Source organism: Mauremys mutica, chromosome 5 (assembly GCF_020497125.1).
Source record: "Mauremys mutica isolate MM-2020 ecotype Southern chromosome 5, ASM2049712v1, whole genome shotgun sequence".
NCBI lineage: Eukaryota > Metazoa > Chordata > Testudines > Geoemydidae > Mauremys > Mauremys mutica.
In genome coordinates this window covers 122,003,520-122,075,608 of record NC_059076.1, presented here as the reverse complement: position 1 = coordinate 122,075,608, position 72,089 = coordinate 122,003,520, and the positions used below count along the sequence as shown (strand labels likewise).

The 72,089-nt window shown below is 41.3% G+C and overlaps 1 long non-coding RNA gene across 1 annotated transcript; it reads right to left on the bottom strand.

Annotated features, from left to right (window-relative positions):
* Positions 1–27,195: 27,195 nt before the first annotated feature.
* Positions 27,196–67,301, bottom strand: LOC123371976. The gene is made up of 5 exons (XR_006580029.1): positions 67,224–67,301; positions 66,561–66,679; positions 52,787–52,856; positions 48,117–48,235; positions 27,196–27,260 (listed from the first exon to the last, which is right to left on the bottom strand). It is a non-coding gene; the product is annotated as an uncharacterized LOC123371976 (long non-coding RNA).
* Positions 67,302–72,089: the final 4,788 nt, after the last annotated feature.

Genomic DNA, 72,089 nt, shown 5'->3' with positions numbered 1-72,089 from the left:
TTAGTAGAGAATAGAAAGATGGGCACTATGACTCAGATGGGTAGCAATATGGTCAACTACTACACTGATGGGCACAGAGCAAGATGCTACGCTGATGGGCGCAGAACAAGATGCTCAACAGATAGAAAATAAATTGCGAAGAGTGATGGAAAATTCACGTGGAAGAAAAAGCAAATGGGTTCTGTCCTCAGGGTAGAGTATATAGAGCAACCACATGACAAAGGGCGTATCAGTCAAGGCCTTGGGAAGACCTTGTTCCAATTGCTATGTCACCAGGAGAGATGATTTAGCTTGAATCACAAAGGTATGTGTGTGCTTCAAGTGAACTAAGCTCAATGCTAAAATACTTTGAAATGCATCTAGTTGCCCCAGTAATCACAATCGTAGATTTCTGTTTATTTCATCTTCTCCTCAGTATGTTTCTTTTATCAACACTGATGGATTCTGCTATCAAAGACAATTTCCCGCTGGCTGCAGAAAAGATAATATTTAATTGCTCCCTCTAAATGCATTCTGTCCCTCAATAGAAGTTTCTGGATTCTCTTGTATTTAAATAGACAGTGGGCCAAATTCCCTGCATGGGTAACCCATGGACTCCTGCTGCCATAACTCTATTGGCATAATTCCCAGTGTATCCCATGGCCATTGTAGAATTTATTAAAAATTTCCCATTGTCATTGTCTGAATCTGTAAAAACCTTCATAAAAATAATACAACATTGAACTGTGATGTCCTGGCTAAACTCCAACACAGGACATCTCTGTGGCTCTGCTTCTGCAGGGTTGTGAGAGAGGAGGACGTGAGTTTAAAAAAAAAAAGGATGGCTCGAATGCTGCCCCCTGCAAATGTGCTGCCCCTAGCACCTGCTAGTTTTGCTGGTGCCTAGAGCCGGCCCTGATTATGTCTCCCCTCAGCCTTCTGTTCTCCAGACTAAATAATCCAAAATTTTTCAATTTTTTCTTGTAGGTCATGTTTTCTAGACCTTTAATCATTTTTGTTGCTTTCCTCTGGATTTTGTCCAATTTATCCACATCTTCCCGAAAGTGTGGTGCCCAGAACTGGACACAGTACTCCAGATGAGACCTTATGTGCTGTTACATGCCTGATTTCTGCAAGTTCAAGATTGCATCATCTGTCCAGGGTCAGATGCATCCCCACTGAAGATGGATTCAATTAAATGTGCACTTATTGCATGTTTAAAAATGATCCCAATGTAACTTTCACTTTTTACTGTCTATGGTGTCACCTATGTAATCTTAGTAAATTTTCATTTTATACTCTAAGGGTCCATCTAACAAGAACAATCTGAATGATGGATATTGTCCTTAAAAAAGCCAACTCACAGTGAAAACACCAGAGTGTTTGTCTTCACTTGGGACCAGTTTGTGCATACTGCACATAGCTCACAGGAAGGGCAGTGCAGAGCCACATCACTGCTCCAGGAGACAGAATGCCTCTCCAGTACCCGGGGGCAGCAGACACACTGCTCTGCTTCTTCAGTGGGCACAGCATACTCCACCCTGCACCTTTGCTGGCCAGAACGTTGTGAAGGAGTGTGGAGCCATGGAACTGTCTCCTCCCCACTTCACTTCCACTGGGTTCCTCTTTGCACCTCATAGAGTAGGGAGGGAGCAGTCACTGTGCTCCCTTCAGTGTTGCAACTGGAATTGAGTCGTAAACTGGTCCCCATGGGCTTGATTGCACTACCAAGACTATGAGATGGAGCCATGCTCCAGTTCTCCTTTCTTCCTGCTTGCCAGTAGGAGTTGTCTCCCCCGTACCACCATGCAGTTTGTTTGTGATGCAGTTGAATAAAGCAGTGACATTCTCAGCCTACAGTCCTGTGAATAAAGTGTAATTTTTGTTGCAGTGAGAAGTCCCTTTACAAAAATCCTACCTTGCCCTTCCTTAATCCCTGCCTTTCCCGTCCTCCTATGTACAGGTCAGGCAGGATCTGTCCTTTGCTGCCTATTATACAGCTATCAGTGTAGTAAATTTGCAATAACATACAATTGTTCATGCACACAAGGTCCTGTCTCCCATGTAATGGCAAACGAGAAGCAGGCTCAGCCATCCCTCATCACCAAATACATTCATAGAACCAAACAATTGGACAATATGAAACTGAAAAGCAAAAGTGCCTCATATGATACATTAATTCCCACTTGTATATGAATAAAAAGAAAGCATGCACGATCACATTTCCAGAGGGGCCTCAGCCTGGCTTTCACGTGCACTTTTGTGACGTCTCGGTGCCTGCAGGCACATTTGATAGAATCTAACATCTGTCCTTGAAGGTGAGAGAAATTTGTCCAGTTCCTCATTTGTCCAAATACTGTTTCCATGTATAAATTGTATCATCTGCAAGAACAGGTGCCAAGTGTCCAAAAGTGCTAGTTTTGGAGGCTTTGGCCCACAGTATTCACTGTATTTTCAATACAGCCGTTGCAGGAAAGAACAACCCTACATGAAATGGCAAAGCCGAGTTCTAACAACAAATAAACTATTTCACACCCTACATTTTCCTTCCTTTGCCGGCGCCTTTTCTCTTTTGTCTTCCATATGCAGAGCAAAGACAGTCATGTACAGTCAGATCTGTCTTCTTAAAAAAATAGTACACTCCTACTTCATGGCCTTACTGTTGATGTTTGCATCCACACAGCCTTAGCTTACTGAGGTAACGAACTAAGGACGTTCAATATTCTTTGGTTTTGAGATTATTGCCTTGCAGTGTTAGTGAATTTATGCCGAAAGGTCATTTTCCAGTCTGAAGCCTAAATAATTCATTGCCACAGGATCAAAGTATGTGTAATACTGCCCCCAGTTTTCCACACACTTTCCCTTTGATTTGATAATGCTCAGAACAACAGTTGGAAGTCAGCATGGGCAGCATCCCAGAGGGCTCACGATCATGTTTATTGTTGTTTTAGTCCACCTCCCTCCCCCTCATGTACCCATTTTCATTTGAAGAGTAAATACTATACTGCATATATAAATGCAGGAGAAATCCAAGCTGTTCTACTCATGTAGCAGCATATACAACAAAATTATGCAATATGGAGTCACCTGTGTGGTTCTAAAGTAAAATTTGTTACCACAGTATGCTGGGAAACAGGAGTATGTACTGCTGCACCTTGCTAAAAATTTAGATCTCCCATAGGGTTTCATTTGTTGTCATCTAGTGGCAGTGTACAGCAGCTATAAAGTTTAAGTTTGCTTGGTGAACTAGAAACAATAGCCCTGATTCACCAGTACATCTTTCTTTGAAGTCAGTGGAGTTTATATAGACATAAAACTGGTGTACACAGCAGTGAATAAGGCTCAAATTCTGTCTGTACATAATGTGCAAAGAGAAAAGAGCATAATTAATTGAATTCAGTTCAATAATTTTAGTTTCCATTGACCAGATTTTTAAATGTATTCAGGCAGCTAGGTACCTAATAGGATTTAAAAAAACACCTAACTCCCATTGATTTCAGTCCCTAAACGCTTTTAGGCAGGGACTGTCATTTACTGTATGTTTGTACATGAGGCCCTGACCTGGCTGAAGCCTCTAGACACTAATGCATTAAAGATGATTCAGAATAAGAATGCAGTATTTACTATGAATGGTTCACACAGACCTACTCATTCTGTAGTTGTGCAATACTGCATGTTGGAGTTGGAAACATTTTCTGCTGTCACAGAGGTCTTCAGCATACACTTTTCTCTGAGATGTGATTACCCCTTTAATATTATTGTACCTTTTATAACCGTAGGGATCATTAATGCTCATAAAATTATCCACTTCATCAAAATTCTGTGGAATACAATGTATTATGCCACAAACTCTAAGGTTACATACACGCTGTACTTGCTTGGCTTTAAGATACGCACATAACAACCTACTCCAAAGCTCTATGTACAACTGTAGAGGCCTGATACATGCCTTGTTTTAGTCATTTTCTCTCTGACAAATACATAAAAATCCCACTCTGAAGAACATTTTGAAAAACTACCTCTGCAGTGGCTTAGCTAACTATGTTCTCTTCTTAAAATGTAGTTTCTACTTTCTAAACAATACAGCCAATTAAAAAACCCCAACAGTTACTTGTTACAAAACATTTAGCATATCATATTTAAACAACAGCTTTCATTAAAAGCTCCCTCATTATGTTCATTCTCATATTTTAGTGTGAAGCAGCAGCTCTTTTACTGAGGTTATAATCAAATCCCTTATGTTAACCCTTATAGAAAATATACAGCTTTTAAACTACTATTTATACATATTTTAAAGCTTTCCCAAGTATAACATTTCCCCCCACTAGCTACAGTGCTTCTGGGATGTTCAAGAGGTTTCTTGGTAGAAAGGAAATTTCCCAGAAGGTTATTATTTTCTTGTCTACAGGCAGGGCCGCCCAGAGGGGGGGGCAAAGGGGGCAATTTGCCCCAGGCCCCGGGCTCCGCAGGGGCCCCCAAGAGAAAAGCGGAGGCTCCCGCCTCCGCCCCTCTCTTGGAGCCTCAGCGCATCAAGCACCGAGTCTCCGGCCGAGCCCCTGAGCCCCGCCCCGCTCAGAGCGGCGTGGTGAGGGGGCGGGGCTGGGAGCTCCAACAGGGCCTGAGCCCCGCCCCGCTCAGAGCGGCGTGGGGAGGGGGCGGGGCAGCTGCCTCCGCTCGGCGTGGAGCTCACAGCCCCGCCCCCTCACCACGCGGCTCTGAGCGGGACTGAGCTCAGGCCCCGCCGGAGACGCGCTCGGGTAAGAGGGGGAGGAAGCGGGACCCGGGGCCGGGGGGAGGAAGCGGGACCCGCCGCTGCCGCCGCCGCAGCACAGCCCGGTCTTCGGCGGCGGGGGGCCCCTTCTGTTCCGGGACCCGCCGCCGAAGTGCCCCGAAGGCCCGCGGCGGGGACCCCCCCCCGCCACCGAATTACCACCGAAGACCGGGCTGCGCTTCGGCGGCGGGTCCCGCTTCGGCGGTAATTCGGCGGTGGGGGGCTCCCGCCGCGGGTCTTCGGGGCACTTTGGCGGCGGGTCCCGGAACGGAAGGGCCCCCCCGCCGCCGAATACCCCGGGCCCCCAGAATCCTCTGGGCGGCCCTGTCTACAGGACCTCATGGTCCTGCAACTCAGCCTGGCTTAACACAAGGTAAATCTTATTCTGCAAGAAAGTAATACATAGAACAGACTGCTATCATGATTAGAGACAGATAACAGTGTCTCCATACTTCATGTCACAACCCTATTTTTAGACCCCAGCCTCTTAGAATTTTGACTATCAAAACTAGCTTGAAAATTACCAGGTCAAATCTGCCTGAAGAGCTCTCCAGTCTACTGGATTTTGCAGGGCAGTCTGCATTGCAGCTGAGTCAGGTTGCCTCCTCCACTGCACTGCCAATTCTGATCTAGTGACTGGCCCATTTAGATCAGGGGTTCTCACAATTTTTTGGTGGCCTCAGAGTGCGGCCACCATCTCTTGCTGGTGGCTGCTCTGATAATTTTTCCAAAAATATTTAATTTATGTTAGGAAAAACAAAAATATACACATATACATGTCCAAATCATTGTAATTTATTTACATAACATTTTTTCCCCAGACTCAATAATAAAAATAATATACACTTGTCTATTCTTTACTGGACCTAAACAGAATAGAAACACAAATAAGGTTCTTTGTGCGTTCTTGTCTTTTTTCTTATGTCTTTTGCTTTTTTGGTTGCTTTTTTAAAAGATGTGTGAGTTACTAAGTCTGCTATGAAAAGTGATATTAACAAACATACAAATATCATTTTCACAGCAGATTTACTCAGCCCCAGCAAGCCTGGGGACAAATTAAGCCCTGGATGGGGAGGTGGATATGGAGGCAGTGGGGACCGGGGCGACTGGAGTGGGGGGGTGACCTTGAGGCCAGAGCCCACCACTGTAAGGCCAGGGAACAGAAAAGTCCCTGTTGGCTGCACTTGAGAAATGCTGATCTTGATAATGTTGATAAATGCAATGCAAAGTAATGCACATTGGAAAACATAATCACACCTCTACATATAAAACAATGGGGTCTAAATTAGCTGTTACCACTCAAGAAAAAGATCTTTGAGTCATTGTGGATAGGTCTCTGAAAACATCCACTCAATGTGCAGCGGCAGTCAAAAAAGCTATCAGAATGTTAGGAATCATTAAGAAAGAGATAGATAATAAGACAGAAAATATCATATTGCCTCTATATAAATCCATGGTACGCCCACATCTTGAATACTGCGTGCAGATGTGGTCACCCCATCTCAAAAAAGATATATTAAACTTGGAAAAGATTCAGAAAAGGGCAACAAAAATGATTAGGAGTATGAAACAGCTTCCACAGGAGAAGAGATTAATAAGACTGTGACTATTCAACTTGGAAAAGAGATGACTAAGTGGGGATATGATTGAGGTCTATAAAATCATGACTCATTTGGAGAAAGTAAATAAGGAAGTGTTATTTACTCCTCATAACACACAAACTAGGGGTCACCAAATGAAATTAATGGCAGCAGGTTTAAAACAAACAAAAGGAAGTATTTTTTCACAAAACGCACAGTCAATCTGTGAAACTGTTTGCCAGAGGATGTTGTGAAGGCCAAGACTATAACAGGGTTCAAAACAGAACTAGATAATTTCATGGAGGATAGGTCCATCAATGGCTATTAGCCAGGATGAGCAGGGATGGTATTCTTAGCCTCTGTTTGCCAGAAGCTGGGAATGGGCGATCACTTGTTGATCACCTGTTCTGTTCATTCCCTCTGGGGCATCTGGCACTGGTCACTGTTGGAGGTCAGGATAGTGAGCTAGATGGATCTTTGGTCCGACCTAGTATGGCCGCTCATGTTCTTAGATAACAGTCAATATTTCAGTACAAGAAGCAGTGCCTGTGCTAGGGTTATGAAAGTTCAGGATTCAAACCCTGCAAAAGACTGATGTTGTCTCTAAAGTTACATATGATGAAATGTGTTTTATATAGTTCATTATTTAAAATAGTTTATTTAAATTCGCAGCATGAGGAACCATCCTTTCTGTACAGGGTTATGATTAAGTGCTAGCTGTCAATGGCTTGCATATTGTAAGTCACTGACATTCAACTATCCCGATCACCTTAAAGAGACTGTCTGGGTCAAAGCATTCACCATTAGCCGATTTCAAGGTTACTTTGTAGGTAAAATAGCTGTACTAAAGGAAGGTTGACACTCAGGTTCATCTTTCAAGGTTGTGTTGCCCCAAGTGAGGAGTTACAAGCTTGGGGGTTTCCCAGGTCAAGGTCTGGAGCAGGAAGAGGGAGCAGTGTGTTAAGCAACTAGATTGGAGTGACGGACCAAGAGGCAAATGGACCAAGACAGCTGCTCTTTGGTCCCTGAGGTGCTGTGGCTGAGATGTCTGCAAAATGGAGCTGTTCATGTGCAGTTTGTAGCTGCCTTTGTTGGAGGAAGCACGGCTTGTGCAGATTTTACAAACAAACAAATCCCAATAAGAAAATACCCTGACTCTGCACATACTAGTTCACCTCCAAATGGGAAACTGACCTGTAAGGACACATCATCTGCTACCACTTGGCAATGAGTCAACAATAGTTAAAATCTAGTCCAATTTGTAAATTGTGGCACCATGCACCACAAACCCAGCTTTTAGCCATTTCAGATCTTTGCCATTTTGATTGCTTGTGTCACATGTCAACATTTGCTCCAACCGTGTTCCAACCACACACATTATTATTTGTATTAGGAGAGTGCCTATGAGCCCCAGTAATGGAGCAAGGCCCCATTGTGGTAGGTGCTGTAGAACCAAGGAATAAAAAGTCCCTGACCTGAAGAGCTTCCAATGCAAGTATAAGACATAACTCTGTCAGGATTATACAGCTGGCCTGTAAAGACAGTGCCTGAAGGGGCTGATATAACCTTCTGTCTACTACTGATTCCTCCTTTAAGCAGTGATGAGCTGCCAAAATCTTAACAACCGGTTCCCTACTGGGTCTTCGGCAGCATTTCGGCGGCAGGTCCTTCACTCGCTCCGGGTCTTCAGTGGCTGGTCCTTCAGTGCCGCCGAAGACCCAGAGTGAGTGAAGGACCCACCGCCGAAGTGCTGCCGAAGACTTGGAGCGCCACCCTGTGAGTACAAGCCCCACTTGTTTTTTTACATGTTTTTTTTTAGTCATCCCTGCCGGGGGCCTGTCGAGACTGTTCAAATCAGGCCCCACACTTCCTAAAGCCGGCCCTGCACATCGGGGTTGCAAAATTGTATCGGGGGCCAGGTAGGGAAGGCTATGGCTCCCAAAACAGCCTGTCCCCCCATCTGACCCCCACCCACGTCCTGCCCCCTACTGCCCCCCTCAGAATCCACAACCCATCAACCCCCCCGCTCCTTGTCCCCTGAGCACCCCCTCCTGAGACCCCCGACCCTAACTTCCCCCCAGGACCCCACCCACTACCCAACTCGCCCTACTCCCTGCCCCTGACTGCCCCAACCCCATCCACCACCACTCCGACAGACCCCTGGAACTCCCACGCCTACCCAACCCCCACCCCTGTTCCCCATCCCCTGACCGTCCCCCAGAACCTCCGCCCCCTCCAGCCGCTCCCTGCCCCTTATCCAACCCCTCCTCCCAGCCCCGGCCCAGCCCCCTTACCATGCTGCTCAGGGCAGCGTGTATGGATGCCGTGCGGCCCACTGGAGCTCGCAGCCCCACCCAGCCCCACCATGCCACTCAAAGCGGCAGGAGCTGCAGAGCTGCCCAGGAGCAGTCCAGAGTGCTGCCGCTGGCAGCGCGGCATGCTGAGGCTCTGTGAGAGGGGAGAAGGCGGGCGAGGGGCCGGGAGTTCAGGCGGGCCCGACAGGACGGTCCCGTGGGCACTGGCCGGAGTTTGACCACCCCTTTAACAACTGGTTCTAAACCGGCTTCTAAATTTAACAACCCGTTCACGTGAACTGGCTCCAGCTCACCACTGCCTTTAAGCCTTGTTGGCCTGTACGTCTTTGGAGTGGTTTAAATGTTACTGTAAAAAGATGAGAGTGAATGATTCTGTGAGTTGGTAGCATGTGGAGGAGTTTCTGTTTTCCCCTGAGTATGTGTACCTAAGTGACTGATTTGTGAGTCATGTTGCCTCGTGTTGCATAGGTTTTTTATTTCATAAATCACAGAAATATAATTTAGTCAGGAGGAGATAGCACAGCACATTTTGTATCCATATTTCATGGATGTATATGAAGCAGAAGGATATTTTAACTATTTTTTAAAGTAAACAGTGTCTATCTTCTAAAGTCTGATTGGCTCATTCCATATGCTCAGCCATATACCCCAGAACAACAATCATATAATATGACTCACAAACAGTCTCAGGTGTTGACTGAGAAAACTCAACTGCCAGTGCAGATGCAAACTCCACTCTGGGGCTATTCGTTCCCAGGATGGCCTGTGAGCTGATGGCATGCAGCATTAGGAAGACTGCTTTTGTATCCAGATCTAATGGATGAAGGAGAAAAGCCAGGCAGAGGAGGGGGATGCCAAGGCTGAATACATGAATCCAGATGAAGAGGATCCAAAAGGCATGTTGACTAAAGATGTAGCGGATTTTTTTCCTAATATAGACTGAGTCACCTCATGCATAACTCAGCAATCCCATGATAATGACTTGTCCCAGCTGCCTGTATCAAAATCAGAAATCAAAGTGTCCATAATGTGTGTTTTTCTGTGCTGATGATGTGATGTTCGGAACATCTACACTGTGTTCAGAGGTAGCAATGTTTGGGAGACTAGTCTGTAACACGTGAGTGTTCACTGGTAGGCAATTGGGTGGAATTTGTATATGAGCTCACATTGCAGTAAAATATTAAAAGATGCATTAGCTATGAATATCAAAAATCAGGAATGTGATGTAAGTTGTTTTTTTTTAATTTTCAGATAACAGCGTTAAAATGACTTCTCAGAGTGGAGTCTATTTTCTTTTAAATATTAGCAGCTACAAATCCGGAGAGCATCATTGCCTGAAAAATTAGCATAATTTTATTTGCAGATTATTCCGGCAAAAGGTAACAAGGAAGTAAAGGATCTGTAATTCCTATTCTTTATTGTTCAGATTAAACTACCAGTGGCTGTAAATATTATAGCTTTTTGATGTATCATAGCCTCTTGTGATCTATGGACACTACCCCGCTTCCTGAGTTACAGAATATTTTGTAATTGGATAGAAGTATAATAATTGTGATCTGTTATAGCATATTTATCTTGAAGTGTATAATATGTGGGGCTGGTAGTTCCGCCTATTTTTAAGGTTCCCCAACACTTCCCATTATAGAACCCTGTTTTTTGTTTCTTATAGTTTTGCCAAACTTTAACAATTGGGGTTGAATTTTTTGATTCTGGGTGTCTGCCACATGCTAAACGTGTTTAGAAAGTTTAATATAGAATGGTTCGGCCATTTCTGAGAATAAGATTAGGGGGGAATATGTTGTTTTCCCTATGTTAACTTCTTGAGATCTTTTCTTTGTGAAGCTCAAGGCCCATGCTTTGGTGCAGGGGCTTGACATTTCACAGGGGGGATGTACATATCACAACTGCACCTGTATTTCCCTCTATAGTCCAGCAATAGTACTCACGCTCTGGTTTCCAGCTCCCTGGATGTTGCTTCTCTTGGGCAGAGGCCAGCATCTCCCTCCTTCCTAAATGAGGTATTTCCAGGCTGCACTGCTTCCTGCCTACACTGTGATCTCCCCAGCAAACTCAGAATGCTTAAACAGGCTTCCTTTACTATTTTCCTCAAAGGTGATAAACAATGTAACTGCCACAGTTAACTTACCACAGAGGTCTTTCTAAGCAAGCACATTTATTCTTAAGGTAAAACCATTGCAGAGAAAACATACTAAAATAAAAAAGAACCTACCCACATTCAACTAAGCTTATCAGAGATCGCCTGGACTCCAACAAGGGATCACTGCAATGAACAGTCCTTCAAATCCCACAAGAGGTTTGCCTGTGGTTACAAGTTCATAACCCCTTTTGTTCAGAACAAGAACGCTCATGACTCAGAATCATTCCTTTATCTAGTCTGGGTGTCTGAAGAGACTGTGAGTTGGTCGTCAGTCAGACAATAGATTTCTGCTCAAGCTGCAGCTTCAGGAGGATGGACCCATAGGTGGGTAATTTGCATTTCCCTCCTTCCCTCCTCCCTCTCCCTCCTAGGAAACCTACTCAACTAACAGTTCATTCTTGTCTTAGCCTGTTGTTTAAGATTTCTTTGAAGCTCATTACCCTTCCCAAGGTTTACATTAGTCATATCTCCTACACAAATTACATACAATATCACAGTAACACAAACATTTATATTTTTAGTACAATGAGCTCCTCAGATACTTAAACTTAATTCAATAAGATTTGCCTAGAACAGTGTTTCCCAGACTTGTTCTGCCGCTTGTGCGGGGAAAGCCCCTGGTGGGTTTATTTACCTGCTGCATCCGCAGGTTCAGCCGATCGTGGCTCCCAGTGGCCATGGTTCGCTGCTCCAGGCCAATGGGAGCTGCTGGAAGCAGCATGGGCTGAGGAACATACTAGCTGCCACTTCCAGCAGGCCGCTGGCCAATAGGCACAAACCCATCATGTCTGACCATGGGAAATAGTTTTTGAAACTCAGGAACTGGAAAACCATATGAATGAGTAGGGTGACCAGACATCTTTATATATGCAGCTGTACTTCCACCCCCCCCCCCCACACACACACACAAAGATTTTTTACACTTGCCATCTGGTCGCCCTATAAATGAGTCCCAATGCAAAACCGTCATAAATCCATTTCAGATGGCAGTTGGAAGGGATCACGCTCCTCTGCTTAAAACCCACTGATCATTTTGAAAGAAGGGCCAGAAGCCAGATAATGATAAGAGTTTGGGAGGGAGAAGAGAAGGGACTGGTGGGTGGCAGTTCAAGAATTTAACATACACAGGATGATTAATGAGCTGCTCTCAGTGTTTAAAAGCTGTAGGTAAAAGTCTGTGTGAGGCTTTTTAACATTTCTGAAATTTCAAGATTTTAGAAAATCTGTAAAGTAGTTAGAAATTATCCTTTCATTTTTATCCTCTGGTGGATTTCCATTGCTATTTTCCTCCTTTCATCCTCGGGCACTAGCACTGAATAGCAATGACAGATTTTGGTGCAAATCCTACCGAACACCTTCAGACAATTCAAAATACTTGGTATATTTTGGGAGACGGGGGATTCAGCATTTTGACTCATGCAGTTCTAGCCACTTTTAATGTCTCTCTTAAAAAATGTAATCACCGGCAGCTGGGTCATTTGACTTCAGAATGCTGAGGACATTTTAAAGGGTTTTTATTTTAAGCAGAACTTCAGGGACTAGCTGAACAAAGTAAGGCCTGATTCAGGGCAGAACCTACGCATGTGTTTGTGTCCCACTGAAGTCAATTGAAGACTGCGCACCTCACTGCAAGAGTGCAGTGTGCTGATAATATACCTCTTCAGCCTCTGTAAGAAATTGCGTTATACATATTGATTGTGACTACTTTGCAAAGTCAGATTGACTTTGCTGCCACAAACAAATCGTAATGGAAGTGGTTAATTCAATCTTTAAGCAGCAATGCAGCATTCAGAGAAAGCTTTTAGTTCCTAGGTAAGTTGACAAATTTAATTTGGAGGTTTCTGGCTTAGGGAGATGATATTTTGATTCCTGCTATTAGTTCTATATTATGTTTGTTTCCCTGGCATTCATTTTCCTGACAGACTTTGTAAATTGTGGGGGTTGATATTAATGTGGTGAATTTGCCCCTAGAGTCACTGAACTACTTAAGGAAGGATGGTTGTATAGTTGTAGCACAAGACATGGGGCCTGAGTCTCTTCTCATGTATACTGGTGTAAATGAGGATTAACTTTGCTGAAGCCAATGGAGTTACACATGTGAAAAACCTGTGTAAGTGGGAGCACATAAGACCCCATTGAGTCAAGGGTTCTGAGCTCTATTTCTGGCTCTGCCATGGACTTGTCATGATACCTTGAGCACCTCCTGTCCTTTTGTTTCTCCCTGTGTAAAATGGAGGACAAAACATATCTGCTCCCAGGAGAAGGATTAGAAGGAGAAACACCTCAGAGATGGAAGCGTGGATGAGACTATGAGGGTCTTAAAAGTGGAGGTAAGGAGCTTTATGTGATTCAGCGAAAGACAAGAAACCAGTGAGGAGTTGAACTGGAGGAAGGGGTCTATCAGAGTGATGGGAAAGGGAGATGATTTCATAAGGTTCAGAAGAAAAGGATACAGGACCTGTACATGTTCAAGGGTTTTTATCAATGGGGATAGAGGGGAAGATAGATTTTGTGATATTATAGAGAAGGAAATGACAGGACTGAGAATCTCCATTAGCTCTAATGGTAGGTCCTTGTGCTTGTACTAGGAGGATTTGAGTTCTATACCTTAGAGTTTTGAAGTTACAAGTGGCTATGATGGTGTGTAGCTTATCCTGTTCCTCTTTTCTCTCTAGTTAGCATTATAGCAGGTCACAAGTTGAGCAGATCTGATTTCACTCACTAGAGGGCAATACCACACATACACACCAGTGGTTTATTACTCTATTTACTGCAATGTAGTTCTATACTGCCTTACATTTTCAAATCACACCAGTACATTCACATTACCTAATACATCTTCTGAACACCACTAGGGAAGTAGGCCAGGGAACACCCTATCTGAGAGCTTGGGAAATGGACATTGAGAAGCAAAGACTAGTCAGGTCTTTGACGGCGCTGGGACTAGAACTGTTGCTCAGCCCACTAGGCTGCGCTACCTCTCCAGTTACAAAAACAAATCGGAATTAGAGCTGGTTGAAAAATGTTGATTTTTTTAACAACTAAAAGGACATATTTTCATCAAAAAAAGTCCTAATTTTGGCTGGCTGTCATCAGAATTCACATTAGTCTATAAACTATTCACAAAAACAGAAGAGAGACCCAGAGTTCAACATGGCCCAGTCCCAATCCTGATGGCTGATTGTAAGATTGCTTTTCGGAAGTTTGTCCTTTCTGGGTGAAATAATTAATAGCTTGTTGGAGTTCCAAGTTTTCTGGTCTGAATTATTTACATAGGCCATACTTTACCCAATTAATGCTGTTTCTTAATATTAGTTATTTTTGATGAAACTGTACATTAAAATCAGTAGTTCAATTTCACTTGCTCACATAGGGATAGGGTTTCCTCTAGCCGTAGGTGAAATATTAATGAGATATCAATGAGCACATGGAGAAAAGAAAAAAATGACAAGGCCAAGTCATTAGCTGGTGTAAATCAGCTTAGCTCTGTTGATCTGGCCTGACAGTCTGTAAGATGATAAAAACGAAAACAAAGGGTTCTGCAGCATGTGGTGTCAAGAGAATCTCCAACAGAATGGGCTTGATCTTGCTCCCATTAAAGTCTAAGATGAACACCCATGGGAGCAAGACTGGGCCAATGTGCCTACATATCCCAGCTCTTTAACTGCAGGGTTATAGTGGTGCACCACTGTCACAGATCTAGCTGAGCTCACCCTATTTGCTGTGAGGGGATCCAAACACCGGATCCTGTGTGCCTTAAGCCTCTGGAGTCTGAATAGAGGCCAAGCACTGTCCCTGGCTAGGGGTCTCTAAGCACACCCATGGGGTGCAGATCTGTCTAGCACTGTCTTCTGAGGACAGCTGGACCGGCCCAACCCCTGGGACCAATGCTGACTATGCAGGCCATGCATCCAGTTCTAAGCAGGGCAATACTTTTTCTATGGTTTTGTCTCCTGTCTGGTACTGAGACAAAACCAGACGTGCTGGCATGACCTTGCACACATTATCCTCAGTGCGGTGTGACCTTGCATGCAAGCCATGTTGGCAGTGGTAATTTCATGCAGGTGGGGGCAGGCCCATGCCATTCCTGGAAGTACCCAAATGTCCGGTATTCTGGGGATGCAGCAGTGACCATGCTAGTGCTGATTTCCCAGGTTCCCCTGTAACTTGAACACCTCCTCCCACAACTCCAGCCATGTGAGTGCTCTGGATTTACAGATTACCTCTTGAGGGGCCCATGATACATGTATGACAAAACACACATGCAGTCTTTACACAGGATTCTAATACCATTGCTCTTTACTTGTTAGCATGAGAGCGACACAATCTATATCAAAACAATAAACCATACAAACATTTCCCTGCCTCAGTTTTCTCACCACGCTGGAACATTCTTTAAGGTCCTCTGAGGGGGTACAGGATCTTTTTGCCTCATGGCTGACTTCTGAACCATACAGCCTCTCCCGCCCCGGTCAACTTTCTTTTTCTGACCTCGTTGGATCTCACAGATAAACTCAGCCCCTTGCATCTATGAAAGCCTGCCTGCCTGACCATCTCTTCTCCACTCCTGCCCAAATGTTTTTCTTGTCTCTCTCTCTCTCTCTCTCCAAAGATTTCCCTTGTGACTCCTTTTAAAACCCTTGCTTTGTCACTTCTGTTCCTTTGTTCTGCTGGGGTATTTTCTGCTTTCTCCTCCTTCCCCTTCCCTCCCCCCCACGCAGACAAGTTGGAGAAAATAACTTCTTTCAGCCTCAGCTAACCCATTGTCATTCAGGTGTTTCTACCTGAGTAGCTGAGCAATTAATGTCTAATGACAAACCATTGTCCCTGGTCTGACAGATGTGCTTACAGCCCTGTCAGCACTTATACAGAGGCATTCATGATACAGCAATTTTCACAGAAATTACTTTGTAATATCATAAGTTGTACAGAGTTCCCAAATAATCACAACACTTTGGGGTTTGGTGGAACTTTTCTCCATACATAAAATATATCACACTTGCTCCAGCAGTCCCTGGATTCTTCCAGTGTGATGCCACCTCACACTTTATTGCTCCTAGTACCGTAGGTCTAGCACTCTTGTATCTATTCTGAATACAACGCTAGAAGTATGTATGGTAACTGGAGCAATGTAATATTACGGGCAGGAAGTCTTGACACTAGGGTAAGTGTGATGAGTTAGGACTAGTGAGTTCTAGTCCCATCTCTCATAATCATTATATGTGAACTTCCACAAGTCACATAGGGGCTTATCCTGCAAAAACGCACTACTATCAAGAGTTCCATTGAAATGGCAGTAAGATATGTGGGACTATTCACAGCAGCAAACACTACACACTGAAATAATTACTCCACTTCTCAATGTACTCAACTCCAAAATGGCTATTGTGAGGTTTACCTGCTTCAGAAGGGTATTGTGAGGCTTTAATGAAACATCACAAAATGTTTTGGGATCTTTGCATAAAAAGTATCAGAGGGGTAGCCGTGTTAGTCTGGTTCTGTAGAAGCAGCAAAGAATCCTGTGGCACCTTATAGACTAACAGACTGCAAAACGTCTGTTAGTCTATAAGGTGCCACAGGATTCTTTGCTGCTTGCATAAAAAGTTTGGGTATGTTGTGTACAAAGTATTTTTCCTTCTAGCAAAAGCTTGTGGTATAATCAATTATCTGTATTATAGTAGCTCCCAATGGACATAATCAGGATCTGAGCTCCGCTGCATTGGCTGCTGGACAAACACACCAATAAGACAATCCCTACCCCTACGACTTACAGATGAGACAAGATGAAACAAATCAGTGTAACAAATAATTGGACAATGAGTATAACAAATAAAAAGGAAAGGACAGGCAGGATAAGGGAACAGTAATAAAAACATGCATTTACAGAGGGCGCGGTTGTGCAGAGTTAGATGGATTTGAGTTGTTTCATTTGCTTTTGGTATGCAATTTGGTAAAACCTATAGACTGCTTTTTGCTTTTCCAGATGTGATTGGGCAACAAAATGGCAAATGAAATTTAATGTGGATAAATGTAAAGTAATGCACATTGGAAAAAATAACCCCAACTATACATACAACATGATGGGGGCTAATTTAGCTACAACAAGTCAGGAAAAAGATCTTGGAGTCATCGTGGACAGTTCTCTGAAGATGTCCACGCAGTGTGTAGAGGCGGTCAAAAAAGCAAACAGGATGTTAGGAATCATTAAAAAGGGGATAGAGAATAAGACTGAGAATATATTACTGCCCTTATATAAATCCATGGTACGCCCACATCTCGAATACTGCGTACAGATGTGGTCTCCTCATCTCAAAAAAGATATACTGGCACTAGAAAAGGTTCAGAAAAGGGCAACTAAAATGATTAGGGGTTTGGAATGGGTCCCATATGAGGAGAGATTAAAGAGGCTAGGACTCTTCAGCTTGGAAAAGAGGAGACTAAGGGGGGATATGATAGAGGTATATAAAATCATGAGTGATGTGGAGAAAGTGGATAAGGAAAAGTTATTTACTTATTCCCATAATACAAGAACTAGGGGTCACCAAATGAAATTAATAGGCAGCAGGTTTAAAACAAATAAAAGGAAGTTCTTCTTCATGCAGCGCACAGTCAACTTCTGGAACTCCTTACCTGAGGAGATTGTGGAGGCTAGGACTATAACAGCGTATAAAAGAGAACTGGATACATTCATGGTGGTTAAGTCCATTAATGGCTATTAGCCAGGATGGGTAAGGAATGGTGTCCCTAGACTCTGTTTGTCAGAGGATGGAGATGGATGGCAGGAAAGAGATCACTTGATCATTACCTGTTAGGTCCACTCCCTCTGAGGCACCTGGCATTGGCCACTGTCGGTAGACAGAATACTGGGCTAGATGGACCTTTGGTCTGACCTGGGACAGCCATTCTTATGTTCTTATGTACTTAGCCAATGTTGCTTTTATCTTTGGCTATTGTGGTCTTTTATTTCAAACCCCTTCAGAAGTGATTTTTCTACAAATGTTATCATCTTGGCCATTTCATGAATAAACTGGATACTTGTAATACCAAGATTAGATTTCCATCTGTCTAATGTCAGTGAAGCCATAGCTATCATACCTCCGGAACAGCATGATCCATATTGTTTACAAATTGGGCATTGAATTCCCACCCTGACTCATTGATAAAAACCACAAATTACATACCTTGTTAAGGAATGCAGCTCCAAGGTCATAAAGTAGATGGACATCATCTAAATATTAATTATCTTATCACCATCAATAGGATTTATGGCACAAATATCCTGGTTTGCTTAGTTTTGATGACTACCTTATAAATACAATACTATATCATTGTTACCAAGCAAAAACAGGATTTTAATTTCTATGAAAAGTGTGAAGGAGAATCTCAATTTGCATTTTCTTTATCATGTTACCTTTTTTCATTCCTTGCAGCTTGCGCTGTGTTTTCTTTCATCGTTTTACACTTCCTATTCAACAAGAACACTTTGCATTTCTCTTTAACGCACCAGATCTGAAACAAGAGACAATGCACTGCAATCGCTAAACCAGAGGATAAGAGATGGTACATGAAGTTTAACGTTATTAATGTTTTAGAACCAAAACCAATGTCACTAATCTTCTATTAGTATTTGCTTACATCTTTGTCTTATATGGAAAAAACAGGCTCTCTGGAGGCACAGGGGTCTCTTTGTATTAATGCACTGAAGTCAGTGTAGCTTCACACAAGCATGGGGGGTTACGTATCCAGAGCCCTGATTCACTTAAACCCCTTACATCAGTAAGCAATTTATCTCATGCTGATTTGATAATTACTTGATAATAAGTCCAAGGTGAAATCCTGGCCCTATTTAAGTGAATGAGAGTGTTGCCACTGACTTAAAAGGACCAGGATTTCAACTCATGGTTCCATCATTTTATATTTAAAAGAGGGGTGGGGGAGGGGAACCAAACTAAAAACCCACAACAGCACCTGTAAATGAAGTCTTCTGTAACTGAATAGCAGATTCCACCCACATTGGCTAAATTGATGTTAATTTTGAGAGTTCCAAATTATGTCAGAGAATGATGACAAACCCTTAACAAATTTTCTTGCTTCAGTTTGCCAGCAGTGTTACTTGTTTTGAAGTGTAAGCATCATGTTTCCCTGGCACCTGCACAAAAGCCAAGATGCCAGCTAATGTACAGATGTTTTCCAGTCTGGTTAGAGCAAGTGACAGCTGGGTGGGTGGAAAGTGTCAAGTTGTTGGCTCCTTTTCATATTTCTGTTTTAAGAGATTTGGAAGGATGTAGATTCAGATCCTATCAGGAGGTGGAGACTGGAGGAGACAATCCAGATTCTGTCTCCCCCATAGTGTGGGGAGTGTCAGATTACGCAAATGGCAACCAAATAGTTTACTAGATTCACAACAAACCCAAGAGATGAAAGTGACAGAATATTATTTTCTAGCAGCATGCAAAAACTCAAGTGTTCACACAGCCCAGAATGCATTCCCCAAGAAAAAGCAACAAGACTAACTGCCAGAACCTAGGATAGAAAATTTGAAATGGGACAGTAATCTAAAGCCCCTTCAGAAGGCAAGATTTTTTTAAAAAATGACAGGCTTTCAGGCCACTCTGGTTCTATCAAAAAGCACAGGAGTACTTGTGGCACCTTAGAGACTAACAAATTTATTTGTGACACAAGTACTCCTTTTGTTATTTTTGTGGATACAGACTAACACAGCTGCTACTCTGAAATCTGCTTCTATCAGACTCTCAAATGGCCCTGACCTCAGGGGTCAGGAAAAGAACAAAACAAGGGGTCTGATTCTCTTCTCCCTTACACCAGTTTTACATCTATGTAAGTCCATAGACTTCAGTGGAGTTACTCCTGATTTGCTACAGTGCAATTCAGACGAGAATCAGGCACAAGAACATTAGGAAGATTAAATAAGTATGAACCCTTCATTCTACTTCCTAGTTCAGACTTTGGTGGTAAGGACATAATGGACAAGCTTCATCACAGGGGATCTTAGTCTTGTATATGAAAATTTCCATTCCTGTGGCAGGACCCTTTCTTTAGATTGGATACACCATGAGCCAGGTTCTCAGCCGGTGTCAATGGACAAAATTCCATTGAGGTCAATGGAGCTGTGCCCATATACAAAAAACAATTATACACAATCTTAATATTTATTTAAACTACTTAATATTGTCCCTTTAACTTGTTTTTAATGGGTTAAGATATTATTTTTGGTTGTGAACTACACGATACTAGAATCTAGATAATTTTGTCTCTTGCAGGCAGGCCTTTGCAGCTGGGCAGCCAATTAATTTGTATAGTGTTGTGAGTGAGAAAGCAAGAAATTCACAGAATGGATTTGAGCCAAAATATGTTTTCATTCTACACTAGATATTTTTCCTTTAGCTATTATTCACCATGAAGCTAATGGCTCTGAGATCTTGTTGGATAAACTCTGTAAAGCAAGTCATTTTGCTTTCCTTGTGCCTGGGACAGTTGGTTCACTGATCATGAGAATTTTTGGAATTTGTACTAAAAGTGATTAATCCATACTGAATGCACTATCTGAAGCAGGATTGTGCATATATCATATTTCAGCCTAGGGCCATTTCTATACCAGTCCCTATGAAATGCAGAATCATGTCCTCCTGTTTTGTGTGGAATTCAGCTCATACCCCAAAAAGGATTTTTCAGAAACATTCTGTGTTGCATAACCAATTTTGTGTTGCATAATCATAAAATACATTGTTTTTTATTCATAATGAGCTCCAACCAAGACTAGGTCCCCATTGGACTAGTCACTGAAGAGGCTGAGTAAGGGAGAGACTCTGTCCTGAAGAACTTGCAATCTAAATAGGTAAGACCGACAAATATCACTATCTCTATTTTAAAGATGTACAAGCAAGATACAAAGAGATTAATCATAGAATCATAGGATTGGAAGGGACCTCAAGAGGTCACCTAGTCCAGTCCCCTGTGCTCATTGCAGGACTAAGTATTATCTAAGCCAGTGGTGGGCAACCTATGGCCAATCAGGGTAATCCGCTGGTGAGCTGCCAGACAGTTTGTTTATATTTTCATGACCGCCCGCAGCTCCCAGTTGGCGTGGTTTGCCATTCCCGGCCAATGAGAGCTGTGGGAAGTGGCGCGGGCAGCAGGGATGTGCTGGCCGCCACTTCCTGCAGCTCCCATTGGCCGGGAATGGTGAACTGTGGCCACTGGGAGCTGTGGGTGGCTGTGCAAATATAAACAAACTGTCTGACAGCCTGCCATTGTATTACCCTGATGGGCTGCAGGTTGCCCACCACTGATCTAGACCATTCCTGACAGGTGTTTGTCTAACCTGCTCTTAAAAATCTCCTATGACAGAGATTCCACAACCTCCCTAGGCAATTTATTCCAGTGCTTAACTACCTGGACAGTTAGGAAGGTTTAAGTAATAAACAAGGTCACTCTGCAAATTCGTAGTAGAACCAGAAATTTAACTCAGGTCTCCTGAATCTCAGGTCAATGCCTTAATCATAAAGCCACCCTTTCTCGCTAATAAAATAATCCTAATAATAATAAATAAAATGGCTGAGGAACAAAAAAAGTGCTTGTATGTTTTCTAAATGTATTAAATGGCCACAAAGTCAGTTGCTCTGACTTGCTTAAGTTCACTGTTGCCCAAGAGGTGCTGGGAAGACATCTTTTTAAATTCTATAACCTCCCATACCCAGCAGGAGATCTTGAGTGATGCCACCTCTGAAGATGAAAATTCTTCCTTTCACACACTCAGCAGATAGTCACTTATTCTGCCTCTCACTTCAAGAAGGTGCTCAGAGACTATGATGATGGGCAGCAGTACAAAACCCTAAGATAGGTCACTTCTATGGAGTGATATAACCATATACAAGAGGAAGAGGTTGAATTGGTTGGTTAGCTCTATCCAGGTATCAGAAAAACTGTTTCACTGCTTCCTCTAAACCCTACTGAACACGACTTAAATATTACAGAGAAAGAGGGTGAGTGAGGTAATATTTTTATTGGACCAACCTCTGCTGGTGAAAGAGACAAGCTTTTGAGCTACACAGAGCTCTGAGTAGCTTGAAAGCTTCTCTCTCTCACCAACAAAAGTTAGTCCAATAAAAGATATTGCCTCACCCACCTTGTCTCTCCAATATCGCAGGACCAACATGGACACAACAGCACTGCAACCATGACTGAAATGTGTCATTTAAATCAAACCATTACTTTTATAAATTCATCAGTCTTAAACTTTGTTTTATGAAGTAAATATTTTGTTGCAGCTTCATGTGTTATGATAGGCTACTAAATCCTCAAATTATTATATTGAACTGTTCAGACATCAGTAATTCATTGTCGTGGCAAGGTGTATTGATATGCAGTTCCTGGAGCAGAATCTGCCATATTAATGTGAAAAGAGATGTAACTTTATTCAAATTAGGATTTACTTGAAGGCATATTTATATTTACATTTTGTTTTTCATAGTTATTCTCAGAAAAAAACATGTCAATATTAATATAAAATTTTCACACATTTCACATTATGGAGCTTTTAATTATACCACACAAAGCCTGTACAGTTACTTATTCATTGTTTGTAGGACAGCAATATATAGTAATAATGGAAAAAACTCATCTTTCACCCACACACTGGAATGCCAGCACCTCTGGGTTGGTACAGGTGTTTGTTTTACAGAGAACAAAAACTTCTACACAACAATGCCTAAAGAATATCTCCAACTGAAGCAATTAGCTGAAAAAAATGTAATTATCCAAACTAATTTGGCCAGGACACTCAAGCTAACTAACAGCACTTGCTTAGATTAGTACTTAGGAGCACTGGGTATTTAATTCTGTATTCAGCTTTTAAAAATATACTAATACATACAATCCTCCCCACTTCTGAACCTTAAATGGATCTTATTTAGGTTGCACAGTGAAGCATATGAAAGCTAGGTAATGCCAGATTTACCATGACCCATGCAACTTTAAGTCTGTCCCCTTCTGTGCACTGAATGTTGTCATGGTCTCATGGAAAAAATAGTATCTGATTATGTATTTAGAGACAGTATGCCAATGCCTACGCACAGAGGGGAAGAATTAAGTGTTGCCTGGGCAACCCTAAATCTAGCATTTTCCCTTACTTTTGAATGTTTCAGTTTCCAATCTAAATAAGATTATTTTAACAGGTTGTTGTTGTTGGCAATTTCCTAGATTTTCTAGGGAAGAAAAAATATAATTTTATTATTAGTCCAGAGGGAACTCTGTGTCAAAATATTAAAAATTCATTGCAAAATATTTTAAAATTCTAAAAAATTCTGCATATGTTATTTGTTGAGATAACACAATATAATCACGTCAGTTTCAATTATTTTGGTAATTTCTTTCAAAATATCACCAAGTACGTCTAAAACAAACAAAAAAGATTCAGGAAATGTTTTTTGACAAATAGATTCCTTACTAGCCATATTAATACAGAACTTTGAGTAATAATTCATTTAAACTACAACACAGAAATATATTTCCTGCACCCCTCAGAAGCAGTGCAAAGGCTTGGGGGAGTCGGGGTAATGGAGGAGCTGAGGGAGAGGGAAGTGATTGCTTGGAAGTAGCCTCGGAGTGAACATGGAGGGTTGTTGGGTGTGGGTGGGAAAAGTATGGAATAGTTTGTTGGGGGCAGGGATTGTTAGGGAGTTGGGGAGCCTCCCCCATGCAGAATCTGTCTGAGCCATAGTCTCTCCCATTCAGTCAGCCACCTGGTGGGTGAAAGGTGTAACTGCAACTTCCCTTCACCTCTTCCTCAGAATCAATTACTCTGCGGTGGTGGTGGGGAAATAAATCTGTGGGTGACATTAATTCTGTGCTTGCACAGTGGCACAGCATTCTTCCAGGAGTATATTATGTACTATTGTATCAACTTCCCATCATGCATCAGCAGGGCAGTAAAGAGTCCTATAGCTCAGTGGTAGCAATAACAACATTAACCGGTAGCAAGCTCTCAGAATTAGGAATAGAGATGGGGAAAGGGGATATGGAGGGTGTAGAAGGCTCAGCTCTGCCCAGCCTCGCCCTCTCTCCAACCCCACCTGAGAACTGGCAGAGCCCCAGGCCTATGTGGTACCCGAGAAGGGGGAGAGAATGGGATACGGGTGATCAGTGGGCTGCTGGGGCCAGGGGGCTTATGGGAAAGAGGAGAACCCATCCTGGGTTCCCCCAGAGAAGGCATGGGCATGTTCTGAAAATAAGAGAAGGGGAATGGTGACTTTTTAAACATTTAATATTTCAGCAAAAACTGAAAAGAATTTCATGGGACAAAGAAAAGGCACTTCTATAGCTGAAGGTGTTCTACCTGCCAAATAGCAAAGTCATGCAGCAAACAACAGAAGTGTGACAGCTTTTAAAGAAAAGGTTGTAAGAAACCTTTATAATGGAAACGGTTAGACAATCTAAATCTAGAAATTGCTACTAGCTCCCGAATGTAATCTATAGTGTATGGAAATAGAGTAGTGGTGACTCTCATCACTATGCTTTTGAAGACAGCAGAACGCAACCAGAGCACCAGTGTTCAATGTAGCTTGCAATCCTTGAACAATGCCTATCTTCGTTACACACTGTTATTTGGACCCCAGCAGGCCTCTATGGTTCCCTTCATATAAGTTTGTTGTGTAAAGAGCAAAATACACAACAAATCCAGACCCATCTTTTACCCTACATCAAGTCCAATAAACCTAAAATAAACTAAAACTTCCATAGCATCTTTGCTTGTTTGTAGTTTGTCAGTATCTTGATTTTACACCTCATCCAAATGATGGGGTGTGTGTGTGTGTGTGGAAGCTTTCAAAAGTATCCATGAGATCTGAACTCCTAAATACCTTATGCAATTGTTAAAATTTCCTCTAGGAACGCATTGCTCTGCTCTGCCTCCTCACCCCTACTGGGCATTGATTCAATACAAAAGCAGCCTACTGAATGGTAAATCTTTCTTCCTCCTGCACCCTGCCAATTAAAATATCCTCTTTGAAAATAAGCTTAAGTGTTAAGTTATTTTTCAATACAGGCAGGTGTATTTAAATACACTTTTGAAAGTTATAGTTTAGGCCTCAGATCCAGAACGGATGTAAACAGGCATAGCTCCATTGGATCTGGTTCTATGTGTAGATAACCTGGGCCATTCAATAAATATCGTAGGGCTATTTAAGGTATAAAAGCAGCATCTAGCCAGGTCTAAATGAAGCCGACATCACAGTTAAGTCCTAAAACTTATTTACTTTTACAACTAAGAAAGGCAAATCAATATAGATTTCAGAATGTGTCTAAATCCTATGAATTGTGCAACTAAGAATAACATCAGACACTTAATGTTGATGGAAAACCTCTTGCAGTTTAGTGTCTATACAGTATGCATCTTGGAGTTTGTAAGGGATCAGCATGCCAGATTATTGTAATCACTGTTCTTCTCTTACTCCCCAACCCCTCTTGTCTGTCACTAGCACTTGTTATGTAATGTCAAACTTAAGGCCCAATGCTACCCTACTGAAGTCCGTGGGAGTTTTACCACTGAGGGTATGTCTACATTGTGAGAAAAGACCCAGGGAACAGCTCCAGCTGGCCCAGGCCATCTGACTTGGGCTCTTGGGGCTCAGGCTTTGGGGCTATAAAACTGCAGTGTTGATGCTCAGACTGGAGCCCAGGCCGGGGAGGGTTTCACAGCCCAGGCTCCAGCCTGAGCCTGAACTTTTACGCTTCTATTTTGAGCCCCACACAGCCTACGCCCTTTGAGCACAAGTCAGCTGCCCCAGGCTCCGAGACTTGGTACTGCATATTTTTTATCACAGTGTAAACATATCCCGAGTTTGACAGAAGCACAAATACTTATGGTGCTGTAAAATAGTAGTAACAGAGCTTATGGATTGCTCACATGTACCGCTGTGAAATCACATTACCACAATGCTGGTATAAAGGCAGTTCATGGCAGGAGGTTCATACATAGATCCATTCTTAGGCATAGAACCCAGCTGCAGTATCTCCACAGCCTATAATGCCTCATCCTGTGAGGCAAATAGATTTTCATTCTTGCCACTGGAAATTGCCACAGGTGGTATAAGTATGATATTCTTCTATCACTACTGCAGCATGGTTATTGCCCCACAGTTCCTGTGAGGTGCTGAGCATCCTCCCACAGAAATGGCACATTGCAGCACAGCTTGTCAGATCACAGTTTGGTAGGAACGTAAGGAGCTGGCTTGAGCCCAACCCACAAAAGGAACCAAGGTCTCTTTCCAGGCACAGTTTTATGGTCCAAACAGGCAAAAAACCACAATGCCAGTTCCTCAGCCCACCCGGGGGCTACAGCTCCCAGGGGTTTTTCCCCCTTTTCTTCAATCTGTCCCTCCTTCAGGGTCGGCTGCAGGATTCTTCTGTGTTCTGAGCACTGCCTCCCCTCCCAGGGGACTCCCTACTCCTGCTACTTCCTTACTGACAGCCCAGATCTCTATAGAGAACACTAGTTCCCTCCTCAGCTGCACCTGATTAATGAACAGGGCCAGCTGGCCTCAGGCCTATGGCCCTTAAAGGGGCAGACCCCCCTATTATAGGGAAGTTATCTGGTTGTAATGTCTTGTACAGACCCATGGGTGCATTTAAATCAATCAGCCATGGTAAGCTAGAATGATGGTTCTCTAAAAAGTTAACCCAGTAAGTGAGGATAGTACAATGGTCTAAGCGTCTGCTGTGAACTATCTGAAGTACTGGTAACCACAGGTTTAAATCCAGTCAGGGGTTGACTCAAAAGTTCTTCCTTCCAAGACAGAGAAAACAAATGTATTGTGGAGGGGACCTTTCAGATGAGATCTTAAAATGCAAGATCAGCTGTGGGTCGGCTTTTCCTGGGTATCAAATTCTGTCCTTCCTTAACACCCTTGGCAACTCAACTGAGTGCAATGGGGTATAAATCAGGGTAGGATTTGGCTCTTGTGTGTTGTTTGCATGAGTGTAAATGAGGGAAGATGCAACTACATAAGTTCCCACTAAAATACTAGGTAGTGGAGTGCCCCTGTTCTTTTACTCCGTGATTTTTGGTCGTATGTTTTATACACAGTTTTAGAAAGCTGCCCTTATTTGTCAATGCAGCTGAACAGAAAATGGGAAAACCTGTTTACAAAAATATTTTCTGACCAGCTCTAGTTGCCAAGATGTCATCTTAAAGTCACATTTGTCTGTATTGTACATCTTCCCCTAAATATACATGTACATCACTGCCTTAGGATATTTGGGTCATCCATTCCAGCCAAGAGAAGCGTATTCATTTCGCCCTCTGTGGCTGCAGATTTTAACAAATACCAGCCCTAATATTGCTATCCAAAGTAAGTGCCACTAAGCTTTACTCACTGTATTATGCGTAGCGTACCAAGCTTTTCTTGCTTGCTTCTTTGCTAGTTTGTTTGTGTCTTTATCTGAAACCAACAATAAATATTAGTATATTTGTACTCTATGTACACTATCAATATATTTATTTTGTACCAAAACAAAAACAATCATTCATCTAAACAGTCTACTTCAGTTTTATTGCCTTCATAAAACAAACAAAAACCAACAAACAAAGAAACCAACAGCAACAAAACCAAGTGTAATGTGTTCATCATAAAATAGGATCTTGTAGGATTCCAGTAATTTTATGAATGAACACTAAGTTTAAACAAACAAAATAAATTATATATACACCAGTAGTTCAGCTTTCAGAACTTGCTTCAATTATGAATATTTCATCCTTGATCTTAATGTTCCATTTATAAATAGTTTATAAGAGGTTAATATTGTTAAATGTATCAGAGGGGTAGCCGTGTTAGTCTGGATCTGTAAAAGCAGCAAAGAATCCTGTGGCACCTTATAGACTAACAGACGTTTTGGAGCATGAGCTTTCATGGGTGAATACCCACTTTGTCGGATGCAAGTAATGGAAATTTCCAGGGGCAGGTATATATATGCAAGCAAAGAAGCAAGCTAGAGATAACGAGGTTAGTTCAATCAGGGAGGATGAGGCCCTGTTCTAGCAGTAGAGGTGTGAAAACCAAGGGAGGAGAAATTGGTTCTGTAGTTGGCAAGCCATTCACAGTCTTTGTTTAATCCTGAACTGATGATGTCAAATTTGCAGATGAACTGAAGCTCAGCAGTTTCTCTTTGAAGTCTGGTCCTGAAGTTTTTTTGCTGCAGGATGGCCACCTTAAGATCTGCTATTGTGTGGCCAGGGAGGTTGAAGTGTTCTCCTACAGGTTTTTGTATATTGCCATTCCTAATATCTGATTTGTGTCCATTTATCCTTTTCTGTAGAGACTGTCCAGTTTGGCCGATGTACATAGCAGAAGGGCATTGCTGGCATATGATGGCGTATATTACATTGGTGGACGTGCAGGTGAATGAGCCGGTGATGGTGTGGCTGATCTGGTTAGGTCCTGTGATGGTGTTGCTGGTGTAGATATGTGGGCAGAGTTGGAATCGAGGTTTGTTGCATGGATTGGTTCCTGAGCTAGAGTTATTATGGTGCGGTGTGCACAGGGGCGGCTCTAGGAATTTGGCCGCCCCAAGCAGTCATGCCTGCGGTTGGTGCACCGGAGCCGCGGGACCAGCGGACCTCCCGCACGCATGACTGCGGAGGGTCCGCTGGTCCCGCGGCTCCAGTGGACCTCCCGCAGCTGCGGAGGGTTCACTGGTCCGTGGCTCTGGTGGAGCATCCGCAGTCATGCCTGCGGGAGGTCCACCCGAGCCGCGGGACCAGCGATCGGTCCGCAGTCATGCCTGCGGGAGGTCGACTGGAGCTGCGGGACCAGCTGACCCTCCGCAGTCATGCCTGCAGGAGGTCCGCTGGTCCCGTGACTCCGGTGGACCTCCCGCAGGCATGACTGCGGAAGGTCCGCCGGAGCCGGCTGCCGCCCTGCCGGCACAATGCTGCCCCAAGCGCGTGCTTGGCGCGCTGGGGTCTGGAGCCGGCCCTGGGTGTGCAGTTACTGGTGAGAATATGCTTCAGGTTGGCAGGTTGTCTGTGGGCGAGGACTGGCCTGCCACCCAAGGCCTGTGAAAGTGTGGGATCATTGTCCAGGATGGGTTGTAGATCCCTGATGGAGGGGTTTTAGCTGGGGACTGTATGTGATGGCCAGTGGAGTCCTGTTGGTTTCTTTCTTGGGTTTGTCTTGCAGTAGGAGGCTTCTGGGTACACGTCTGGCTCTGTTGATCTGTTTCTTTATTTCCTCGTGTGGGTACTGTAGTTTTGAGAATGCTTGGTGGAGATTTTGTAGGTGTTGGTCTCTGTCTGAGGGGTTAGAGCAGATGCGGTTGTACCTCAGTGCTTGGCTGTAGACAATGGATCTTGTGGTGTGCCCGGGATGGAAACTGGAGGCGTGAAGGTAGGTATAGCGGTCGGTAGGTTTTCGGTATAGGGTGGTGTTAATGTGTCCATCACTTATTTGCACCGTGGTGTCTAGGAAGTGGACCTCTTGTGTAGATTGTTAAATGGTTAATCTAGTTTTAGATTTGAGATTGAGTGTGACAGATTTTTATAACCATCTGTAACACCTTCTATGGGCGTGCTTATAAACAGCTACGGTGCATCTGTAACATTCACGTATGTCTGTGACATCCATTAATCATCTGTTAACCATTTATAAACGGAAGCTTAATATGCAGTGCGAAGCAAGAAGGATGATTTAGTTGGGGTTGGTCCTGCTTTGAGCAGGGGGTTAGACTAGATGACCTCCTGAGGTCTCTTCCAACCCTAATCTTCTATGATTCTAAGTACTGTGTATCACTTTGCCTACTTCATTCGTGGTGTTTTCCAGCCTAAACAGTTCAGTTTTATTGCCTTAATGAAGCAACAAGCTGTGATGTGTTCCTCATAAAATAGGAGTTCTGTGTAAAATTTGTGAGTGTAATCTTCAGAAGCACTCAACATTGATTTCAATGGGGGCAGAGTCAAACCAATGAGAGCAGTGGTAAGACAATGCACAGTGCTTATGAAAATCCCTTCCCCCAAGCATTTTCACCAAACTTGGGCACTTAGCTAATATAGCAATATTACCCAGTCCATATTCACTTTGGAAATCCTACTGCTGCAATTTATATAGACACAGCTGCATTTTAGGAGATATTATTATGCACTGTGAGGTCTTCTGAATTTTAAAACCCCTTCCATTAAAATAATCATGGAAGTAATCAGTTGCCTTGAAAATACTTTATAACTATTTGCTGATAGCAGAATAGTGTATACTCAAGATCCGATTCTAATCATTAACTCGCATGTGTATTTGGGATAGGCGGACTTCAAGGCTGGTCTTGAATGGTTAAATGCATTTTACAATATCTTGCTCAAAGCTGTCCAAGATATTTTTAATGGATGCTTGTGAGAGGGTGGTAAAGTTATTGGAAAGGATCCAACTGGAATAAACAAAATGAAAGGATTTTTTAAATACATAGTACCAGATTCAGTGCTGTTGCTCAAATGCCACTGAGACACCATGTGTACACACCCACCCACCTCTAAGGCAACATTAATAAGCACCCCTATTCTGGCTGGCAACAGCCTAACAGTCTCACTCACAAACCACCCCCAATTAAATGACAGGAGCATGAGTAATTTATACAAGGGTATGTGCATGAGTCATTGATGATGTGTGATTATATAGTGGCTCCCCAAAATAACCACCCCTAGATTTGCCCATCAATTGCATTATAATTTACGATATACAGTTATAGATTTAAGTTAAATCCACACTGCCTTTTCTATATTTTAATCTTAGCCGCACATGTGTGTAGGGTGCAAGCGTGTGCTTAGTGGAACCACACAATGGTTGAAGGGAATGCAGATGACATGACGAGCCTGATCCTGGTTCCACTTACTTCAGTCTAAATCAGAAGAAGCTTCATTGATCTGAGACATCAGAATGAGGCCCAATATATTTGGATTTTTATGAAGCATTTGAAAAAGTTTTGATCTATTCAAAATTAATTCAAATTAGATTGGAACAGACTAAATTATCAATAATATACAGAAGGCTTGATTCTGCAGTCTATACACTGAGTAGTACTTACTCTCTTGGGTTCAATAGGACTATTTACATGAGTAAATACCAGTTAAAACAAGGAAGTATTTCAGATTTGGGCCAGGCAGAGGGGCAGCAGAAGCACAGGGCAGAATAAGGAAGAAGGTATATAGTGGGGGTACTTCAAGAATTGCTGTTACGTGTGCATTTATATAATAATCTAAAAAGAGGATTCCTGACATCTGCAAAGGACACTAAACTGGAAGGAACTGCAACCACCACTAAGGCCAGAAAAATACAAAGATGACAGAGAAAAATAGTCTGTTTTGTGGAAAGGAAAACTGGGAAGGCAGATTGCAAAACAAAACTTAGAAGAAATATTATATATGGGTGTGCAAAAGTGCTGGTTGGAGTTTTGAATTTTGATTTTCAATTAACTTTCTTATTCGCTTTTTCATGTTCAAGTACCTGTTTTCATTTCAATCTGAATTTTGAAGACTTGCCCTGAAAATTTTCAACAAAAAAATCCTTTTGTGTATGTGTGTTTGTGTGTGTGTTTTTCAGCAGCTCTAGTTTGCAATAGGAGGAAAAATGTTTTGGGATATGTATATTGATAATCTTATAGGCAATAAATGAACCTGGCTGGGCCACCATGGGTGTCCTAACATACCCACTTGGAGAGAAGGTATCATATATTAAAAGACTCTTTAATCTAGCAGAGAAAAACATAACAAGATCCAGTGTCTGGAAGCTGAAGCTAGACAAATTCAAATTCAAAATAAGGCACACTTTTAAAAACAGTGACTGAAATTCATAGATTCATAGATTCTAGGGCTCAAAGGGACCCTGAGATGTCATCGAGTCCAGTCCCCTGCCCTCATGACAGGACCAAATACTGTCTAGACCATCCCTGATAGACATTTATCTAACCTACTTTTAAATATCTCCAGAGATGGAGATTCCACAACCTCCCTAGGCAGTTTATTCCAGTGTTTAACCACCCTGACAGTTTGAAACTTTTTCCTAATGTCCAACCTAAACCTCCCTTGCTGCAGTTTAAGCCCATTGCTTCTTATTCTATCCTTAGATGCTAAGGTGAACAAGTTTTCTCCCTCCTCTTTATGAAACCCTTTTAGATACTTGAAAACTGCTATCATGTCCCCTCTCAGTATTCTCTTTTCTAAACTAAACAAACCCAATTCTTTCAGCCGTCCTTCATAGGTCATGTTCTCTAGACCTTTAATCATTCTTGTTGCTCTTCTCTGGACCCTCTCCAATTTCTCCACATCTTTCTTGAAATGCAGTGCCCAGAACTGGACACAATATTCCAGCTGAGGCCTAATCAGCGCAGGGTAGTGCGGAAGAATGACTTCTCGTGTCTTGCTCACAACATACCTGTTAATGCATCCCAGAATCACGTTTGCTTTTTTTTGCAACAGCATCACACTGTTGACTCATATTTAGCTTGTGGTCCACTATAACCCCTAGATCCCTTTCTGCCATATTCCTTCCTAGACAGCCTCTTCCCATTCTGTATGTGTGAAACTGATTGTTCCTTCCTAAGTGGAGCACTTTGCATTTGTCTTTGTTAAACTTCATCCTGTTTACCTCAGACCATTTCTCCAATTTGTCCAGATCATTTTGAATTATGACCCTGTCCTCCAAAGCAGTTGCAATCCCTCCCAGTTTGGTATCAACTGCAAACTTAATAAGCGTCCTTTCTATGCCAATATCTAAGTCGTTGATGAAGATATTGAACAGAGCTGGTCCCAAAACAGACCCCTGCGGAACCCCACTTGTTATACCTTTCCAGCAGGATTGGGAGCCATTAATAACTACTCTCTGAGTACGGTTATCTAGCCAGTTATACACCCACCTTATAGTAGCCCCATCTAATTTGTATTTGCCTAGTTTATTGATAAGAATATCATGCGAGACCATATCAAATGCCTTACTAAAGTCTAGGTATACCACATCCACCGCTTCTCCCTTATCCACAACACTCGCTATCCTATCCTGCTTGCATCCGAAGAAGTGGGTATTCACCCACGAAAGCTCATGCTGCAAAACGTCTGTTAGTCTATAAGGTGCCACAGGATTCTTTGCTGCTTCTACAGAACCAGACTAACACGGCTACCCCTCTGATATCCTATCAAAGAAAGCTATCAGATTTGTTTGACATGATTTGTTCTTCACAAATCCATGTTGGCTATTCCCTATCACTTTACCACCTTCCAAGTGTTTGCAGATGATGTCCTTAATTACTTGCTCCATTATCTTCCCTGGCACAGAAGTTAAACTAACTGGTCTGTAGTTTCCTGGGTTGTTTTTATTTCCCTTTTTATAGATGAGCACTATATTTGCCCTTTTCCAGTCTTCTGGAATCTCTCCGGTCTCCCATGTTTTTCCAAAGATAATAGCTATAGGCTCAGATACCTCCTCTATTAGCTCCTTGAGTATTCTAGGATGCATTTCATCAGGCCCTGGTGACTTTCAGGCATCTAACTTTTCTAAGTGATTTTTAACTTGTTCTTTTTTTATTTGATCTTCCAAACCTACCCCCTTCCCATTAGCATTCACTATGTCAGGCATTCCTTCAGACTTCTCGGTGAAGACCAAAACAAAGAAGTCACTGAAATTAACCACTGGGGCACCTTGTCAAGGACTGTGGTGGGACCTCCATCATTTAAAGACTTTAAATCAATATTGGATTTCTTTCTAAGAACATAAGAATGAACAGAACAGGTAAACATCAAGTGATCCATCCCCTGTCGCTCATTCCCAGCTTCTGGCAGAGGCTAGGGACACCATCCCTGCCCATCCTGGCCCATTGGTGAACCTATCCTCCATTAATTTATCTAGTTCTTTTTTGAACCCAGTTCTAGAAGATATGATATAATTCCTCCAGCAAATTCAATACTGTGTGGTGGAAATTAGGCTACATTCTATGTCCAATGTTATGTAAATGGTAATTTCAGAAAATCATAATGGTACCTTCTGAAATTAAAAATCTATCCACATGACTCTCAGAGCATCTGCAGAATTAGCCTAATTTCATAGGTGCTGTGGGTATCAGGGTAAATTCTTTTCACGACAGTAGTATTAGAAAAAAGTACTATGAGTGGAAACTACACAGAATTTCCTACATGCTATACAGGCTTTTTCCTACCTAGCCAGCACTAAAATGGAAGTAGAAAATTATCATCATTAAGACCAGTCTTAATTCATTGAAAATATCTGTAAAGGGATTAAGTTGCATAATATCAAAGATAGGGCTGATCAAAAATTTAAAACAATTTTTCTATGGAAAACTGAGTTTTTGACCAAAGGAAATTGTTCACAAGGAGTGTCTGTTTTTCACAAAAAAACTTGGATTTTTTTGTTAAAAACCCAAATGCCAATATATTGCCTAAACCCAAACTATTTCAGTTTGGAAATGCGATGGGAGTTGTGGTTTGGTTACTTCATGTTACCACTTTCTATGATGCTGGGCTCCCTTTCTGGACTACACCTTCCATAGTGAATGGGACTCCCATGATAATCTGCTTCCCTTTGCCAAAGGGAAAAACCCTGGTGCATCATGGGAGACATAGTACAACCAGAAAGCCTGGCCTATAGAGGAGACTGAGAGCTTGAGGTACCCAAACTACAACTCCCTGAGGCAAAGCAGCAGTATTTTCAAATCAAAAAGTTTTGTTTTCCTGCTGAAATATTTCAGTTTTTCAATTTTGAATGAAAACTTAAATTTTCTCCCCAGTTCTAATTAAACATGCACAGGAGTAAAAAAGCTAATGTTCCTGAAAGGATTTAAATGGTATTGTACCTACTAGAAATAAAACATCTGAGTGGAGAAATGCTGTAAGTTTTCAGGCTTCACAAATAGATAGAGAGGGAAAAGGAGATAAAACTTTGAAAATAAACCTCAGAACATAATCGACTTAAAAAAAGTAAAGGATATTAAGCTAAATATTTTAACCTTGTGTGGACTTCCCTACTATGTGCATAATAAAAACAAAAACAAAAAACCTTACCTATATTCAGAAAAGAATTGCACAAAAAGTAAGCATGGAAATCTATTTAGGATTAGAGTAACATTTTCGAAGATGTCAAGGGGATATAGTCCAACGAATCCCCTTTAAGGTAGAGATTAAATCCCTTAGTTGTTTTTGAAAATCTCAACCAAAAGGTTTACTTAGGGAGAGTAGCTTGACTGGACTTATTTGTCTTCTTGGTCTCATGTCAGCTTATATTATCTCTGTATTGGACTGTCCCTCCACACAAAGTTTTACCTTATGAGATGAGTTTGCAAAAACCAGTCATAAGGAACCCCATATACATCATGGAAATAAATCTGTGGCGTTCTCTAACAATGCTGAGGCTTGGCCAATTCTGTACTCTCTATTTTTGTTCTGATCAACAGGAAATCCTCTCATATTAACCTAGGTCCTGATTTTCAAACGTTCTCAACTCCCATTCAAGCACTGAAATAAATAACCAGATTTTCAATGTTGGAGCTGAGTGCTTTTGAAACTCTGGCGACAAATGTGTCAGAGTAGGAGGTGCTGCGTGGTGAGGACTGCTGGAAATCTTTTTCCAATAGTGGGTTCTGAGTAGAGCTGGTTGGAAAATGGTTTCCCCAGGCCACAAACTTAGTTGCAATTTCAAAAATTTTCTCGCTTCTGGAAAAACTTTTTGAAAACATTTTGCAAAACATCAGAAAAAGATCAAGGTCCATCCCAGAAAAGTCTGAAATAGAGATTTACATCCCAGAGGAGCACCCTGACCACTGCGCTACTGGCTATTGTGGGGAGGTGCTCTTTGAGACCAGAAAAGCCTTTTTGATGAGTTGACATTTTTCTTATGAAAAAATACAGTCGAAAAATTCCCAGTCAGCATTAGTTCTGAGCACTTGAAAATCTGTCGCTATATCACAGACTGTGTATGCATGTGTGTATGTCTGTGTCTACACCTACCCTTCTCCATGCCCCCCCTCCCGCCCCCAATAATGAACTATTTGGAGTCCATAGGAAAAACAGGTTCAGAATTGCAAACAGAGATTTAGTGTGTATTTTAATACCAGGGTTGTTGGGGTTTTTTTGAGTACTCAAACTGATCAACATACAACGCCTTATTTTAAATCATTCCATGAGTCAATCCACAAATCACTGTTCCCCATTGATTCTCTCCCTCTCAAAATGAGTCAGTGATTGATCAAGGAGCAAGTGCCTATTATTCCTGCTTCATCTGTTCTATGAAGCTCTACTCCACTTAATCCTGAGGTCTCCATCTCCACTGTCACATGTAGGCAGAAGAAGAAGAGACATTGGCAGCATCTGCTGACAGAACAGTTGTTGAGAAGTGACTAATGAATTTCAAGACCTTGAATCATTTATGTAGAATAGCTTGGAGAACGGGCTGTGATATAACAGATGTTTACTGGACTTATTCCTGAAACAACTTACACTTTTTGCATTGCAACTTCAATCTGGCTCCTATTAAAATGTGCTTGACTGGATCTGAAAATCCTCTGAATAGGAGCCCAAGTGGGCAAGGTAAAGGCTTCAAAACTAAACTGATTTTCAATTAATTTTTTTTTCAAGTTCCCAGTCAGACAATGCTGATTCATCTGAAGAGTTTCTCAGGTCCACAATGGAATTTCTGGGTGTGTGAGAAAGAGCAACTGTCTGTCTGTCTTACTTTCTTGTTTCAACACTTCTCTTATTCCATCCTGAACCTGAGAAACTTTCCCAACAAAAGTTTTATCAGAACCAGATGAGGCGGTTTCAAACAAGTGCTCTGTTAGATTTAGAAGAGAGACTTAAACGTTGGTCTTATTACATGCTATGTGAGTTTATTAACCATGGGGCTATAGAGTCAGTCTTGCTGGCTCTACCCAGTTAATATTTACACAAAGTGGAACAGATCCAAAGGGAAAAAAACAAAGACTGATTTTATAACCTAGGTTCAAATCACTGCTCCGAATCAGGAAAGGACCTGAACATGGTTTTCCCGCATCCCAGTTGAGAGCCCTAACCTGCAGGTTATCTTTCGGAGGTGTCTCTTATTCTCTCTTGCACTAATCTTTTCACAAAAGAATTTCAAAATGTTTCCATTTTGTTTCACATCAGAATGCAATTTTTTTGTGAAATAGAATTTTCATTTTCCAGACAGTTCTATCCAAAACTCTTCTCGGTCTTTGTATTATACCAGCTGAAAGTTAGAACTAAAGTTTTCCTGAAAATTCTGAAATTCCCACATTTTATTTTTTAAAGCAATGATTCTGATTTTGCTTTCATCTTGATACTGTACCCATAAAAATGACAATACTGGATCAGACCAATGGTCCGTTTAGCCCAGTGTCCTGTCTTCTGACAGTGACCAATTCTAGATGAGTCAGAGGAAATTACCAGAACAGGGCAATTATCAAGTGATCCATCCCTTGTCATCCTGTCCTAGCTTCTGGCAGTTAGAGGCTCAGGACACCCAAAACATGGGTTGCAACCCTGATCACGTTGGTACTAGCCATTGATGGACCTATCCTCCATGAACTTATCTAATTCTTTTTGGAACCCAGTTACACTTTTGGCCTTCAAACATCCCCTAGCAATGAGTTCCATAGACTGAGTGTGTGTTGTGTGAAGTAGTACTTATTGGCTTTTTAAAATCTCACTAGGCACATGTTTGCAGCTTTAGGAAACTAAATACCTTTGTAAATCTGACCCTTTGTACACCAAATAAGCTACGCATCTAACTCCTATTGACTTTCAATAGGAGTTAGGTACCTAACCTGCTTAGGCACTTTTTGAAAATCTATTAGGCACGTATCTGCATCTTTAGGTGCCTAAATACCTTTGTAAATCTGACCTTAAGTCTTTGCAGGATCAGGGCACAGGTTTATGACAAGAAGCAACAGTAGGTAAAACAGACAAGTTGGGTGGCAAAGGAGTAGGATGAAGCAACAGAAAAATGAGCATGTGTACTATCTAATAAGCAGTAGACTTAGCTCACCACCTGCTCAGCCATTCTCAGATGGCATCAGTACATTTAGTTGCACGTTAGCATTTAGTGATCCAATGTCCTAGCAACTTCAGATTATTATTCCTGGTTTTGATCTGCTGAGATCCTGGAAAAACAGCAGCAGGAGCAGTTAAAGTGCAAGAGCAGGTCAAGGAGTTTGTAGAGCAAAATAGGAAAGTTTCTCAATAGGTTTCTATAGAGCTTGTGCTGGGATTTATGAGATACTGGATTTTGAAAGTGACAGATCTGAACTGTCTAATTTCAGAGGAATCTATTAAGTTTATTCAATTTTAAAATACATATAAATTCCAATGGTTATGGCCTGATTCTCCGAAATGCTGAACACCCTCAGTGACCTGAGATACATTTTGAGAAGCAGTGGAAGGTGTGGGTGGCTGGTAGCCTGCAGGATGAAGCCCTAAGTAGTGTGTGTTGGTCATTAGATGCTGAGAACGCATGATTATTTTTTTTGGGCCAGAAACCAGATAATCTGGCATTATGCAATAGAGGCCATTACAGAAAAAATGTAACTACTCTGCAAAATTTTCTGAATGTTTTCTAATTGTGAGAATCATACAGCAGCTAAGAAATCAGCCTTTTTTGGTTAGTCCTGTTTTCTGCATTCGATGAGTCAGACACATTTTTGAGACGCCGATCCCCCACATCACTTCCCTCCCTCCCATTTGTTGATTGTGGAATGTTTTTGGTAGAATTCTAGCTGAAGAACTTCAGCGGGGGTTACTTTTTTGTGTACTTTTGTAACCTCTCTCTACCCTCCAGCCCAGAGCAAGAGCAGCTCTCAGCTGTTAACAGAGATAAAGGTAAGGAGGGCTGGATTCTCCATTCCACTCTGAAGTTCCACTCTGCCCATGAATGAGATGTGGGGCAAAGACTAAATGAAGCCATCTTTGTGCTTCCCCTCTTCAGTCCAGCTAAAGTTAGAACAGCCTCAGGGCTGCTCAAACTTACACTGGTGGAATGGCCGGTAAGGGGCTGGTTTTTCAGCTAGGGTCAGCAAGAAACATCCTCTGTGTTGTGAGTTAAGAAAGGGGATAGCAGAGAACACTTACATTGTCTCTGCATTGTAGGCTGGGGCTATTATGTAAAAGGACTACAGTATAGAGAGCTGGGCCTAGAGACGTATTTTGGGGTGAGAATAGTGGAAGAAGAGGGAAACTGGGAGATCAAACCTTATTCTCTACTTTCACTGATCCGTCCATTTGAAAACTATTTTATTCATTCAAACACTTTTATTGGATTTTTCACATTTACTTCTCCCTTGTTTTCTGTTCCCTGCCCTTCTTCCCTGTGCCCCCATTAATGGTAAATTCTCAGAATGGAGAGGGGTAACTAGTGGTGTTCCCCAAGGGTCAGTCCTCGGACCAATCCTATTCAATTTATTCATAAATGATCTGGAGAAAGGGGTAAACAGTGAGGTGACCAAGTTTGCAGATGATACTAAACTACTCAAGATAGTTAAGACCAAAGCAGATTGTGAAGAACTTCAAAAAGATCTCACAAAACTAAGTGATTGGATAACAAAATGGCAAATGAAATTTAATGTGGATAAATGTAAAGTAATGCACATTGGAAAAAATAACCCCAACTATACATACAACATGATGGGGGCTAATTTAGCTACAACGAGTCAGGAAAAAGATCTTGGCGTCATCGTTGATAGTTCTCTGAAGATGTCCATGCAGTGTGCAGAGGCGGTCAAAAAAGCAAACAGGATGTTAGGAATCATTAAAAAGGGGATAGAGAATAAGACTGAGAATATATTATTGCCCTTATATAAATCCATGGTATGCACACATCTCGAATACTGTGTACAGATGTGGTCTCCTCACCTCAAAAAAGATATTCTAACACTAGAAAAGGTTCAGAAAAGAGATAAAATGATTAGGGGTTTAGAGAGGGTCCCATACGAGGAAAGATTAAAGAGGCTAGGACTCTTCAGCTTGAAAAAGAGAAGACTAAGGGGGGACATGATAGAGGTATATAAAATCATGAGTGATGTGGAGAAAGTGGATAAGGAAAAGTTATTTACTTATTCCCATAATACAAGAACTAGGGGTCACCAAATGAAATTAATAGGCAGCAGGTTTAAAACAAATAAAAGGAAGTTCTTCTTCTCGCAGCACACAGTCAACTTGTGGAACTCCTTACCTGAGGAGGTTGTGAAGGCTAGGACTATAACAATGTTTAAAAGGGGACTGGATAAATTCATGGTGGCTAAGTCCATAAATGGCTATAAGCCAGGATGGGTAAGACTGGTGTCCCTAGCCTCTGTTCGTCAGAGGATGGAGATGGATGGCAGGAGAGAGATCACTTGATCATTGCCTGTTAGAATCACTCCTTCTGGGGCACCTGGCATTGGCCACTGTCGGTAGACAGATACTGGGCTAGATGGACCTTTGGTCTGACCCGGTACAGCCTTTCTTATGTTCTTATGTTCATGTAAACTACTGTATAATACTTGAAAAATCCCTGTTCTCCTAGGTATTACCTGACAACCATGAAATGTGATATCTGGCAAATTATCCCTCAAATCCAGACTAAGGATTTTATAGAATCATAGAATATCAGGCTTGGAAGAAACCTCAGGAGGTCATCTAGTCCAATCCCCTGCTCAAAGCAGGACCAATCCCCAACTAAATCATCCCAGCCAGGGCTATGTCAAGCCGGGTCTTAAAAACCTCTAAGGATGGAGATTCCACCACCTCCTTAGGTAACCCATTCCAGTGCTTCACCACCCTCCTAATGAAATAGTTTTTCCTAATATCCAACCTAAACCTCCCGCAATGCAACTTGAGACCATTACTCCTTGTTCTGTCATCTGCCACCACTGAGAACAGCCTAACTCTTTGGAACCCTCCTTCAGGTAGTTGAAGGCTGCTATCAAATCCCCCCTCACTCTTTTTCTCTTCTGCAGACTAAATAAGCCCAGTTCCCTCAGCCTCTCCTCATAAGCCATGTGCCCCAGCCCCCTAATCATTTTTGTTGCTCTCCGCTGGCCTCTCTCCAATTTGTCCACATCCTTTCTGTAATAAGGAGCCCAAAACTGGATGCAATACTCCAGATATGGCCTCACCAATGCCGAATAGAGGGGAATGATCACTGTCCTCAATCTGCTGGCAATGCTCCTACTAACGCAGCCCAATATGCCGTTAGCCTTCTTGGCAACAAGAGCACACTGATGACTCCTATCCAGCTTCTTGTCCACTGTAATCCCCAGGTCCTTTTCTGCAGAACTGCCACTTAGCTAGTCAGTCCCCAGCCTGTAGCAATGCATGGGATTCTTCTGTCCTAAGTGCAGGACTCTGCACTTCTTCATGTTGAACCTCATCAGATTTCTTTTGGCCCAATCCTCCAATTTTTTAGGTCACTTTAGACCCTATTCCTACCCTCCAGTGTATCTACCTCTCCCCCCAGCTTAATGTCACCCGCAAACTTGCTGAAGGTGCAATCCATCCCATTATCCAGATTATTAATGAAGATGTTGAACAAAACTGGCCCCAGGACCAACCCCTGGAGCACTCCTTTTGATATTGGCTGCCAACTAGAGATGGAGCCATTGATCGCTACCCATTGAGCCTGATGATCTATCCAGCTTTCTATCCACTTTATAGTCCATTCATCCATAAAAACGAATAAAGTCATTTAAAGTCAAGCTCTATCAAGCCCACTGCTTTCCCCATATCCACAGAGACAGTTATCTCATCATAGAAGGCAATCAGGTTAGTCATTCATGACTTGCCCTTGGTGAATACGTTTGCTGTTCCTGATCACCTTCCTCTCCTCCAAGTGCTTCAAAATGGATTCCTTGAAGACCTGCTCCATGATTTTTCCAGGGACTGAGGTGAGGCTGACCAGTCTGTAGTTCCCTGATTCTCCTTCTCCCCTTTTTTTAAATCAAATTTTTTGATCGAGACAAGGGCCGAAGCCTATCAGCAGGCATCACAGGAGTGCAGCAGAGGTCCGAATGTGGCTCTAAGGGTTTGTACCTGTTGCCCTTAGAAGGGCCTCTGATCTAAATGAGGGTTTTGCTCTCTGAAAGAGGAACCTAGTATGGAAGCTTGTAAATATCAGTCAGAGATGGCCACAAACACAAGGAAACTGAATAGAGTATAGAATACAGAGGGTGGTTCAAGCAAACCTGACCTGAACGCAGAAGCTGTTGGTGTAAACATAGTCCGTTGCCTGGAACATACAAAGAATGTTAATCAGCTCCCAGTGGCTTACTAAAAGCATTATATCTGACCCAACAAGATTGTAGTTCAAAAGGTAATCCGGTCCAGTCCACTGCTGCTTTTGGAATCTGTCTCAAATCCATGTGGAATGTTATCTTTGATGTAGTCCTGTCTGAGATGACAAGGGGGCCTTTTGACTGACAAAGCTTTCAGTGCTTTGGGCAGCTTTACAGAATATAACAAGATTCTAGTTAGGTCATTTTCTTAAAGTTTGTTTTTATGAAACTTCCTGACCTGAAAATACTCAACTCCCAGCATTTTTTGAAAAGTTCAGCTTCCAGTGAATCTAGTGAGCATAGCCCGGTGGGAAGAAGCACTAAAATTCACAAGTTTGGAGCACAGCTTGAGAATTCTAAAATACATTATAATTAAGGTGAAACAGACTTTTAGGGCCTTAAGCTAAGTTTACACATATCAGTGTCACTAAATGACTTGTTTTTATTACAGTAGCTCCTGAACACCTCAAACATTGTGCATGGCCCTGTACAAACACACAGTAAGATAGGCCCTGCCCCAAAGATCTTATAATCTAAATAGACAAGATAAAATTGGGCTAGTGGCTTATTATCCCCATTTTACAGAGAGGGAAGTGAAACATTGAAACCTTAAATGACTTTCCCAAGGTCACACAAGAAGTCTGTGGCAGAGCGAGAAATTGAACCCAGATTTCAGTTCTATTCTAATGTCTTAACCATCAGCTACTGCAATTAACCCAGCTGAAGATCTGGCCCTATTATTCTTGGCGGGGGGGGGTGGGAAATGCAAAGAGTAAGAGAGAGTAAGAGAGAGCTTGTCTCACAAGCTTCAAAAAGATATAAGGCATGAAGTACCCTGTACTGCTAGTGAAGAACTGGAAATAAACCAAACAAAGGTACAGTAAATCAGGTAAGGTAGGTGGGGAAGAATTAATGACAATGGTGTGTAGCAGAGTGAGTAGTTTAAAGAGAAAATGGGCCCAGCAATTATAACGAATTATAGGGATGATAACTCCACAATGGCTGAGTTACTGATCGGCTTTTTAAAGATTTCCTTTATCAAGGAAGAAAGGGATGCGTAGACAGGCAGCAAAGAAAAATAACTGTTTTCAATAGTAGGTAATTTCATGCTTAGGAAATATAAGCCTATCCATGTTTTGAGCCACAGCCTGTGCTTGCATGTGTAAGTGGGCAAAGGAAGGGAGAATCAAGTGCTACACAACAGGAGGGTGTCCCGGCTTCTGTGTGACTCATCCAGAATGATCTGGGATGCTAGACATAATTACTATCTGGAGATGAAATTCCAAAACTTGTATAGTTTGTAGCTTATACCACCACCACCACCCCCCAGTGCCAGTTCAGCTCCTGAAGGGAGAAACTAGGCCATAAACATTCCACTTCCTTTAAGTAATCTAGTACTGGTGGCAACACTACACTTCCCGAGCTAGCCAGAGGAGAGCAGCAGGACTCTGGCAATGCTTCTTGTCCACCCTCAAAGCATAACTGCAGTGATTACCTGCATCGACACTTATTCTCACTCATCCTGATCACATACGTTAGTAAGAGTAGCGACCTTCAAAAGTTTATTTACTTCAGAGGTGGGTGAGTCTCCAGGTTAATTAAACCCAGGATGCAGGCAGCCACATTTGCACAATTCTTGACTAATTTTGTGTGCCCAACTAGAGCCATCATGGGCCCAATTTTCAGAAGTGCTGAGGACCTGGAGTGTCCTTTGACTTTGATGGCATCTGAATCCTTAGCACCTCTGCAAGTGGGGGCATGCAAAAACCTCTCACACAAAATTACTCAGCAATTCTAAAAATTTTGGCATTAGTATTAAAGGATGATGCAACTGTCACTTAGCTATGGGTTAAGATCAGAATACTAGCTTAGGATACAAAGCCAGGGAAAATGCTTAAGAGTTTCCAGAGAAATATAAGTCTCACTTGATTTTCATCCATTATTTACTGAGCTGTCTTTTTTCAAAGAGGAGTAAAATTCTCAGGGGTCTCATCCTGCTCCAATTTAAGTCAATAGGAGTTGTGTCATGGTGTAAGATTTTTCAAGTCCCATTTTCTAATGTGATTTAGGCACTTGGGCTCAGACTTTTAAAAAGTATTTAGGTGTCTGAGGTTGCAAATGGGCGCCTAATGGGATTTTTAGAAGTGTCTAAATCAGTTAGACACATAAGTCCCATTGATTTCAATGGTAGTTAGGCATGTAGTGGGATTTTCCAAAGCACCTAAACAGGTTAGATGCCTACTTTTCTCAAGTTCATGGCTATGAAGTACTTTGTAGGCACCTAAATACCTTTAAAAACTGGCATCAAGTGCCTAAATCACTCTCAAAATGGGAGATGGGCCCTTAAATCACTTAGGTGCTCTTGAAAATTTTAGCCCTGGACTTCAGTGAAATCACACTTCCATCAAATCACATTTCCTCCTTATTGAGTATTCAGACTATAAGTTATTGTTGTGACTCTGTTCCTGATATACTTGCTCATAGTTATCTTATACACCACTACCTCAATATAATGCCACCCGATATAACACGAATTTGGATATAACGCGGTAAAGCAGTGCTCTGGAGGGATGGGGCTGCGCACTCCGGTGGAGCAAAGCAAGATCGATATAATACGGTTTCACCTATAGCGCGGTCAGATTTTTTGGCTCCCAAGGACAGCGTTATATCGAGGTAGAGTTGTGTATATATATATCCTATTCAAAACTAGAGTTGGGTCAATTTTTTTCCCCTGGAACAGTTTTCCATTGGAAGATGCTGATTCAATGGAATCAAAACAGTCTCCAGGATGTTCCAGGTGCCAAAAGGGCTGTCAGGAAATCAAAATATCTAGGTCCCTGAACTCCCTCCTAGCTAGTCCTGGCTTGCCTGGCTCCTTAGATTCCCTGGGCTCCCAGGCCAGTTCTCTGGTGGCTTGGTGTGTGGGCGGACTCCCCAGTTAGCTCCCTATTTTCTATTTTAATTTTAATCTTCTATTATAAGTTACAATAGAAAATTACCCAACCAACTACCAATTAGAACAATTTAAATGACCAGTTAGAATATCAGTTTAGCAAACCAAGTACCAGTTACCATATTATGACAATGTAATATTCAAAATGTTTTGATTTATGTACTGTATACTTCCAATTATCTGAATTCCCCTTATCCAAAGTCCCTAGTTATTCAAATCCACATTGTCCCCCCTATGTAGTTCTATGCTAATTAAATAGCACATCCATTTATCCAAATGCCAAGTTATGGGAAACTTTCAGATGGACTCCGGGCCATTCAGATAAATGGGATTGTGCTGTAATATAATTTATAATACAATCTAAAATATAAATTGAAAATATGGAATGAAAAAAATTCTAAAATTGCCCAAACATTAGGAATTCCAGGTTCTGACTAGTTCTGTTCAAAACTTTAGCATTCAGATGTTACCTATGGGAGCCAATTATTTTTATCTTAGGTATTTGGAAGATTTATATTATAAATTATTTTTTTTTCTTCCTTGTGAACCTGCATCTCCAGGTAAAAAATCAAACTTGGCATCAGATAAAGTATCTCTCCATTTAACTAACATATGAATTTCTTTTTTTTTTAAGTCCTTGATAGGCTCTCTAACTAGCAAATATATATATATTATATAATTATACTAGAAATAATAATAATAATAATAATAAATCAAGCAATCCTGCACCTTGCCTTTCAGAATTGTTTGAGAAATTAATAATAGTCAGGCAAGTAATTTGTGTTATGGTAATCTTTTGAGTTGTTTTGTGTATTAATTGACTAAAATATGTACTTTCTGCATCACTAGCTGACAGATTATTTGATTTAATTACAGTATCTACTTCTTGCAGATTCTTACACAGACCCATAGGGGCCATTCCATCTGTTCCAGAATAATGAAGCCTGAACAAAACCCAACAATTCTGGGCGGCAGGATTTGATGCAGAGCAATGCTTTCCTGAATCAGGACCTGTTCCGGATGGCACTCCAGCACATGCTTTCCTGACTTAAGCGATTGCTTAAGTGTGTTCCTGAATTGGTGACCTACTTATTAATGGATTTACATAGGCATCTGATAGCGCTTTTCCCATGTAATCTGTACAGTCTTTCAAAGGCACTGACACATCTAACAGCCACATCAAAAATGTACAGATCTTAGCAAGAGTCTTCTGTTCATTCACATTACCTTTTAGTCTGCAGCTGACTCCACTCAAGGAAACAAGGATGGGAGTGAGCCGAAGGTTTTCCATTATAAATTTCTCCCACAAGGGAGGGTCTGATGTGTAAGAATCAATACAAGAGTATCTCATTGCAGCATCAGGCTCCAGCATTTCAGAGCAATTAGTAAACTCTGCCCCAGCAGTAGAATTAGTAAGAGTAGAACAACGTCAAAGATGCACATATACCTGAGAGGGTCAGATGGGTGCTCCCTGACCTCCAATATACCAATGGAAGTTGAAGATGCTCAGTCCTTCTTACAAAGTGCTAAGTGCCTCACAGGATCAGACCTTTAGTAACTATTCATTTGTGGCAAAGTTATTCTACTCTATTCAGTATCACCTCTGTTTAAGCAAAGTAATCAAATGCAACACTTTATGCTTTCATAGTGTAACTATTAATACATTTGCATCTGAATTCTCAGATAATGGTTCTGCCAGTTCTTCCCTTGTGAAAAAATCCTACTGAACTGAATGAATTATTATATCCTTTCCTTCTGTAGGTTCTTGGAACTAGCCTATAGAATTTAATTAGAGAATTATATTCCTGTTATAGAATTACCTCCTGTTGGACGGTTCAAGAAATCTAGAGAAAGGATATCATTCTCTACTAATTCAATATATTTTAGAGCAATTTCTGCAGAAGTCTAATGGTTGTATACTTAAGTTCTATAGGCCTTTCTCATAGAACATTTTTTGTCGAATTGCAATATTATCGATAGATAGTTCAATTTATGTATTCATATGCAAGCTGTGCAATACAGGTTTTGACTTGAAGGAAGTGAAAACTCTCACTAAGCTTAATTGTCTAATTCTTGCTGCTCAGTGACTGCCTTTATTGCTGATCTTTTAATTTTATTGCTGAACTTTGAAAAAGTATAGCTAGTTTAAAAAACTCCAAGTAGGCGTGTGTGCGCCTTAATTTCCCACCCCCCCACCCCAAGACCTTGCCTTGACTGGCATACTAAACCTGCTACGGTCACAGTTGGACCTTCAAATGCTTACCAATAAGTTATGGTCAAATACTCGGCAAAATACTAGACTACAGGAAATGAATGAAGAACAGAAAATGCTTCATTTGGTCCCATTATTGTTGTTGAACTGACAGGCCAGAATCAAAGCAGCAGCAGCAGCCATCTTAAAAAGGATTGTGCCCCAAAACAAACCCAAGCAGCATCTTTCTCACAGCTCTCCCCGCCCCCGACCATGTTTCTCCAGTTGCTTTAACCCCAAAGTCCTCAAGAGGTTCATACGGACCATAGAGGTTCTTCACTAAGTAAATAAAGCTAAGTCATAGCCTGAATTTCCACTCCTCACCCACAAATCTATCAGCTTAGACTCCTCTGACATCTCTAACCTTTCCTTGAAGCCCTCCCCTGCATCCTACAACACCCTACTCCCATGCTGTGAGTGAGCAGATAGCCTCCTGCACCTGGGCCATCTCAGAAGACCTCACTCTCCCCATTGCTTGAGGCAGCCTCTGCTCTGCACTATCATGGGTGTGTGTGTGTGTGTGTGTGTGTTTCAATAAGCAGACTTGGTGGTTCTAGATCTCTTTTTTTGATCTGGACGAGTCTCCCAGAACTCTGAGAACCTGTCTTATGGCCACCATTCTCCTCCAGCTCAATAAGAATTGATAGGACTGACTCCCTTTCAAATTCTTCATTGACTGGACAGGATCCTGTAGGTGCTTGAACCACTGTCTCCACATGCAGAGCTACCAGCCTCAAGAAGCCTCAAGAAGGTTGTAGTAGAAAAGATTAGAAAACAAACCTTTCTGGTTCTAATCATTGAGTCACTTACTTTGAAATCTCCACCTCACTTGACTGGGAAGTGAGAACTGTATTTTCTGCTGAATTTCTTGCAGCTGTGTGAAGTCATTGGGTCAAATCTCGAGCAGTGTTCAGCACTCATATCTCCCACTGTGATTACAAAAGAAAATGATAAGTGTTCAGCACCTCTCAGAATTTGGGCTTTTTATCATGAAGGCTGCAGGACTTTTCAGACTGAAGTACCCAATTCTCTGTTATAAATACACCAGCAACTTGTATTTTCCTATTTCTACAGCATTGTATGGTTTTTACTCTCCGGAAGCTGAAGTGCCAGTCTCTAGAAAAAGAGAATGTTAGTGCTTTGTTTTAAAAACACTTTTCTCAAGTTCATGGCTATGAAGTACTGGTACAGCTATTACTACATGTACTAGCACATTTCAGAGAAGTTTTTTTAAAGGAACCTCAGTGGCCTTGGATTGATCTACATCAGAGACTGTATGCAGCAGTCAGTTTTCAATTCTCACTGCTAGCTTTTCATTCGTCCCTCCTCAGCCCCCTGCAGTATGGTAGATTAAATAAAGGACCTGCTAACTGGTGCTGCAGAGTAGCTGTTCACTTTGGTTCAGATTTTGATATTTTAGGACCTAATCCTGCATTTCTTTCACACTTAAGTCACCTCTTAGCTATAGCGCTAAATGCTTGGTAGGGTCAGAAGGGGGAATTAGGCACCTAAATCTAACATTTAGGAAGCACTGGCATTAAAAAAAATACCACTTGGCTGCCGCCTATTCCAGAAGGCACTTACGTATCTGCTGGGAGACATATGCACCGACACCTAAGTCCTAACACTGCTAAGCAGCTCGGTGCTTAGCTCAAGCCAAAACCCCAGTAGAATTCACAAACAAGGCATTCCCCCACCTATCTTGCTTGTGGGATTGATCAGGCAGGCATTCATGCCTACCCTGCACAAAAGACAGCTGAAGGGGAGGAGGTTGTGGGTCTTAGCATCATTAAAAGAGTGCAAAATCAGAAGGGACCATATCATCTAATCTGATCTCCTATATAACACGGGCAATAGAACTTCCTCAGAATAGTCTTGCCCCCAGACCCACTAGTTCAGTGATTAGAGCACTCAACTAGGCTGTGGAGGACCCAGTTCAAATTGCCACTTGGCCTAATTTGGAACAGAGGCTTAAACTCATGTCTTCTTCCCAGGGGCGGTTCTAGGTATTTTGCCACCCCAAGCACGGCAGGCAGGCTGCCTTTGGCAGCTTGCCTGCGGGAGGTCCCCGGTCCAGCGGATTCGGCGGCACGCCTGCGGGAGGTCCGCCGAAGCCGCGGGATCAGAGGATTCTCCGCAGGCATGCCGCCAAAGGCAGCCTGCCTGCCGCCTTCATGGTGACTGGCAGTGCGCCCCCTGTGGCTTGCTGCCCCAGGCACGCGCTTGGCGTGCTGGTGCCTGGAGCCGCCCCTGCTTCTACCCCCTAGGTGCAAGCTCTAACCACTGGGTTATGGGATAGTCAGGGGCGGGTCTCACCTGTTGACGATATTTCACTGTATGAAATATTTAAATGATAATTGGAACAGAGACAGCGTGAATGACACTGTAGCCTAGTGGTTAGGGCACTCACCTGGGAGGTGGAAGTCTGAGTTTCATGTCCTGGCTCTGAATCAGGCAGAGTGGGTATTTTGTTTCCCAAAGCCTGGGTGAGTGCACTAGCTATTGGCTATAAGGGGGCCACAATTCTCTGTGGCCACCACTGCACTACTAGCTTTTAAGCAGAATTCCTGTTGTATTCATTTATATGGAATAAAAAGGCCCAAAGAGTCAAAGGTGTTAACATGACCCTGAAACTGTCCATCACTAACCAAGGCTTGGTGTTTGGTATACAAAAACCTTAGCCTGCTTAGTACCAGGGTACTCACCATTAAAATCATTTTAATTTTGTATTAAATATACAGAAAAACAAGGAAAAACAGTTAAATGTAAAATATTAAGTCAGGCTTTTATTTTAAGAACATCCCTTGCTCCCTTTAGCTGGAGAGAGATTTTTAGAAGGAAACATTCCCCTATGCCCTCCTCCTGCCCCCCTCCCCCACCCATTGTAAAGTTTTTAGATGGTATTAAAGATAATAACTGTCCTTTTGGGGAAAAGAGAAGTTAGTTGAGAAGGGCTGGAGTTCCTGTTGCTGCTGTTAGTATTAACGTCCTAGCCAGTTTCCTAGAAGATAAAACAAGACAAACACACCCAGAAGGGGAAAGAAAAGAACAGCGACAGAAAATGCTATTTCTGTCTTTAGTGTTGATTTTCACTTCTAACCTCACTGCTGGAGAAACACAGGCCCAGCACACAGTCTTATTAGCCAACCATAAAATCTTGCAAATTTGTACCAATGTCAGACTGTTTAGGGAACCTTTTTAGGGGCCTTTTTGGTCACAGGCTTACAGCAGTCAGAGGCAACATGTATCTGTGGATGGGAAGGGGGGTAACAACTGACCACCCCATATATTGCCTCTGCCACCACACCCGGTCTGAAAAGTAGGAAGAGGGAAGTGCTGGGACTCTACAACAAGCCACAAGCCAAAAACTAGCCAACAAGCAACTCACAAGCCACTTAAGCCAAAAACAAGCCAAATTTCTGCATTTTTTTCATGAGTTTGGCATCTCCGCTTCGAAGCCCAAAACTCACCATGGCTCAGAGATACCTTTTGACCACCATGTGTATCACTTTCGTCCATTACAGCCACTCACAGGCTCCTACAGCTTGTAGGGTCCTGAATCCATCTCTCAAGGAGACCTTCTTTCTCCATCTTAGGGTACATCCACACTACCCACCGGCTCAGTGGGTAACGATCGATCTATCGGGGATTGATTTATTGTGTTTCGTCTAGATGCGATAAATCGATCCCCGAACGTGCTCCCATCGACTCCGGAACTCCACCAGGGCGAGAGGCGGAAGCAGAGTCGACGAGGGAGCCGCGGCCATTGATCCCGCACCATGAGGACAAAAGGTAAGTCAAAATAAGATATGTCGATTTCAGCTACACTATTCCCGTAACTGAAGTTTCGTATCTTACATCGGACCCCTTCCCCATCCCAAGTGTAGACCAGGCCTTAGTCTCTGAATGCTAGAACTGAACTGTATCTGCAATTGGGACCAAGCTAGCCCACTTTCTCTCTCTCCTTGGGCCTGAGTTAACCCTTTCTTTGCCTTCATGGATCATGGGGGTCTATACATCCCACAACAGCCACATAGCTATTTTAATCAATGTGCCCCGAATATCCATAGTACCTCAAAACATTTAACATATGACAGCATACTTACATCTCAAGAAAAGAGAGAGCCTAGTTTAAACAAGTAGGTAAAACTGTCAGAGGACTATAAAATCAATCAAAGCCTAGGGAAATATAAACATGCCTTTATAAAGTCTGGATAAAAAGGATAGACTTATCATTTATGGTGATGAGTACCTGGCCGCTGCAATGACATTTGTCTCTTTGCATTTCCATCATACAAAGTGTGTTGTTTTAAATGACAATTTAGAAGGAGTTGTTTGAGAGATTGAATAAATCTGTTAATTGAGGTTTGTGTATTACTTAGGAAGGCTTTTGGCTGGATGTATTACTTCAGTGGCTTCAGCACTGCTAGATTGCTTCACATCCATGCTGCAATAAGATGGACAATTTAATAACATCCCATAATTGATTTATTACAACATTTGGAATTCTAGCTATCTGAGAATGGTTACCTGCTTCAAACATTTTGGGGGGCAGAGGAAATACAATAGACACTTGAAGAAATGTGATGGATAGTTTGATAATCTCTCAATCAAGCCATCGTGTGCTTTTGCTTTTAAGTGTCACTTTTGGAATAAATATTTCCCACTGGCAGCATTTCTGTTTGCCCTTTAAAGCTCTGCTTTCACGTAAGGGCATTTTTTCAGTTGCAAGACAGGTGTTTAAAGTTTAAAATGTAAGTCTTCAGTTCAAATTGGGCTGAAATATCATCAGTGGGTTTTTAAAAAAACCCCAAAACTATGTATGTGATTGCGTGCTACTTCTCTAATGGAAAGGAAATGAGAGCCTGCTGTCTCATGAATATGTATGCTCCTTGCATAAACAGGGAAGTTAATTTATAGTTTTAAAAAGAAATGATAGATTTTTTTAAAAAATGAGCTTCTAGCGAGCACAAATAGCAGTGGGAGACAGTGGTACAACTTAATAATTGTGATTACAATTTTTCTACTCTTTCTGGAGAGATTTTGGAACAAAAAGACCCCCCTCCCCATTTGCTGCTGTGGCTATTGTGCTTTGGATTATGTGTGTTTCTTTGTTCTATGTTCTCAACCTTAAAAAGCACTAGCTGCTACAGAATGTAACAACGTCTCTGCTAGGCAAGGCTGGTCACCATGACCCATTGCTCCACTCTGTAGATTGACTTTCCAGTGATTAGTGAGCCTAATTCAAAGTCTCTGACTTCATGTTCAGAGTCCTCTTTGGGACTGACCCTATCTTTCTCAAAGAGTTTTTCTCCTCTGCAATCTCCACCATATATTCTATTGGAACAATGAACCTATCAACTAATCGGGGAAGATTTGTGCAGCCAGGCTGTGGGACTCAATCCCAGAAAACATACTAATTAGTTCCAAAATTGCCAAGATCAACACTAAATGCAAAACTCATTAAAAAAAAAAAACACCTTAGCTTTCCCACAATAATTTCTTCATTCGGGGCGTGATCCAACTCCATCCACGTCAATAGAAGCATTCCTATGGACATGAAAGGGAGTTAAATTTAGCTCTTACCTAATAACTATAAGCAAAACAAGTTATTTTCTTTTACTAATGGCTAAGAACAAAGCAGAGAGATTACTTCAGTTTGAAATACATAAGAAGTGTTCAAATACTAGTCTCATGGGCACAGTGGGAAAACCTGGATCAACAGACGTAGCATACAGCAGGAGCTTGATTCTCCCTCTGATCAGAGGATTGTGGTTTACAGAAAGGGATAAAGCTGCACTCAATCCACTGAAGCCCTGTGAAATTCAAGAGGAGTCTTGCATTTAATTTCCATAGGACAGAATTTGGCCCTACATGAAGTTACAACAAAAATAAATCCTACCCTGCTTTCCCCTTGTGAGTAGGGAGTGCCCTGGCAATGTGATGCAAAATGGTTTCCTCACTTTTCTTGCACTCTGTAGAAAAGTGGGCATGGTCTGAAATGCTCCTCTCTGCATGTGAGAATACAGGCAAAGTCAGCACTGATTGGTGGCCATTGCTCCATTATGGACAAAGAGTACTTGGGAAATGGACCAATAATAATAATAAAAAAAAGAATGTTAACTTTCTGGTAATAGGAAAGTCCAATTAATCTCATATTGGTAATATGAATCCAGTAGAAACCTTCTGCCAGTTGGTTCTAGGGAGAGATTTTGCTGCTTTGAGAGCCTATAAGATACGCAGGATTTTACATAACCTAGCAAAGGACTAGATACTACAGTAGGTTGTGTAGTAGAAATAACCCATATTGAATCTGAGGAGAAATCACCCGTGCTCCTTTGGTTTCTCTGTCAGAGGAGTGGGTATAGTGCTTACATGAGGTTAGATTGTTATATAGGGGATCTTCTAATCTCACACTGTGTATTACTTTCCACTTCATTTTCTTCCTGTGACTTGCTTTGCCTTTTTATTTAATTCTTTCATGCAGCAGTGCTTGACAATGTCACTATAATTACAGCTGTACTGGCATTTCCATTAAAAACTCAATTTTGAGTCTCTCATAACTTTGGCAGTTCTAATTTAAATTTTGCTAGGCTATGGAATGCATTTTTTCTGCCTGAATTACAGTTTTTGTTTATAGAACATACCTTACATCAACAGTTTTCTCTAGCTCTACAACTGTCAAAAAATTTCTCATCTTCCATGGACAGATAATTTGTCATTCTCTTGCTTTGGAAAAAAAATCCAATGTATTTAGAAAATATTAATTATTACAATAGTGTTATGATAGATGTTCCTTTAAAGATTGAAATTGATCCTGTAATTGAACTCTGAAATGCAATTAATATATTTGTGGTAGTTATTTTTCAGAAGCATTGTTTTACTAATCAACAGATCAGGCTATGTAAAGTTTAATGGACGTAGGTCCAAATTCTGTTCTCTCTTATGCTGGTACTCGAATAACTCCAGTGAACTCCAGTGTAACTGAGAACAGAATTTAGACCATATCATACTTCAAAATAGTTCCGTGAGCCTTTGAATAGCAACATCTGGAGTCCCAGGATAGTGACATTATTATTCTATATTAATAAACACAGCTATGGAGCCATAATGGTGCCCAGTTTTCAGGAATGCTGAGCACTCAGAATTCCAACTGAAGTCAATGTGCAACACCTCTGAAAACCCAGGCATGAGGTGTCTGAAGTTAGGAACCCAAAAATGGAAGCAGCAAAATTATTGGACATATTTGGAAATCGGAGTCTAAGGGTATGTCTGTACTACAGTCATGGGGTGTGATTACAGCTCATGTAGACATGCCTGAGAGTTTTAAACTAACTGATATTGGTAGCAGTAAATTTGTGGCAGCAGAAGTTTCAGCGTGATCTAGCTGCCCAAGTCATTACTGAGAGTTCCAGGCAGGCTTGTACAGCCCACACTGTACACTGTCCTGCAGCTTTACTACCGGTGCTCAAACTAGCCAGATTTAAGCTTTAATCTAGCTACCTCATATATGTCTATATAAGCTGCAGTTATACCCTATGATTGTAGTGTAGGCCTACCCATAATCTTACAGGCCTTGTGATTCAAATACATTGTCAAGGCAAGTTTGTTTTTTTTACTTTTACTGTGCTACAGTAGAGCCTCGTTCGTTCACATGAATGATTAGGAGACCCAGTGTGAAATTACTGCATTTTGGGAATTGATTACTGATCCAGCACTTGACATAAGAAGTTAGTAGGATTAGTCACATGATTAAAGTGAAGCACCTCTCTAATGTTTGCAGGACTGGGGTCAGCCAGACATTTACTCAGCAACTTCCAAAACAGAAGTATGTCAGAGGACAGTTATTGTACAACCAGGTCAAGGTAACTTGACAGAACAATCAGTGTGACGTAGCAAATGATTAAGATTGGAACAGTGATCATCTGCATAACAATGGTATCCAGCTGACAGCTGGGTTACATTGTGCTAGGTGCTGGACCAATACATAGCACTAGACAGTCCAGTAATTCCATTTAGTTTAAAAATTGATCATGAATTTTTAATTTATTTTAAAAGCTGCATTTTCCTGCCATTCTCAAACAATATTAGAGACTAAAAAAAAACCCTGCACTGAAATAAAAACAACAAACTCTGCTAGCTGGTAAAGGACACTGACTTCTCTCTTTTTGATGTTACAAGTGCATGTCCAGTGCATTTTATGCCATGCTAGTCAATGGTGCATTGTCACATATTTTCATGAATCTAAACAATCAGGTCAAACCTGTTCATATATGAAAACTGCTATGATATAAAGCTATGTTATTACTGGGAGGTGTGGAAGGGTTGAAGAGTGTAGGGTTAAGTTCCCAGAACACAAAGTGTAACTGGAGGATAAAAAGAAGTCATTGATTAGGTGGGTTTTGTGAGAAATGGATACAACATCATACCAATTAGGACCAGATTCTGACACTCTCACTCATATTGAGTAGCACCTTACCCCAAGAATGGGGTCATTCATTTTAACAGGACTATTTGTGGAGTAAGAATCTAGTCCAGAGTATATGGGAACTCTTTGGGATCACAATGAGTTATTGTGAAAAAACTGTCAAAAGAAAATCACATAAGCATATGTAATAGGTAATTTGAGAACATACATCATCCAATGTCTCTCAAGCAAGCAGCGTGTCTGACAGCTTTCAGACAACAGATGCATAACATTTGACTTATTTTTAAAAATAGTCTTTGTTAAGGAACCAACAAAGGGGATTTCAGGCAACTGCCTTAATGGTCCTGAACCTGCTGCCACTTACCCCTGAGTAAATCAGAAATAACCCCACTCAAATCTGTGGTGTAAATGAGTCAAATCAAAATCAGGCCAATTGACTTCCAAGGACTTTTTTGCCCAAGTATTAGAATCATAGAATATCAGGGTTGGAAGGGACCTCAGGAGGTCATCTAGTCCAGCCCCATGCTCAAAGCATGACCAATCCCCAACTAAATCATCCCAACCAGGGCTTTGTCAAGCCAGGCCTTAAAAACCTCTAAGGATGGAGATTCCACCACCTCTCTAGATAATCCATTCCAGTGCTTCATCACCCTCCTAGTGAAAAAGCTTTTCCTAATATGCAACCTAAACCTCCTCCACTGCAACTTGAGACCATTACTCCTTGTTCCGTCATCTGCCACCACTGAGAACAGCCGAGTTCCATCCTCTTTGGGACCCCCTTTCAGGTAGTTGAAAGCAGCTATCAAATCCCCTCTCATTCTTCTCTTCTGCAGACTAAACAATCCCAGTTCCCTCAGCCTCTCCTCATAAATCATGTGCTGCAAGATCAATCCTGGAGTCAGTAGTGGTAAATGATTAAATGGAATTTATCTTCTGGAATTTGCCATTAAAGAATGGCATTTTCCATTTGGGTTACATTCTTGCATAACCCTCCAAAGTCAATTTTAATGTACTCCTCAAGAAATGGCTCTTTTTATACCAGCCTCCTCTGATTGCAGAGTGCAGGCTATGGAAGGTATGCTCAGTTTTAAATTTTGGAGGAAAAATTACTTCCACTTTTCCCAGGGTGAAAAGGCTCATGTTACAAATTTCCTCAATTTACCACTGCTATTTGTGGGCCTGTGGCTGTGGTCCTGCCGCAAGAAAAACACCCAATGAAATTCTTACTCAGTGTGACTTCAGGAAAGGACTCTGTTAAAAGTTACCTTGAATCTATTCAATCAAGGTTCTTATACCATACCCATCACCACAGTACATGAGCGCTTTAAAAATAAGAAAAAAGTGATAAGGTGAAAAGACCTGTCATTCTTCTCTCATGAGTTACAAGAAGTCACTGGATTCCCCTCCCCCATCCTAGCTTGTTAATTACTGTGAAAGCCCAAGCGAAAAAAAGAGGTGAAAGCCGGTTTTTGGCCATTCACCACTTGTTTGGGAGGGAGTTCCAGAGCCATGAGCTCTCTCCTGAAAACAAGCTGTGCCCAGTTTTTATGAGTCTCCTCATTGTTGCTAATAGTTCCATAGTAACTTCCCCATCAATCTCTTAACAAGTTTAACCTGTGAAACATGTCTTGTTTTCTGCTTCATCACAATGAGGGCTGCAAGTTACTCTTCTTGACAGACACAAGACAATGTGCCTATAAACTACTTGCAACATATACTCTGACTTCTTGACAGATTTCACAATTGGTCATCATGACCAGGCAAAGTTCCAGATACTTTGTGGTATTACACTGTATCAATATCCACAATTACCACTGCTACACCAACTACTTCGTACTTTATATTTTCTAATTTCTACCCTTTTCTTTTAAAGCCAACATTTGAAGGGTTTATTCCTCCTCTTCCACAATAAAAAAATAGTACAGAATTTTAATATCTGTATATACTAAAATAACCTCCTATAAACCATTTTTCATCTATAAAACATACATGCCATTCTCACTAGGGTACTGTAAATTGTAAATAAAATGTTATCAAAGGCTCTGATTCTGCAATAGTACACTGGCCCAGTAATCCACCCATATATGATCAAATACAGGTCTGGGACCTAGGGTATTTCTAGAATACCCATCACCACACCACCTGAGTACCAGTATGTTCTGTTTCAGTTGCACATTATACACACACGCAAATCACATATACCGTGAATAAATGATGCTGTTCCTGCCATTGGAATATAGTACATAGCACGGTTAAAATATTTATGCTGTACTGTTTTTATGACTGGTATTTTATAATTCTCTCAATGAAATGCATGGTGCGAATAAAGTGAATTAAACAGTAATTATGTGATGCGTTTCTTTGAGATAACATCAATGTTATGGGTGTGATACACTATGTCATGATGTAAATATGTGATCATTTATTTTAAATAAATAATTAGATAAAAATAAATGTGTATTTATCCAAATAGAATCAGAGTTTAAGGCCAGGAAAGACCACCGGATCAGCTAGTCTGACCTCCTGTACATCACAGGCCATCAAAACCAATGAGCATCCACACACTAAACCCAAACACCAAAACTAGACCAAAGCATATCAGCCCTCAGGAAACTAGTCTGTTGTGTGCCAGAGACAAGGAACAAAAAGGATCAAAGTGCACCAATGCCTGAGGCCTTTGCAATGGCAGGGAATTGATTCATTGAGATATAGCCAAATGATCCCAGCGTGTGACCTGGGCCTCATGCTACAGGAGAAAGTGGGGGGGGACGGACCCTACATTCCTGCCAATCTAACTTGGGGAAAATTTCTGCCTGACCCCACGTATGGTGATCAAATATGGATTCATACATTCTAAGGCCAGAAGGGACCACTCTGATCACCAACTTTGACCTCCTGTATAACACAGACCATAGAACTTCTGCAAAATAATTCCCAGAGCATATCTTTTAGAAACACATCCAATATTGATGTGTGGTGGAGAATCTGCCACGACCCCTGCTAGATTGTTTCAATCGTTAATTACTTCCACCATTAAAAATATATGCCTTATTTCCAGTCTGAATTTATCTAAATTCAACTTTCAGCCATTAGAACATGTTTTACCTTTTTCTGCTAGATTGAAGAACCCATGATTAAATATTTGTTCCCATGTAGATACTTATAGGCTATAATCAAGTCACCCCTTAACCTTCTCTTTGTTAAGTTAAATAGATGGAGCTCTTTGATTCTATCAGTATAAGTCATGTTTTCCAATCTTTTAACCATTCTTTTGGCTTTTCTCTGAATCCTCTTCAATTTTTCAACATCCTTTTTGAACCTTGGATGCCAGAACTAGACTTGGTATTCCAGCAGGAGTCTCACCAGTGACTTTACCAAATACAGTGGTAAAATAACTTCTCTACTACCACTTGAGATACCCTGTTTATGCATCCAAGTATTGCACTGGAAGCTCATGTTCAGATAATAATCCACTATGATCCTCAAATCTTTTTCAGAGTCACTGCTTCCTAGGATGGTGTTGACCTGTAACCCCTGATCTGATCTTAGGGTGCAAGATCAAATTATATATCATGTGCTAAGATAGTAAAATGGAAGTCATTAGACCTGTAATACATGTTGAGTTAACAAATGTAAAATGTTTTATTTAAAATACATTATCTATTAAAGTATGAGGCCTTGATAGTTAGCCTAAAGTGCTTGATTTAAGATTATAAGGTTTAGCAACATACATCTTGTTATACAAGTACACTATAAAGGGTTGAAATAATGGGTTTCTATAGAATTTGGAGGTACATGTAACCATGAGAAGCCACATTTATGTATCGAAACCGTTGGGGAATATCTGACATGAATAGCTTATGCAAGCAATCAGAAATCTTAGTTGTGGTCACCCAGAGCTAGGCAAGGGTCTGAGAACTAAAATATGGTCCTGGAGATGTGGAGGGTGTAAGGAAAAAGGACATAAGAAAATAGTCAGACCAACTTCTAGTTGGAACACTGGGACCATGACATGGGGCAACTATGTAGGAAGCCTTGCCCAGCACCCATCTTTAGGAATGATCTCCACTCACTTTTTCTTCCATCTTTGTTTCTAATGATCTCCATGAAGTTGTAAGTATGAACAATACAGGATAACCATTTTACTGCACATCCATATTAACTAAAGCTCAAAACGTTTCTGTATGTGTGTGACAGAATGCCATTATCTTTGAAAATTTGTGTCAATTGGGGTAGGTCCTGGATGATTGGAAAAGGCAAATATAGTGCTCATCTTTAAAAAAAGGAAGAAGGAGAATCTGGGGAACTACAGACTGGTCAGCCTCACCTCAGTCCCTGGAAAAATCATGCAGCAGGTCCTCAAGGAATCCATTTTGAAGCACTTGGAGGAGAGGAAGGTGATCAGGAACAGTCAACATGGATTCACCGAGGGCAAGTCATGCCTGACCAACTGGATATCCTTCTATGATGAGATAATTGGCTCTGTGGATATGGGGAAAGCAGTGGGCATGATATATCTTGACTTTATCAAAGCTTTTGATACCGTCTCCCATAGTATTCTTGCCAGCCAGTTAAAGAAGTATGGATTGGATGAATAGACTATAAGGTGGATAGAAAGCTGGCTAGGTCGTCAGGCTCAATGGGTAGTGATCAATGGCTCGATCTCTAGTTGGCAGCCAGTATCAACTGGAGTGGCCCAGGGGTTGGTCCCAGGGCCAGTATGTTCAACATCTTCATTAATGATCTGGATGATGGGATGGATTGCACCCTCAGCAAGTTTGCAGGTGACATTAAGCTGGGGGGAGAGGTAGATACACCGGAGGGCAGGGATAGGATTCAGAGTGACCTAGACAAATTGGAGGACTGATCCAAAAGAAATCTGATGAGGTTCAACAAGGACAAGTGCAGAGTCCTGCACTTAGGATGGAAGAATCCCATGCACCACTAGAGGCTGGGGACCGACTGGCTAAGCAGCAGTTCTGCAGCAAAGGGCCTGGAGATTACAGTGGATGAGACGCTGGATATGAGTCAGCAGTGTGTCCTTGTTGCCAAGAAGGCTAATGGCATATTGGGCTGCATTAGTAGGAGCACTGCCAGCAGATCGAAGGAAGTGATTATTCCCCTCTATTTGGCACTGGTGAGGCCACATCTGGAGTATTGCATCCAGTTTTGGGGCCCCCACTACAGAAAGGATGTGGACAAATTGGAGAGAGTCCAGTGGAGGGCAACAAAAATGATTAGGGGGCTGAGGCATATGACTTATGAGGAGAGGCTGAGGGAACTGGGCTTATTTAGTCTGCAGAAGAGAAGAGTGAGGGGGGATTTGATAGCAACTACCTGAAGGGAGATTCCAAAGAGGATGGAGCTCGGCTGTTCTCAGTGGTGGCAGATTACAGAACAAGAATCAATGGTCTCAAGTTGCATTGGGGGAGGTTTAGGTTGGATATTAGGAAAAACTATTTCACTAGGAGGGTGGTGAAGCGCTGAAATGGGTTACCTTGAGAGATGGAGGAATCTCCATCCTTAGAGGTTGAAGACTCGGTTTGACAAAGGCCCTAGCTGGGATGATTTAGTTGGGGTTGGTCCTGCACGTCTCCTGTATTCTTGTAGTCTGTGTCCCACACTCCATTTATCTCAGATTTCTTGTCTCTGCATTGATCATGTTCTTTTCTCCTCCAGCCACAGTTGGAGGTCAGACTCTGCCAACCACATCTCTGCGCAATATAAGCTTTAAAGGCTGCAAAGAGGGAATTTAAATTTCTTTTTTCAATTTACTTCTAAGACTTTATTTTTTTCCAGTTAGCAGGAGGTGCCACCATTCCAAATCAGTTTAATCCTAGATAATAAAGTGTTGTTTAACGAAGATGAGGATTTTTTTTAGTAAACATTGGGGCATGATTGGATTGCAGTATGGAATTGAAGACACTGTCTTTGGAAGTTTAATCACACACAAAATCATTGATGCAGGGAAGCAACCCACCAAATGTCACAGCAAGCAGCTCTAACTTCTGTTTTTTTTCACTTGTCTGTCTCGTCTCCTTCTTGCCTTTGGCTACTACTCTGTTCTCCAAGCTGATAGCCTCCATATCTCTTTCAAATCCTACAGGGAAAGAGAAATGACACTTTCTTCCTTTTTGATGGAGGGAACGCTTTAATGTATTTATTTGTGTAGGGCCTACTCTAATTGATATTTAGGTGGCTTCACCAATACGCTAAAATTATCATCCATAACCCTTGGCATTATTTTATTGCATCCTGCAGGAAAGATGCTTTACAAAATAAATGTGCTAGCTCTGCTACTGACTAACATGAAAATGCATACCCTTATTTATTTCCAGAGGACTCTAGGGGAGGATATCATTCAGCTGACAGACCATTCCATGACTAGTTGAGTCTTTTCTCCTCAACTATCAGTGGATTGTCCCCATAGGGCTTTTTCTCCCCTGGTTTTACTCTCATGGGCAAGTCACTGTGATTTACAGATGGCTTGTGGAGGAGAAGGTGGCAAGAGATGAGATGATTAGAGTGTTGGTGCTGACCAATTGATATTTAAGTCTTATACAGCCATGACTATACAGGAAATGAAAGAAAGTTTCTTTGCTTCCAACACAGCATCTGCAAAGTCCTATATACACCAATTAATGTTGGCTGTCGCCACTCAGAAACAGAATCAGGATTTCAAACTTGGAGGAATTTTCACGTTACTTTGCACGTAAAGCTACCCAAACGCTGTGATTCCTCAGGAACATCTTTAAGTTGGTGATCTAAGGGAAGTGGATAGTGAGACATGGAGTTACTGGGGATTTTGGTTCTATTAGCAGATATTGCTGTTTCTAGGGACAGTCTAAAATATACCTGTTCCAATTTGATTACCTTTATTTTTGATACACTTATTTATCTATCAGCTAGGATGGGAGCTTGGAATTAAGTCAGAATAAATAAAATATCATAGGCTTGCAAAACTATCCTTAAAATTTGTGTGAGCTGAGACAAAATGTACTCACCTGCCCTTTAAAATGATTGATAATAATGGGGAAAATATTTTATTTTCCTTTAAAAAAAAATTTGCCCTGGGCAAGTAGGAGAGTAAAATTTTTTAAGGATGAAATAAACAATGGGAGTATAAATTATGAATAGATACTATGTTTAATAATACATGTCTTTATTAAATCATGCAAGTGCTCAGTCTCTTCCACCTAGAATATACGAAGCAAACGTAAATAGTTTTTCCACACAGGTGCCTGAACTCATTGCTTTCCTTCCCATGGGTCTGATTCCACACTCACTCACACTGGTGTCAATAGGCACTAGCTCCATAGAAGTCAGTGGAAAACACACAGGTCTATACCTATTGAAATAAGAGGAGGACAAGGCCATGTCTTTATAATATTACACACACATTTGGCATGTAAAGATCAGATCTTTGTTATGGTACAGAATAAATTCCACTTACTATGGCTTTGTGTTTTGCAGTGTCAGCATATCTGTGCAAACTCCTGTCCCACAGACTCAAATTCCATAGCTTATAGACTTTTCCAATGCTTCTATTACTTACAATTTGTATGTACTGCCCCACATAAAGATGTGTGAGAAAGAACATTTACATGGCAGCAGAGAGGGTCTCTCTCTCTGTTTCAGTCAGACCCTATCCACACAGCAGCAGGGCCATAAGAACATAAGAATGGCCGTACCGGGTCAGACCAAAGGTCCATCTAGCCCAGTATCTGTCTACCGACAGTGGCCAATGCCAGGTGCCCCAGAGGGAGTGAACCTAACAGGTAATGATCAAGTGATATCTCTCCTGCCATCCATCTCCATCCTCTGACGAACAGAGGCTAGGGACACCATTCTTACCCAGCCTAGTATACATGCCTCCATTGATTCCAAGATCATAGACAAAGCACACAGAGGACTTAATTGGACTTCAAACAGGAATGTGACTGTAATGGAGAGTGGGGGGAGCCTGCCACTTAGGGAAGCTGTTCTAACTCCTCCCTGCTTCTCCGAGCCACTACCCCCATTTCTCTGTGGCACTTCTGCTACATTGAATTCCTGAAAAAATAAAGCGGCAACTATATTGGGGGTGGGAGAGGGGAGATATGTGACATAGCTGCAGACACTTTGTCCAATTTTCATGGTAGGCCCATAGTTTTGTCCTCCCTCCATACCTAACCGTTGGAGATGTGTAATGCTGATCACTTAAGAAGCAGATAGTGACCGGTCTCATATCGTAACAGTTATTTGCCTATGGAACCCTGGCCCAGGCAGGTCATGTGACTACAGCCAGGGAGCAGTTTCTTACCAGTACTCCTCTGTGTTATGCCAATATTAAAGGGAGAACAGAGGCCTATTTACCTACTTCTCTAGATGTGGCTTCTGTGATATAAGCTATCTTACTCAACTAAGGATGTCAGACTGTAGTTTTTGAAGTTACAACGAAAAACACATTTATGTGTATACTGCTTTATTTTTCATTGTCGTTACATCTTTGTCATTAGAATAACAGCCAAATCTGAGTGCAGTCAGTGGAAGGCAAATTATATGGTGCATTGCTTCAATAATCTTGCTTCAACTAGATTATTCCCTTGTCAACTACCCGACTGTTTCAAGATTTTGTAAACTTTTTTTTTTTGCAAGGAAAAATAGAAATGGGAAGCCAGTAAAATTACAGAACATCAAAATGACAAAAGTAGCTTTTCACATGAACTACAAGGGATTGGAAATAAAAAGAAAAACAGAAAACAAGTAATTCTAAAAGTAATAACAAAACTGGTAAACAATGCCAAACTTAACAATGCCTAACTAAACAATGGTCCCAAATGCCTGAAGCACAGGGGTCACTTTCCGACTCTGACCCTCATGTTTTGTTGCCATTGGACAACAGGACCAGAACTTTCCCTAATCATTCAGTGTCAAGTGATTTGCAAATATTTTCACATATGTACACAGCAGACTTGTTGCATTATTATTTGTGGTATTATGTTAGTTCTTTGTGAAATCTTGCAGTTCCATGAATTTTAGCACAAATGATTTATTTGAATGAAAACAGATACTAAAAATGTGTGTGACTCCTGGTGGAATATTGTGTACAGTTCTAGTGTCCACAGTTCAAGACGGATGTTGATAAACTGAAGAGAGTTCAGTGATGACGCATGAGAACAATTAAAAGATTAGAAAACATGCCTTATAGTGAGTCTTGGCAGGATTCGATTTTTATCTGTAAATGTCCAAATGTTGATTTCACAATACACCCAAACAGACAAAAAATTTCCATTAATAATAAATTGAAAATTATAGCTAGGAAAATTAAGAAAAATGCTACCTGAGAATTTCAGTTTGATCTAGGGATATTTACTTTGTATATTTTGACCTGTGATGTTGACAATCTCTGTGTTAATGGTTATAAAGCTTTGACTTTTAGAATCTCAATGTTTGTCATTAAATAATTGTCTGATCCCATCCCTCAAATTTCCCACAACCATGAAAATTTATAATTGATAGACAAAATTGCTTTTTAAAAAAATTGCTTGTACCTCCTTTTAAAAAAATAAAATCTGTCACAATTATATAAAAATAAATTGAATGTTGCCTTCAGTCTGCTTATATCAACAGACTCATTGAGCTCTATTTAGCTTAACAAAGAGAAGAGTATGGGGTGAGTTAATTATTGTACTTACATGGGGAACAAATATTTGATAATGGGCTCTTCAGTTGAGTAGAGGAAAGGTATAACATGATCCAAAGGCTGGAAGTTGAAGCTAGGAATAAGGCATATATTTTTTGACAGTGAGTAATTAACAACTGGAACAATTTACCAAGGGTTGTGGCGGATTCCCATCCCAGGACATTTTAAAATCAAAATTGGCTGTTTTTCTAAAAGTTATGCTTTGGGGATTATTTTTGGGGAGTGCTATGGTCTGTGTTATACAGGCTGTCAGAGTAAATAATCACAATGGTCCCTTCTTGTGACACTTCCTGGGGATCCTCAGGGTTATGAGGCATCTCTCTACCACCTGCTGTGAGCATGAGGAAGTCCTGTCTGTGCCTGCCATAGGTCAGCACCCCAGTTCCACTAACAATGGACAACACAATCACTCCCCTATAGGCCTCATAGGCTCTGCTGTTACTCTGTAGGTTAGTGATAGGCATGCTCCAGCCCTCAAGCCTTCTGAACATCTCCTTGGGGTGTCCAGCCCCAAGTCCACTGCACACTCTTTGGAAGCGGCGAATTTGGGAATATTGTGAAACAGCACACCCCAGCTTATCAGTTCCACCTCAGATCACTGCTCTGCTTAACACCCAATTGTTGTAGCAGGGTCAGTCCTCGGATATTAGAGAGACAAGGTCGGTGATATACTATCATTAATTGGATCAGCTTCTGTTGCTGAGAGAGAAGCTTTTGAGCCACATAGAGCTCTTCTAATGAAATCAAGTGGATGTTTTATTTAACAAAGCACAGATACTCAAACAGATATTCAAGTAATAGCAAGTAGAAGTATTGGAAACAAATGGTTCCATGTAAAAATAGTCATAACACACATTCTAGAGCCTAGACTTAATTAGCAAGATATCCTCATGTCCTGTAGAGTTTGGCTCACCCAAAAATCCTTGCAGCACTTTTCAGCTGTGACCCAAATACGCTGTTAGCTTGCCTCCCAGGTGAAGGCTCCAGTGTGGTTTCTTGAACCCCAAAGATATCATAACAACCCTTTGTCTTTAGTTATTATCAGGACACTCCCCTGCTATTTGTTTTATCCTGTGAATTTCATCTCAAAGATTTCACCATCTTTTTTTGTGCCTGTGGCTCAGTATGGAAATAGGCTTACATTGTGGGGCATAGAATACACAGAAGACCAGCAAAGGAGATAGGTGTCTGCTGCTTCCCTCCTGAAAGGAACATTTCTGAGGTATGTCATCTCCTGGTGATCTGCTTTAACTCCGTGACCTTAAGAACATAATTTTTGGTATAAATACATAACTCCTTAAACATTATCCAGCCATCCATTTTGAAATGATTGTGATGACTAGTGGGCTACTTGCTCTTGGTAGACACCTGACCTGCCACCCTTTGTTTAACTATTGTGCATACATCCAACCCAGGGGATCTCTGTAAAAACTATGCACCCAACAGCAAGAGGTTTCTGGGTCATACTTCTGGCCTTGGAATCTATAACAGATGGCTTTGTTATTCTAATGTTTAAAATGTTCCACTCATCCAATCATGAAGCAATAATTTATAACTGAAATGACCAATTACACATCACAAATAGCTAGTCATTGAATTCAACAATTTACAAATAACCCATAGACTGTATTTTGTTTGCATGAACTATTCAGTGACTATTTATGAATAATGAATGAAGAATACATTTGCAGAAATGAGTAATCTAATATATCTACTCCTATGGGCCACAGCATTACAGTATCTGAGCATTATCAAATGATTCGCAATCAGATAAATACGCAACAAATAATTCAACTTGCTCTACCTGCAAGTGATTGTTCGTCATCATTGAGCAGAGGGGAAAAGTTAATATGATTGTTAGTGTTGGTGAAGTATCTTGTGGCAGAATCTGAATAGAATGCGAGCTCAGTTGCTGTGGTTAGAATTACAATGAAAGCTAGATTCTACTTGTTCCATTAAAAATAAGAGTTGAACGTTGAGCTATAAGATATGATATTTGCTCAGGGTCATCTCTAAAAGTTCAAGGACTCTATTCACAAGGTGTGCTACAGCTTTATACAGACTTTAGCAACACACATATATGCTTGTGAAGAACTGGAGGAAAGATTGGCTATGGAAAGAGAACATAAGAACAGCTATACTGGGTCAGACCAATGATCCATCTAGCCCAGTATTCGGTCTTCGAACAGTGGCCAGTGCCAGGTGCTTCAGAGGGAATGAACAGAATGGGCTATCATCAAGTGATCCATCCCGTTGCCCATTCCCACCTTCTGGCAACAGAGGCTAGAACACTTCAAAGAAAGCCATTTTGGACAGAGATGCAAAACCAAATAGCCATTGATGGACCTATCTTCCATGAACTTATCCAGTTCTTTTTTGAGCCCTGTTATAGTCTTGGCCTTCACAACATCCTCTGGCAAAGAATTCCACAGGTTGACTGTGGGTTGTGTGAAGAAATACTTTCTTTTGTTTGTTTTAAACTTGCTGCCAATTAATTTCATTTGGTGACCCCTAGTTTGTGTGTTATGAGGAGGAGTAAATAACACTTCCTTATTTAAATTTCTCCACACCAGTCATGATTTTATAGACCTCTATCATATCCCCCCCTTATTTGTCTCTTTTCCAATCTGAAAAGTCCCAGTCTTATTAATCTCTCCTCATACAGAAGCTGTTTCATACCCCTAATCATTTTTGTTGCCCTTTTCTGCACCTTTTCCAATATATCTTTTTTGAGATGGGGCGACCACATCTGCACGCACTATTCAAGATGTGGGCGTACCATGGATTTATATAGAGCCAAGAAAATATTTTCTGTTTTATAATCTATCCCTTTCGTAATGATTCCCAACTTTCTGTTCACTTTTTTGACTGTGGCTGCACATTGAGTTGATATTTTCAGAGAACTATCCACAATGACTTTCTTGAGCGGTAAGAGCTAATTTAGACCCCATCATTTTATAGGTGTAGTTGAGATTATGTTTTCTAATGTGCATTACTTTGCACTTATCAACATTGAATTTCATCTGCCATTTTGCTTCCCAGTCCCCCTGTTTTGTGAGAGTGATCAGAGCATGTGTTACTGGAGGGGTGGGAGGTCCCAAGCTTCATCTTTCAAGGTAGGTGAATGTGCGCACACAGGGGTGAAGAAAGCAAGACATTGCAGACCATCTGGCAGGGAATATGGCAAAAGGGCTTGCTGGGAAGAAAGCACCCCAATAGCGTAGAGCCCTGTGCAACAGCATGCTTGGCACATGCCTAGGTTTGGATCTGAATATTTTTACACAGAAAGTCAATATTACAGTAGTGGAATGAAGCAGATAAAGGGACTCTTTTGGGGGAAGTTATTTTAAGTTAATTTCTTGGACAATTAATGTAATTGCTTGGACATTTTAATGTAATTGCTTGGACAAAATGCTGGATAGACGGCAGTTCAAATGGTCTATTTATCCACAGACTAGATTCATGGCAGACTGTGCACAGCGCTAAATTTCTCTCACCACCCTTCCAATGCACTTCAGCTTGGGATGGGCAAGTCAGTTCAGATAAAATAAGAACAAACTATTAACCACTCTGCTAACTCTCCCCACCTACATAGGTCCCCCTGCTACCTCTACCAAGTTATATAAACAAACAACTCAAACCTAGTTGGTGAAGGTCTGAAATATTTGGATAAGGTCCCCCCACCCACCCATTTTCTAGATTCTGACTGAGACCATGATTTGGAGTACTAAACACCACCAGAAAGGATGTTTTCCTTGCAGTCTTCAGCCAGGACCAGAAGAAGATAGTACCAGGAACAACATGAGACTGCCTGTTATTGTAAAATATACAATCCAGCTTTTCAGACAACTTTGACATGTCAAATAAGAATCCAAGCCTTTAGAGGCTTATCCAAGCCAAATCCCAGTTCTGAACCTTCTCAGTTTCACTCCCTAGAATAATCAACTATAAAGATGGGCATTTCAGTCTCCATGGTGACTCATGCAACCTTTGAATCTCTGCTATGACAGCAAAAAAGGGGCATCATCTTGCAAGCTTTCATTATGGGGGACTCCTGTTGATTTTTATGAGGTGGAGATTTATAGGAACAGGACACAATTTCCTTTCACATAGGCTACTGCCTAGCGATTGGATCCAATTCAGTGAAGCCAATGGGACAGACTCTTTCCGTTGATTTCATTGGACATAGAATCAGGTCTTAGGTGTCAGGTGGAAAGGAATTTTGATCACTATCAACTTACACTAGGTATAACCTGTTAATGAAGAGACTAAACAGTACTCTATGCCATTACAAGTGTCCAGTTACCTTCTTTCTGGCATGATTTGCATTAATTGCTGTCTACATGAGATTAGTGTATTAATATACTTTCATTTTTGTTCAGACTGACATCATTTAAAAGTGAAATTTCAAATAGGAGATTACAAAATTTTGATTGTTCTACATTAGTGACTAGGACTATAATACAAATGTAGCATTAACTTCTGTATTAATAATATTGCCTGATATTCTCCTAGATGTCAGGTATGATCTTATTAAAATATATTATCTGGGAAGGAAAGAGCTCACTTAGAATTTTCAGAAGGCATTTAATTTAATTTCCCATTACAGCCACCATATCATTTCTGAACTGAAGAAAAACAACTGAGGTTGATATGAACATTATTTTAAAATTGCATAGCCTACAATTACTTTCCTGCTTCAATTGCATCTCTTCCAAGCAGAATCTTAAGTATACCCCTCTGGCTAGCTCTACCATTTTTCCACAAAACAATTTGGTGACCAGCACTAAATATGAGAATTCTGGGATTTTTCATCTAAGCCCTTTGTGATTTACAGGGTGGTCATTAGCAACAAATTAATATTTTCTTCTAGAAAAGACTCCCATTAACTACAACAGGAATTAGAACAGGCCTCTGATTACTTGAGAATAGAAGTAATAATTAAGGGCCAGACTGCCACTCTGTTGGGTTTGATAGCTTATTCCTCAAAGGCCCACTAAAAATAAGAAACAAAGTACTAGCCCATGAAGGTTAGTACAATCTGATCTTAAAAGAACAGCTTGAGCAACTTACATTCTCCTGAACAGTTAGTGATCCAGGTCCAAGATTGTGCCATGGAAACTTTATACTGCACCTTGTTATTACAGCTTATCAAATTTAAAATCCACTTCCCGTGTCACCCAACCTCCTCTCTTTCATCTTCCAACCCACAAGATAGCTGTGGGAGCAATTCCTGAGTTCAGATAAACATTTGTGGGAAATTTAGGATTTGCAGCCATTTTCTTGAATAGTCAAACATTAATCTCCTCAAGAATCACAATAAACCAGTCTCTGACTTTCACTCATAAATATTTTTGTGAGTGTTGTTTAAAGTATCTGACCATCTCAATTCAGAACAGCGGCACCATGCAGGATGAAGCCTGCATGGATTATAATACCTTCAGTCATGATTTGAACCAAGACACAAACAAAGGGCCCTAAAATCAATTTCTGGTGGGGTAAGAGTGGAAGCCTATTTGAACACAGAACCCACGAGTGGGAGATGTAGTGGTGATAAGGAAGAGATCAGGAAAAGAAAGTCTGTATTTGCTATTGACAAAAAGCATGCTTGGAGGCTCCATTTAGAATGTGTTCTGTTCTATTAAGCTGCAATCCACAATTCCATAACTCCTCACTGAGTAGAATGTAAATTTGTGGGCTATTGAAAACTGAATTATGTTTTTGTACTTCTGCCATACTGAATAACTACTAAATATCGTTGTGATGAACTACCACTATGAAAACTCTGCTCAATTGTCATTGAATCTCATTCATGGTGAAGTTACTATGGGAGTTGCAAGTTATGCAGTAGAATACAGTATTTTGAGAAATGGGCTCAAGATATCTGACGACACTTTAATATTATTCCTCGTATTAGGTAGATACGGGCTTCTTTATTTATAGACCGTGGGTGTTTTTTTCTGAATATATCTTTAGCACATCAAGCTGGTGCAATATTATGCTAATGAAACAATTATAAGCACATGCAATGGACAAATAAAACATGTAAGTGAAAAGAAAGAGAGAGCTTACTTGTGGGAATGACATTACAAAGTTAGCACTGATTTAGAGAATCCTGAAATATGTTGTAAAAAAGTAGGATGCCAGCAAGAAACTAGTCAAATCATGCTTTTAGCTATTTGGTTATGTTAAGCACATTAAGACTAAAGAAATCCATAACCATTTCCTAGGGGAAAGAGTGCATAATGAACATATTGCAATCATATGCAAACTACATTTTTAAAACAGTGCTTTTCTGCTGGGGTTAGCATCATTCACCCAACCTAGAAAACGCTAGTGATTTCTTATAGAAATAATGAAAACATCCCCAGTGTGCTACATTTCCCTCAGCCAAAAATGTAACAGCTAATATTGATAGATCCATCTCTCCAATATCTTTGCTCATTTTTGCTGCTAAGTACAAATTTCTTTTTCCTACTGCAGCCACCCCAACCAGCCAAAAAGAAAAAAGGCTTTAGATTAGGGATAGAAGATCTCTCACCTTCCCTAATTTCAGACTGTTGGTAGCATTCTGAATACAAATGTTTGACTCAGAATGGAACATTGTTGAGTTATTATTCTGCTTAGCAGAGAGAAATCCAGTGGGGGGAAAAAAAAGAGGGTGGAAGTA